This window comes from Grampus griseus (genome assembly GCF_964374135.1).
Source record: "Grampus griseus genome assembly, chromosome: 5".
Lineage (NCBI taxonomy): Eukaryota > Metazoa > Chordata > Mammalia > Artiodactyla > Delphinidae > Grampus > Grampus griseus.
In genome coordinates, this window is record NC_138998.1 from 129370364 (window position 1) to 129442452 (window position 72089).

Sequence of the window (72089 nt, forward strand, 5' to 3'; positions counted from 1 at the left end):
GGATTCCAAATAATGTATGTAAATGTTTCTCCCTTGAAGAAGTGGAGCATCACGTCCACTTAAGTAAGAACTACACACAGTGTCTTCCTTTCAAAGAGCACAGTTATGGACAAAGAGGGAAAACAAATACTTTACAGCAGAGCATCCTGACAAACACTCCCTCTGCCAAGCAATCAAGGTTGATATCAATAATGATGTCATGTTGATTGTATGTACTCTCAATACGGAACTTCTGTGGTGTTTCTCCTTAAAACCCGTAAACCCAGTCTAATCCTGAGAAAACTATCAGGCAAATTCAAATTGAGGACATTCTACAACGTTCTGAGCAGTCCTCCTCAGAATTCCCAAAGGAATCAAAAACAAGAAAAATTTGAGAAACCGTCACAGCCAAGAGTAGCCTAAGGAGACATGATGACTAAATATAATGTGATATCCTGAATGGGAACCAGGAACATGAAAAGGATTTTAGGTAAAACTAAGGAAGTTTGAACAGAGTATGGATTTTAGATCATAATGATAACTTCATTAATTGTGACAAATGCAAATACCATTGCAAGTTATTATTAAATTTGGTGTGGGAAACTAGGTGTGGAGTATATAGAACTCTCTGTATCACCTTTATAAGTTTTCTGTAAATCTAAAACAATTCTAAAATAAAATATCTATTTAAAATGCAAACTACAAGCTAAATTATTTACTACTCAAAAATTAAAGAGATTTGTTTATTTCATATTTTCATCAGTTTATACCACAGGCTATTGGGATTTAACTTCTTCTGTCAAATAAGCTACTATTTAATAACTTACATTTTGGTACCATTCAGGTATCATTCTAAAACACTTTATCCTATTTATCTCTTTTAATTTTTGTAGCAGCTTTCTAAGGCAGGAAGATTTGATTTCCTCATAAAAAGATAAATTTAAAAATCTACTCAAGGGACTTCCTGGTGGTCCAGTGGTTAAGAATACACCTTTCAATGCAGGGAACGTGGGTTTGAGCCCTGGCTGGGGAATTAAGATCCTGTATGCCATGGGACAACTAACGCCATGCACTCTAGAGCCCGCGTGACACAACTAGAGAGGCTGTGTGCCACATTGAAGATCTCACGTGCCAAAACTAAAGACCTGACACAGCCAGATAAATAAATCAATAAATAAAATATTTTAAAAAATCTACACAATGTATCCATGTCACAGAATTATTAAGAAATGGAGCTGAGTCTATAAGCCGGCTCTTGTGACATCTCCCCCATCATGAAAATGTTTGTTTTGGTTTCTTTTTCGTTTGATTATGGTCAAAGACAAAAAAAAAATATGTTACTATACCATTTTTGGATGCTAAATAGCACTATTGTAGCCTGAAAAATCAATAATTATAATATACTTTCCTAAGTGAATCCCCCATATATAATCTACTGACCCTCTACTAATAAGAACAGGACAATTGATTATAGCTTTTCTTATAGTTTATTTCTCAGGAAATGAAGAAAATCCAGTGGTCTCCATGGTGAAAATCCTTTTTATTAAGTTTCCAACATACCACCAGACAGTATCCAAGCAAAGAAGAATTTAACACTTGTGACAATTTAGTGGCTCTATTTGTGATGAATAGACAGTAGATGTAAATGCACCATTGGTAGATATATCTCAATGTCTTCATGAGTTCTGGGAGCTATTACTTCAAAAAAACACATGCTTTTCTGCTTTTTAGTTGATTATAGAAAACCAATACATTACTGGAAAGCCTAAGTGAGACTCTTGTGACATTATACTGTACCAACTCATGTGACTAATTTACCAGTGCTACTGAAAAAACACTGAGAACAATTGAACCATTTATACACAATATGTTTACTCCTCTGTCAAATTGTATTTCTGTGTAAACTCTCAGAGTGCACACTTTTCAGTAATTGGTACAGTTAATATTTTTAAAATATTATTTTGAAAATAACTTTAGCATATTTTTCTCAGTTGCAGAAAAGTTGATGGAATTCCAACACACACTGATTCACTATGAGGGACTTACCCATGCATTTTACGCAACGATCACTGACTGCTCTTCCACACTTACACCGCTCCCACCATGTGTACTTAGCAGGTTTTATGTTTTTAATTATAGTGGCTACTTGAAGACTCAACAAAAAGACTGCACGAGTTTAATTACCTGACATCCTTGAGAGCCATGACAAGGCAGAATAAACTCCAAGTACTGTCCTCCTCACTGGTAGCCTGAGAGTCACCACTGGATGAGGTTTACTCCCTTCTAGTCATATGCCCATGAGAGCCTCAGAATCAGGGCCTGAGAGTGGCTTTAATCAGAGTAGTTTATAAATGATAAAATTAAAAAAAAACCAAAACCGTAGGGTACCAACATCCAGAAGGATCCAAAGAAAATATTACAACATGGTGCTTGGCACAATTTTGAAATTTAATAAATACTTGCTTAACGAATCAATGAAGAAGTCAAAAATCACTCAGGTTACATTTGCCATTCTTTATCAAGTGGACAGAGCCGTCTCATTAATTAAAAATACCATAAATTCACTATAATAAACTAATGAATGTTAACAAAAGCCTTATTTATAGCACCTGAAAAAACATATTTACTAGGAGTTAAAGCAACTCTTTTCTCACATGCTGGAAGACATGTGAACAAAAACCAAGTTAAAGACTGTGCTGTCCAGGAGCATCTTGAAACAACTAGTATAAAAAAGTCTATCTAACTAACTAACTATATCTATCTATTCTACCTACCTATCTATCTATCTATCTATCTATCTATCTATCTATCTATCTATCATCTATCTCTACCTATTTTCCTATCTATCTGTCTTTGGAACATTTCTGTAAGAAGTGATAGATGGAGAGACATTTTTAGCAAGAAATCCCAATCCTAATATTGATTGTCCTTAACCAAACTTACTGGAAGATAAATAATACCAGGTGCTCCAGACTGGACACAAGCATCAAAAATTACCAGATTCATAAATCAGAGGTCTAAAGTGACTGGACAATAAGCCTAGTGGTTGAACGCTGCTATGTACCTAGTCAATGACTGCAACAACAGGAGTCATAGACCAAAGGAAAGCCACAACCAGACATACAGTTGAAGGGCTAGAAGACAAAGAAGAGATAGGTGAAGCAGTGGCAGCTGTTAACCTTGGGCAATTTGGGCATCGGGTGTAGGTTGGTGGGTGGCCTGTACTGGACACACAGGAAGCAGCAGGAGCAAAGTCAGTTTCTGCAGGTCTAGAAACATGGCAGTCAGCGGAAAGGTACCAAGAGATTTCACAGGTGCTGGGCCCTCGTTTGGCTGGTTGGCAGCTGGTTGGCTCACCACAGGGCTCTGGGCAGTAGTCCAGGAGCCAGATTGACAGCTACTGATTAAGCAGAGGGCACCTCCACAGATCACTCTTCCAGAGCAGAGAACAACAGATAAGAAAAAAGGAGTATAGCAATGACTCCCAAAAGAGCAGGGTTATCATTTCTAGAGCAGCAGTTATTGAAAGACATGAAGTTAACAGACTTAGTTTCAGAAGAGTTATAGAAATTTTCTCAGATGTGATTGTCTCCTTCTAAGTAAATTTTCTATATACCCTTACTGCTTTCCAGCAGTTCCATACACATACTCATTTCTTGTCTTGCTCAGATTTTTTACTTGATAGCATCTTATTAGTAGTTGTTCAGATGCCAGTGAAAATACCCTCTAAACGTCTCATAAAGTTTTACTTGTATTTTCAAACACTCCTGTCCCAGATACCCTCATTCTGATTACTTCCAGCAAAGTGTGAGGGTTATAAATAGCTGACATGGAATTCCTTCTCCAGGATATGGTGCGAGAAGGGAGGGAGAACATAGTAAGTGTTCTTATCCATAAACTGTGGGTACAAACAACAAAGAATAAGCTAGTGTCTCCCAAAGCAAGAATGACTTCTCATCCTTGAAGTTTTCACAATTCTGGTTGTCAGCAAAATGAGAAAAATATACACCATGTGATGGGATTTTGTAAATTAAACTCTCTAAAATAAACTGTTGCACTTATTCTAAAATTATATCCAGATTATATCCACATGTAAATCCCCCCATTTAAAAAATTCTGGCATGTAAAATTCAAATTAATCGGAATACTCACTGCCTGAGGTAAAGATTTTTCCAAAAACCTGAACAATTTTGCAAATATTTTCATATATCCCCATGACAACTGGTAAATTCACAAAGATTTGTCTGGAGCCTGCTCATCTTTCTGCTTTACTCCTGCACGGGCTCAGTAGTTGTGTCTCGCAGGCTCTAGAGAGCAGGTTCAGTAGTTTGGGTGCACGGGGCTTAATTGCTCTGCGGCATGTGGGATCTTCCCGGACCAGGGCTTGAATCCGTGTCCCCTGCATTGGCAGGCGGATTCCTAACCACTGTGCCACCAGGGAAGTCCCCACACTATGTTTTAAAGGCTTTTGATACATGTTTCCAAATTCACACTTCTAATACAATGAATACCTGATTCACCAAAACCTCAGTACCATTGGAATTGCTATCATTATTTTTGCCAATTTGATATGGAAAATAACATTTTGTTATTAATCTAATATGCATTTTTTAGATGACTGGTGAGATTTCCTATTTTTGTATATTTAATTATTTGTTCACCTTCCTGGTTTTTCAATCTTGATTTTTAATTTTACTATCATTTGTTAAGCATATTTCATAACATGAGATCTTATTCTAAGAACCCAGAAAAAAATAAGCATCTAGAAAGGATAGTTCAGATTATTTATTGCCAAACAAAACTTTGCTTTGAAAATATGGTGAGTTTTTAGGGAAAAAAATAAAGCAGATTCTTGGACTTATCAGTTAGAGGCTTATATTCAGAGAGTTGTAATTGGACCCAAGAACTTTATTTACCTTCCAGATGTCTCTACAAAGCCTGGTCATGGATCCACTAGACAAGAAAATCCCCTAGGCATCCACCAATTCTCAAAGTCGCTGATTAGCTGTGCTTACATAAAATAAAAACAACCTCATTGCATTCCAGAGGTTCTTAAGACAGATACTCTTTTCCATTAAAGAGTCCATTTCCAGTGAAAGCTTTCATGCAACTTTCTGTAAATTTTATCTTTTTCAGAAAACACTCCCCAACACCAAATGCATATCAAATTTCTTTGACATTTGGTGGATAGTTTGCAGAGTAACACACCAGATTTAAGCTTTATTTGAGTTTTGCTTTCAGATGCCAAAGCATTCACGTGATAACTAAACTTCCTGTTTAGACAGAGAAGATTCAGTAGTAAAGGCATCCAAGAAAATAAATTGTGGTCAGCACCTAGAATAGTGCCCTTCATATAATAACTATTCAAAGATATTTATTGAATACATGATGTTGAATGAATGCTTTTGGAGATACAATTTGAAGCAAAGATATGAAGTTGTATTTAATCAACATAGTTTCAGATTCTATCCCTGGGCAACCTTTTTTTTCCCTTTCAAGCCCTCCCTATCTTTTTCTTCTTTTCCACCCTCTCCCCACACCACTAGAAAGAAAACAGAAACACTGTGTGTACTGCACTGCTTCAACCTAATAATAAATAAAGTAATAGAGAATAGGGTTTTCTACAAGAAACAAGACGTCAAATATGTTTTAAAATATAGCAGTCTTTTCATCCTGCAATCGAGAATGTTCTGTAATCAATTCATAAATTTGTATTATAGATATATCTTACAGTCCATCATCACCTCCAAAGATGCAGCTCGTGCTGACTTGACGATACCAGATATTTATCAACCAATAAGAATTCCATAAAGAAAATGGAAAGTATGCTTCTGTTTTAATGAAGAATGAGGGCTCATCAATGCAACTGCTGTTAACACAAACAGGAACAGGAAATGTGTTATGTGTGAGCCACATAATATTTCTTTGTGTAGACTTTCTTTTCTACTGTGTAGTTAGATCTGACAATGGTTTGTTTATATTCGGAAACAAAGGTGGTTTGTACTCACATATGGAATTAAAAAAAAATAGAAAGGTAGAGAAGCAGCAAAATATGTTTTTGTGTCCTGTCAATTTGCCTCTGAAACCATTGACCTTAAGTGCCTAGATAAAGCTAAATTGTTCCTCTGAAGGTTCAATGCAAGATGCCTTATTAAGTAAACTCAATTTCTTTGTCATAGAAATAAAAGAATTTTAACAGTTTTCAATAAAGCTCTGGTTTGAATTCAGAGGAAATCCTAGTCTATGGTCGATTCTGCTCACTAAATATATCCTATAGTGCAATCCTTATAACCCTTCCTTTAATTTCTAAATAATTGCCAAAAGATGCAAATATTCAAAGAATAAAATATATTATTTTGAGATTTTTTTTCCAGAGAATAGTTAAGTGTCTGGATTTTAGATGAGAATATAAGACAATTGTAGAGGAAATACAAAGCTAAGACACTTGTGATCCAGTACTCACTGTGAGTTAAGAAACTTTATAGGTTCATGTCTAAAATGAGCTGATTAAAGTTGAAAAAATGATAACTGAGATGTGTGCATATGGAAGTATGAGCTCCTATAATTTAATTTTCTATTGCTTTAAATTTTCATGTGGGCCTATTTCATAGGATCATTTGAATGTAACAGTTTCTGTTCAAAAAATATGTTACGTTTTGCTAAGTAATTTGACATACACATTGTGATAGAACTGGTCAGCATGGCTGTAATTAAGAAAGCAAAACATCATGTGTTCAATATTGCATTCGTTCACAGGTAAATTTTTAAATGCTTGGCGCTATCGTATATCCTGCAATAAGGCATTAAATAATGATATGGTGTTTATTATTAAATTCACATTTAGATGAATTTACATAGGACTTTAAGAAATTTTCTGAGTTAAGATTAAATTTTTTGAGGGACCACAGAGTTTAATGATCCTAAGATTAGCTTAAATTACTATATAAAATTTGTTTGGATTACTTTTCTAATACTGAAAAATTCTAGCATCTGATTGACAGATCTATATACCGAATGTCCAATTTGCAGCATTGCTTCTCTGGAGTCAAGTGAGGGACCTTTATCAAAGTGACATGTTTGACACTCTGCTGTCTATACAGAAGTGCTGTTCTTCATCCACCCTTGCCGGAATATGAACTTGAAAGATTTTATGTAAGTTCATCCTACAGCTCTCACTAGCAGCATGTTTTACATGTGACACATTATGTAGGCTCCTTGTGGGCAGTAAACTGTCTTCTCATGATATCCTGGAGGCCCAGATGTCACGCAAAGGGCACTCACCCTCTTGGAAAATGTCACTATTTTCCACAATATGAAAATGTTAGAGTATGCATAGGACATGGATGCTTTCACCATCCACAGGATTTTTCTTAATTAATCTTATTTTAAAAGGCCATTGCTAGATACTTCAGAGTACCAATAACCTCATGTATTTTGTAAGTAGATCTTTAGTTTTCATTTTTAGATATTTCCCAGCACAAGCTAGATAAGTAGGAGGTAGAATAACCTGCTTTCCTCTCAATGTACAACCCAAAATTTGAGAATCTATATACACATCCAAAAGTAGAAAAATGATCATGGTGAACGTATTAGCAATAATGACATAAGAAATGACAAAAGAGTGCATTAAAATATGCTGAGCAATTTTCTATACAAAAAAGTAATGCACACAGTAAAAAGGAGCAGAAATATCCAAATAATTTGAGAGAAGAAAAGTCCTTAGACCTTGAAAAATGTCAAGCAAATATTTCAGCGTCATCAGAAAAGTTACAGAATTAAGAATGTTTTCTTTTAAATATTTGTTTTGAAGCTTATAATTACGGTTACTTTCACATCTCAGTATATACTTTTTGTGATTCGTTAACCTTCAAAAGATGAGCAAGGGCTTTGTTAAGATATTGGTTAAGTAGCTTTCTACGGAAGGTCAATAACCACCATAGCCAAATTTGGAAGATATTGGACATTGCAAGGGAAAAATAACTACATTTCCTTACTTGACTAGGAAGGGCACTTCCATATCTTGTACTATAATCTCAAATTTGCTATGCTTCTTGTTTCTATTGGTTCGAGAGTTACACACGTTATATATTCTCTGTCACATAATAGCTACAAAGGAGCTATCTGAAAGTTCAAATTCTGCTGTTCTATTTTTATTCATCTGGTGAAACACATGCATGAATAGAAGTAATAGATGATGTTAAAACATCTAGAGGACAGTACTGTTGCTTATCCCTGCATGGCTGCTGACATTTCACAAAGCAAAATTTCTTACTGGACTTCCTGCTTCTCCTCCTCAGTGGTGTGTACCCTACAAAATCTTAGGTCAAAGCTAGAGTTACTCCAATGAAACATTAGATTAATGACTGATTAACAAATACTAATATTTATGGTTGCAAATTATTTTTAAAGATTGTCTTCCTGGACATGGAAGCAACCTAAATGTCCATTGAGAGATGAATGGATAAAGAAGATGTGGTACATATATACAATGGAATATTACTTAGTCATAAAAAAGAACGAAATAATGCCATTTGCAGCAACATGGATGGACCTTGAGATTGTCATACTGAGTGAAGTAAGTCAGACAGAGAAAGACAAATATATGTTACTTATATGTGGAATCTAAAAAAAATGGTACAAACAAACTTATTTACAAAATGGAAATAGAGTCACAGATGTAGAAAACAAACTTATGGCTACCAAGGGGGAAAAGGGGAGGGATAAACTGGGAGATTGGGATTGACATATACACACTACTATATATAAAATAGATAACTAATAAGGACCTACTATATAGCACAGGGAACTCTACTCAATACTCTGTAATGACCTGTATGGGAAAATAATCTAAAAAAAGAGGATATATGTACATGTATAACTGATGCACTTTGCTGTACAGCAGAAACTAATACAACATGGTAAATCAACTATACTCCAATAAAAATTAACTTTAAAAAAAGATCGTCTTGTGAGAGAATCAGTCTTTCTTATGTAATATGAAGAACTTTGAGTCTTACTGTCTCAGCAAGATGCTATGATTCATGATAAGTATAGATGAAATATTCATCTCTAATTAGATGCCCATCTGCCTGTGTTTACTCTGTTTTTGGAAAACAACAAAAGCTTGTTAAATACATTTTAAACATACTTGAGAGATTTGATGGCCCTGTTGTTGGCATAAGTGTCTAATACATTGAATATATTGGTCAATTCTGGTACTACTCTCAAATCACTCACTACCCTCCATTCACACCAGCCTCCTGTTCTGAATACTCTCCAAGTTTGTGCTTTTGATCTTGTTCTCCTTGCCTAGAACGCACCTGCTTCAGTTTATCATGGGATGCTCTCTTAAGCCTTCTAGTTACAATGCATGTGTCATTCTTTACAAGACAAAATGCTTCTGACCTTGCTGAAAGTAGCTGACCCCCCCATTTATAATACCATTTCACTCCCTTTATCCTACCTTATACACTCTAATAGTATCATATCTTTATCAGTGTTTACTCTTATTTTCTGTTACTCCCCCAGATAATGTGTAACCTCCATAAAGGAAGGGGTAGTATCTGTCTTGTTGTTTATCACTGCATCTCCATCACCCTTTACAGAAGTTGGCATGTAATAGAAATTCCTTATTACTTACTGAACGATTATGCACACTGAAATAACTTCAAATGATGCAAATTTATTAATCAAAATGATACACTGAAATACTGAGTTGTAAATCTGAAACAGTTATTTTATTTAAATAGATTTTTTTCAATCATTTCAGGGACTATATATTAAAAAAAAAGCAAGAGACTGGTTTAATAATTTAAATGATGGAGGGAACAATGATTAAGTAGTCATGCTACTGTGTACATTTCTTTTGGATCAATTAAGAATAAGGAAAATTAAAGAGATTATTTCTCCACTGTTCATCCTTTCTTTATGAGGAGCTGAGCTTCTGACGTATACAACTTCTTTCAGCTCTCTGATGGTTTCAGGAAAACTCACTGATTTTCAAGTTTTTCAACTTTTTCTTGTTTTAGACAGAAGTGATGACTTCTAAGCTCTTTACATGTTGGAGCTGAATCTGGAAGTCCATACATTCCTTAAGAGTCACCCCCATACAGCTCAATAACAAAAAAACAAACAACCCAATCCAAAAATGGGCAGAAGACTTAAATAGACATTTATCCAAAGAAGATATACAGACTGCCAACAAACACATGAAAGAATGCTCAACATCATTAATCATTAGAGAAATGCAAATCAAAACTACAATGAGATATCATCTCACACCAATCAGAATGGTCATCATCAAAAAATCTAGAAACAATAAATGCTGGAGAGGGTGTGGAGAAAAGGGAACACTCTTGCACTGCTGGTGGGAATGTGAATTGGTACAGCCACTATGGAGAACAGTATGGAGGTTCCTTAAAAAACTACAAATAGAACTACCATATGACCCAGCAATCCCACTCCTGGGCATATACCCTGAGAAAACCATAATTCAAAAAGAGTCATGTACGAAAATGCTCATTGCAGCTCTATTTACAGTAGCCAGGAGATGGAAGAAGCCTAAGTGTCCATCATTGGATGAATGGATAAAGAAGATGTGGCACATATATACAATGGAATATTACTCAGCCATAAAAATAAACAAAATTGAGCTATTTGTAATGAGGTGGATGGAAATAGAGTCTGTCATACAGAGTGAAGTAAGTCAGAAAGAGAAAGACAAATACCATATGCTAACACATATATATGGAATTTAAGAAAAAAATATGTCATGAAGAACCTTGGGATAAGACAGGAATAAAGACACAGACCCAGTAGAGAATGGACTTGAGGATATGGGGGGGGAAGGGTAAGCTGTGACAAAGCGAGAGAGAGGCATGGACATATATACACTACCAAACGTAAGGTAGATAGTGGGAAGCAGCCGCATAGCAGAGGGAGATCAGCTCGGTACTTTGTGACCACCTGGAGGGGTGGGATAGGGAGGGTGGCAGGGAGGGAGACACAAGAGGGAAGAGATATGGGAATATATGTATATGTATAACTGAGTCACTTTGTTATAAAGCAGAAACCAACACATCATTGTAAAGCAATTATACTCCGATAAAGATGTAAAAAAAAAAACAAAGTCACCCCCAATGGCTTCACCTTCTCTAATTTTTAGAAAATGTTCCAGTGGAGAAGAAAGAAACTACTCTATATATTGAGAAGTGATTATTCAGAATTAAGCTTTGAGTAAAAACTCAGATTCCAAAATCTCAGCTCAAAATATCTGAACAATCTGCTAGACTAACCCTACATTTTTTTCCTTATGTGTGCTCCTTTAAAGCCTAACCTAATTATCATTCAAGTGTAAATATTTAATTTTCTTCAGTCTATCTTAGGCAAGATAAGGAAAAGATGATTCTGTCTGATTTTGAACTCCAGGGACAATGCTTCATGATTGGTTATGATGGAGACCTAAAGTGCTCTCTTGATTGGAGTTCATTAAAGAAGGACAATATATTACTTGAGTTCATGGCCTGACAGAAGGAAGGCAGTCCTCTGATATCCAGTTTAAAGACAATTATACCCAGAGGGTTAATCACAATCAACACATTGGTGCTTAAATATTAATAAAGGATTTTTAATTTTTTGAGGAAAACAGAGCTTAAATACCTATCCTCCACTTATTTTAGCCAGAGGAAATATATCTATGAAGCTATAAGTCAATAAATATCAGTTAATATCAATATATTGATCTGGAATTAGTTGGCTAAGGTAAACAAAATTTTGTTCTGTAATCACAATGTAGTTTACTAGAGAAACATATGCTTTAAGAAAACTTGGAAATAAATCTCAGATCAGTAATTTACAATCTGTATGATCTTGGCTAAATTAGGAACAATTATCACTACCTTGCCAGATATTAAAGTAATTAAATTAATTAAATAAGAAACATGACCCACAGCTGGCAACACAAAATTATCACATGTGGGCTAATGTATAACTATCAGCAAGTCCTATCTAGTCATGGAATATTGGATGTAAAATTTCCCTTAATTATCCAGCTCTTAGAATTTTGAACTATGGGGAGATGAGAAGTGAATATTTGTCTCCACCCACACAGAATAAACCTCCAAATGGAAAAAAAAATACAACATGTAGAATTTCTCATCAGTACTATCCTAAATCTAAATACCACTTTCCCTAGATTTCACTACCATCTGACCCAAAATATAATTTATTTAAACTCAGATCCACAAACCTTTACAGAAAGTCTAGTCATATATTGACCAAAAGGAACCTTCAAGGAGCTCAAATTCTGGAGAAGAGTTCAGAAATACAAATGAAATGAAAAATTAAGCATGACATTGATGTAAGAATAGACAAATAGTGAATAGAACAGAATGAAGAGTCTAGATATTGACACATCCATATATAGATACTTGATTTATGTACCAAGGGCATTGAACTGCAGTAGAAAATAGAGCACATTTTTAGGAGATGGTGCTGGATCAACTGCAATTTTGGCCCCTAGGACACACACACACACACACACACACACACACACACACACACAAACACACACACACAAACACACATGAATTTCACATTGATGGTATATTTAAATGTTGAAAGGAAAACAAAAAACATTTTCTAAAGTTATCATGTAGTATCTTCATTAATTTTCTTAATGAGGACAAAAAAGTACTAACCATAAATAAAAGATTGATAAATTGGATTAACTTAAAGTAAGGAATTTGTACCAGTCTAAAGGCATGATTAAGTGAAAAGGCAGGCAGTGATATGGGAGAAGATATTAAATATATATATCTGCAACAAAGACCTAATATATGGACTACATAAAAGACTCTTAGCATCCTAAAAACAGACAACCAACTAAAACCATGAGCTAAGGACCTGAATATCTACTACACACACACACACATACACACACATACACACAAATAATATTCAAATGGCCAGATGCATTTTAAAAATGTTCTCAACCTGATGAATCAACAGAGAAATTCAAAATAAAACCAATATTGGTTATAACTACATACTCACTAGAATGGCTAAGCTTAAAAGAACTAACAATTATAAATATGGATGAGGATGTAAAGCAACTGGAATTCTTATGCTTTTGAGAGTAGAAATCAATATTGGTATAGCTACAAGGCATAACTTTGTCATGGGATAAAATAAAGCTGAGCAGGCACGTTTCATACAATTTGTCAACTTTACTCCTAAATATATTACCCAATAGAAATATCTCCATTTGTATATCAAAAGATATGTACAAGAATAAAAGAGTATTTTATACATTATTTCTAACAGATCCAAGCTTGAAACAGCCTTTCTGACCAGCAACGGCAGAATGAATAAATACCTTTTGGTGTTTTGGTACCTTGAATATTATACATAAAGGAAAATAAACAGACTACTGGTATGTTTAATAGCGTGCAAGAATCACACAAACACAATATTTAATAAAGAATCCCAAGACAAATTGGTAGATACTATATAATTTCATTTTAAAGTTCAAAAACAGGCAAAACTAATATATGGGTTAGAGGTCAGAATAAAGGCTACATCTGTGAAGTAACGATTTGTGTACAAATTCATATGTATATCACATTTCAACTAAAATCTCATTTAAAATTATTTTAAAAAATAATCAGTCCAACAAGATCAGCAATAGAAATATGTCTGAGATAAAAGGAAAGCTAAGTCAAGGTGTGATTTACTCATTAGCGTAAGGGGCAAGGAGAGGGTCTGGGAAAAGCTTCGAAAAATAAAGGGTACAGATGTCACAAACTCAAAATATCTAGGAGAGCCAGGCAAGTAAGGCAAAATAATGAACTAAATTGGGTTTTGAAACAGTAGCATGAACATAGTGATAAGAGAAACCAACATTTAGCTTCCATGTCAGAAGATCCATAAGGAGAGATGGGTTCTGAAAACCAGAGGTACATGCCTTCTCTAAAGGGAACAACCACTAGTTAACATCTAGAGAACATTGTCTTTCTTGCACACTGACAAAGTTTCTAAACATTACAGTTCCTCAAAAAGGTGAACATTCATGCCTTTACACTTTAGTTTTATTTTATTTATTAAAATTCTGTTTGCTGATAAAGCAGCACTTTTTTTGGTTTTGTTTGTTTATTTATTTATTTTTGGCTATGCCCCACGGCATGCAGGATCTTAGTTCCCTGACCAGGGATTGAACCTGCACCCCCTGCATTGGAAGCACGAAGTCTTAACCACTCGACCACAAGGGAAGTTCCTTACTTTATTTTTTGAAATACATACCCCTACACATTTTATGTTGAATGAGGAAAAAATTGTACCTTTAATACAGATATGTCCCATAGTATGTGACTTCTGGTAAATACTGAGAGAGTTCAAGTTTGTCTTATGCACCTGTGTATCTCTTGTGCCTGGCACAGGATGGCTTGGGATGTAGTAAGTAAGTAATAAAACTTTTACTGAGTAAATTAACTGTTTCATAAAGTTGGGCTGTGTTTTTAAAAGTGACTAGGAGTCTTCAGGGTAGATAGATCAGAAGTTCATCCTGGTCTTGATGATGACATGCAAAAGTGTGGATGCTTATAAGAAGCAGCATGTTTAGGGAACTACACGTAAGTAGAATCATAGGAGCTTAGAATTTGCAATACTGAGAAGATGAAGCCAAAGAAGTGGGAGGGAGAAAGACAATGAAGAAAAAAAAAACCAGATGTCATGATAAGGGGTCTGTATTTTCATTTTATAGGAATAGATCATAAGAAGCCATCAAAGACAAGCAAGAGTGAAATATGATTCAGAAAGGACATTCTGGTCAAAGTATGTTCACTGGAAGAGAAAGATAAGGAAATCATTCCTAATCTTACCTTTTCAATATAACTTCCACCAAGGACTTTTTGGGTCTCTTAAGTATGTAGGATCAGAGATATCAGAGATCTATAAATCAGCTTGAGGAATAAACCATCAAGCTATTCCCCTACTGTGAGATAAAAACATATGGTTGAGTGTACCATGTCCTAGTTACTTCTGCAGGGAGTTGAGGTTGCCATGTGTGTGTTAAAATAAAATAATGAAAGACAAACTGAAGAACCAGATTCTTAGTTCTGACTTAAACTCTTATTACAACCCAAACCAAATAAATTCTTCCCACACCTAAGCGACATTGAATAGCATTCTAAACCAAATAATTTTATGGCAAGGAGAGATGAAAAAAAAGATAAAAATGTGAAAGGAACAGCTTTCATTAGATCAGGCACAGGAAAATCAAGAAAAAGCAGTCACTACGTACTAGGAAAGAAGAAGCAAAAGTCCATGGAGTTTAAATTTTTGTCTTGGATCTTCAGCGTTATTATTAGCTGGAATAAGGAAGTTACAGGCCTCCCCAGACAGAGCAAGATGGATGGCAAGTACTAAACACATGTGTCAGAGGCTGGCATCCACTGAAGAGAGGATGCAGAGGTCTGAGACTGTTGGACACAATGCCAAAATAATTATCCCAAAGGAGAGGAAGGGTAGGGTGAACAAGAAGATGATATGAAATGAGGGCAAATGTGGAGTAATTGGAGACATGAAGCAAATATAGAGAGTTTCTATTGGGAAGTAGAGGAGGGAAAATCAAGTGTTTGGATAATTCTCTGTGGGCAAAAGAGTTATTGACATTTTTGAGTAAGAGTCATATGATGAAATTAATTTTAGGAGTATTAACTCTAAACACAGTATTCAAGCTAAAGAGAAGACACTAGAGATAAGAGTCAAGATGGCAGTAAGAAATGTATGTATTCACCAAAGGGGAACACGACCCAACTTGAGTGATGACGGCGATAATAGAAAGGGTAAATGTATGAAAAGACAATTTCAGTGGATCAAGGGAGAAAAGCATTACAGTGGGTAATGCTGTGGGTATGAGGACCACCAGGCAAATAACCCAAGGGGCGGCATCCATAAGTGAGGAGTCTCAGGGGTTGGCAGCTGCTAGACACATAGCTCAGAGGTCTATAGCATACTGGGAAGCAGGATCCAGAGATGCAAGAAGAAGCAGGAAGAAAACTGGTGCCTTGGCAGGGTCTGGGCACATAGCAACCAGAGGAAGGGCAGCTGGAAGTTTCACAGTTGCTGGTCTCACAGCTGGCCGGCTGGCAGCTGGTAGGTTCACTGCAGGTCTCTTGGCCGTTGTTCAGGAGCCAGGTATGGTCTTGACAGCTGCTGGGCAAGCAGAGAACATCCCCACCGCTCACATTCGTAGAGCAGAGGGCAATGGAGGAGGGAGGAGGAACATGACAGGCACTTCTAAGGAATCTCAAGCTGTAGTTTCCAGAGCAGTCGTTGTGCCCAGGCACAGTGAGATTTCAAGAGCAGGCAGCAGTTGATTTGAAAGAAGTGAGGTTTCAAGTTTCTCATTCGGCTTGCTCCCTGAAATACCCACAGAAGGTGGTGATTCTGTACAGACTGTCTTCCTCCTTGTTGCCTGAGATGGCATCAGAACTCTATTATAGCCCAAGAAGTGGTGTCACCACCACCCATAACACTGGGTGCTCCTTGCAATGCCTTCCATCGATTAAGTATATCTATAAAGCAGTGTGACGGAATTTTAATAGTACCTCTGCTTCTTAAATTATCCAACCTAAACAGGTATTTTAAAGGTCATTTACTTATTCTAACTATAACCGCCACTACATAAACATTCTTAGAATTCGTCTCTTGAAATTGACTTGAATAGTGGTAACGAACTTCTTTAAAACAATGGCAAATTATCTCTCTTTGAGGGGGAATTCTATGCTTTTTGGAAATTGCCAAAGGTAAAAAACTTGAAAGCAATTATGTCGTAAAAGAATGAAAAATCCTATAACCTGTACGACTTGGGGCAGAGAGAGTCTAAAAATAGTATACTATATTGGTCTTCCCTGGTGGCGCAGTGGTTGAGAGTCCGCCTGCCGATGCAGGGGACATGGGTTCGTGTCCCGGTCTGGGAAGATCCCACATGCCGCGGAGCGGCTGGGCCCGTGAGCCATGGCCGCTGAGCCTGCGCTCCGCAACGAGAGAGGCCACAGCAGTGAGAGGCCAGAGTACCGCAAAAAATAAATAAATAAATAAAAATAAAAATAGTATACTATAGAAAATTTCAATGTGCCGAAATTTTGCTTTGCTCTATTTTAGAATCCTGGTGGAAAGTGACTCCCCAATGAAATATCTTTTTTAAAAAGTCCTGCTCATTTTATTCATTTCAATAAATAAATTAAGTCAAGTTGAAAGTTTGATTTATGTGTATTCTTAATACAAATAAATAAATTGGGCTCAGTTTAAATTATGGCTCTTACTGCAAACAGAAGCAAATAAGTAAAACCCCTTTAAAAAAATGATACAACATGACATTTTTCATAGTTATTATAGGCTTATCATTTCATGGTTACTCATGTTCCAACTGAAAACTAATGTTCTTGGTTAAAAAAAAAAATTAGAACAATGATTAATGCATAGAAATGGATTTGGTTTTGCTTTTTACATTGATTCTGATGGCAGTTTCCAAAGAGGAACATTTAAACTGCTGTACATGGGCAATAGCATCAAAATAACTGTAGAGTTTTCCTAAGTATGAATACTTTGAAGGTTATTTGGGGATATATTTTCTGGTAAAACTTTGTTTGAACGATGCATGATTGTGTTTAGCCTCAACCATCCCACTGTATTTTTCATATACCAACATATCTAGTGGTTTCAAGGGCTATTTAAAAAAAAAAAATTATCTACTGGATCTAAGTTCCAATTCCCCTTAGCTAAAAATTCAACGTAAATCACAGCACTTTCTTTTATTTTTATGTTCAGTGGATATGCTTATTAATTCTCCCTCTGTCCTGGAGTAGAATCTGTGAAATAGATTGATTTCTCTGCGAGCCAATACAGGACTATTTTACTGCCAGGGAGAGAAATAGGAAAAGAAAATGATTTAGCCTCTGAGGTTCTGTGCCAACATGTTGAAATTATCTCAATATTTTAGGTCAGAGAACATTACCCTTTGACGATTTGTACCTGATGTGTTTAAGGAGTCCCCCCTCACTCCTCTCCCCACCCTGCCAGCTTTCATCACGTGATACTGTTTGTACACATTGCAAGAGTCCTGTTGTGAAATCCTGGATGCTTTAGCTGAATGGCGTTAGTAATAAGTATAGCCATATTTAATTGAAGGCTTATCAGTTTTATAGGTCAATGCTGTTTATGCCTGCTCTTCTCATTTATAAGCAAGAGTCTGACATCTGCATAAGTACATCAATATATTTGTGTGTATGTATGTATATGTATTAGTGTCTATTCTGGGCAACACCTTGCAATGTGCATACCCACATGTGTAATGTCAATTTATCCTCATAATTCTTTACAGTAAATTTTAAAATTTCAAGTATTCATATGAGAAACATTGAGATATGGAAAGTTTCGATATGAAAAGAAACATTTAAACAAAGGGGGTTCAAACATTTGTTTGTCCTTGACCCCTAAAATGTTTTATTTCCCATTATCCAATATGAGAGTATATAGATACATTGATACCATCATTTACTAACTGGGTGACCCTGGGCAATTTGCATAATCACTCTGATCCCCAGTCACTATCAGTATCCTTTCATGAAACAACAGAAATATTTATGTCTATTTTCAGTGTCATTTTAGGATATGTTGAGATGTAAGAAAAAGTAAGTGTAAACTGCAAAACACTATAGCAGAATAATTAATTTTCTTGCTTTGGAATTCTTAACCCATTCCAAAGAGTACCACCTTGGGTTTAATGCCTTTAGAGCACCTCCACAAGACTCTCATTTTTCTGTTGTGAGTAGGTAACACTGCAAAAATATTCATGGATTTCAAAAATTAGAAGTGCCTTGAATGTAGGTTGTCCCCTAATATAACAAATGTTGAACTGATGTTTTTTGATAATGACTCTCTCAGTATACAAGTAGAGCTCATGCAGACATAACAGCAGGTACCTCATTAGTAAGCTTTTATAAACTACATGTTTCAGGCTCTTCTTCTGATGCAAGAGCCCAAGAAGGGACTGAGGAACTGGGTATCCTGTGTGTTCCTCCAGATTTACCCACTTTGTTGCTTTTTCTTCAATGAACTAGGGGTCCTTACCTCTCCTGCTCTAGAGAAAACAACCCCGATTTTCCCTTTTTCTTGGACACAAAGAATCCTCAGAGCATTGCAACAATAAACTTACGCCAATAAATGACTCCCTTGCATTCACTCATTCATTCAACAAATATTTATTGAACATTTTGTATGTGCAAAACATGATAGACATTGACAATGATACAAAGATACTATTGATTTCTGCTTCCAGACACATCCAATCTTGTAGATGTGATAAGATGGATACACAATCCAAGTCACTGTTTAATAAGTTCTATAAATGGTATATGGAGAAGGGCAAACGTTGTTCATGGGCTTTACCTAAAGTTGGCTTTTGATATTAATTTTGAGGGATGGGAGGGAATGGCAGGTGTTTAGGAGAATATGAAGACAATTCACGCTGTGGCAAAAGGTATAAAGACAGAAAAAAAAATGTTGACCATGTTTTCAGTGGAGGGTTCTTACAGGCAAGCTGTAGTAAGTAACTTAGATTCACATGCTAAATCTAATTCAATCATCAAGGAAGTAGTTAAGATTTTGTCCTACAGGCACAGTGATCCAGTAACTGATTTCAAGAAGAGCGAGCTATGATTAAATTACAGCACAGATTGGAAAGAGGGAAAACCCACTGTTTCTTGCAATGCAAAGAAAGAAATGTGTGTGTGTATGTGTGAAAACACACACACACATACACACACTCCTTTCTTTGCATTGCAAGAAAAACATTCTTTTTACATGACTTATTTTCTGAATATATTACGGAACACTTATTAGCTATTATTTACTGAGTCCTTATTATACACCAGGCATTGTTCTAAGTGCTTCATATGTATTAACTGATTTAATCCTCACTACATCCCGTTCAAGTAGGTGTGATCATTATTCTCAATGCATGTGGAGAAACTTAGTTGATCCTTAATAAATATAACATTCACAAATTATAACTTAGATTTTCTTTATCAAATAAAGATTGACCATTACTTAGTCAAGAATCTCTTTTACATACTTTTATCACCATCTATCCATTTTCACCAGGGAAAGTCAACTTTCAAGGAATATAAAAGAACACGAAGACAGAAAGAGATTCAGGTGGACTGAACACCCTTCTGTCAAGCTTTTTTTTCTCCTGCCCATCCTAATATTCTGATTAGTATTCATCTTAGCTTGGCTTAGAGAAGACAACCAGTTAATTATCTGAAGTCAGTACATTGCAATCTGCAACATAATGAAGCGTTCTAATTTTAGCACCCCCTGTTGGATGCCATGTGTAAAATCATGAAATTATAATCAATTGAAAGAATTAAGTAATGTAGAGTTTGCGGTAACTGATAAAGTTGTCAGGCTGTAATCTACTTTCAATTGAATTTTTACTATAATATTCTTGAGTATGGAAACTATGGCTTATGTGTGATTTCAACAAAATTTGCTACACTCATTCCTACTTTATTCTTACACAAGAACTTTCCCTCCATGATGTTAGAAAATCATTTGAATCCTTTCATTCCTGTATTAAAGACAGTGTAGGTGGAGGTACCCCTTCCACAATTTATATTTAATCCTTGAATTGTGTCCCTTTCACATTATTAGTTACTATTTACTGAGTCCTTATTACATACCAGACATGGTTTTACATGTTTTACATGTATTAACTGATTTAATCCTCACAGCATCCCTATTCAAATGTTTTGAATTTCTCTGTGCCAATATGTTTTATCAGCTTTATTGAGGTATAATTGACGTACAATAAGCTGAGCATATTTAAAGAGTACAGTTTGATAAGTTTTCACATTTGTTTAAACCCAAATCAAGATAATAATCATATTCATCACTCCCCAAAAATCTCCTTATGCCCCATGTAGTCCTTTCCCTCCAGCTTTCTCCGCCTCACTCCACCCCTACCCCATCCCCAGGCAACCATTAATCTTCCTTCTGCCACTTTGTGTTAGTTTCTATTTTCTAACATTTCATTAAATGAAATGAAATTGTAGAACCTATATTCTTTTTTTCTTTCTTTCACTAAGTATACTTATTTTGAGATTCATCCATGGTATAGTTGTTCCTTGAATTGCTGTTCAGTGTTCCATGATGTGGATATAATATAATATGTTTATCTACTCATAAGTTGATGGACAATTGGGTTGTGTGCAGTTTTTGGAAACTACAAACACAAATATGCTATGAACATTTGTATACAAGTTTTTGAATGGACACATGCATTCAATTCTCTTGGGCAGACACTTTGAGTGGAATGATGTGATCATATGATACGTCAATGTTTAACTTTTAAGGAACAGAATGCTTTCCAAAGTGACTGCATCATTTTATATTCCCACCAGCAGTGTATAAGAGCTCAAGTTGTTTCAGGTTTTTTTCCAACATTTGGTATAGTTACAGTTTTAAAAATTTTAGTCATTCTATTAACTGTATATAGTAGTATTTCATTGTGGTTTTAGATTGCTTGTGACTGATGATTCTGAGCATAGACATTGCTTATTTTCCATTTTCCATCATTGCTTATTTTATATCTTCTTTAATAAAGAAACTGCTCTATGTTTTGTACATTTTTCTATTGGGTTGTTTGCTTTCTTATTGTTGAGTTTGGAGTGTTCTTTAAATATTTTAAATACAACTCCTTTATTAGATATATGATTTAAAAATATTCCCTAACAGTCTGTGGCTTGTCTTTTTATTCCTGTAATAATGACTTTTTGAAGAGCAGATATTTTTAATTTTGATGAAGTTCAATTTATTAATTTTTAATTTATAGATTGTGTTTTTGATGTTGTATTTAAGAAATACAACCTCGTGTCTTAAAGACTTCTTTGCCTATGTTTCTCCACTCATTCTTTTTTTTTTTTTGAAATCTAATTTCTATCCTCACCAACATTTCAAGCTGTTATCTTAAAGATCACCAATGATTAATTCCCTACCCAACAGCTATCTTGGCCCTCGTTCTGAACTCCATGGCACATTTGACACTGCTCTCCATACTTTCTAGTTTGAAACATTGTTCTCCTTCTATTTCAGCAATGCTTTAATCTCAAGGTTCTATTTCTGTTCCATGGAATACCTGTTTCGTCTTTATCTACTTCCCTTCTCTCCTTCTATTCCCCAGAATATGATCCTTCTTAAGCCTCTTCTTCTTCTGCATTCTTATCAATCTGCATTCATTAATGTTAAGCATACAATTAATAGCTCTACATGAATTCCTCTGAATTAATAATTATAGGCTTGCTCTCTTTCCCGATATCTGTACTTGCATTTGCAATTGTCTTCTAGATCATTTCACTGGGGCACCTTATACTTCAAATTAAATATTTATATGTACACAATGTACATAGTGCTTTCCCCCAAGTTGATTCCTCCTCCCATGAACTTTATATCTGCTTATGGTACCATATTCTCTTAGTCACACTGGCTTAAACTTATAAAACTATCCTCATTAATACTTCTATCTCTATCATATTCCCGAAGATGAGATTAATAGTGAAATTTAGCTCAGGTAATGTCTCTTCCTTGGTTGCACTTACCTTGAACACTTCTCTATTGCCCACAAAAAAGAAAAAAAAAAAAGAAAGAAAGAAATCAAAGATCCCTAAATTGTCATTCAAAGCTATTCATAATATGGGTCCAAAAAACATACATTGCTAATCATAAGTCCTTCAGGTTTTTTTTTTTTTTTTTGGATGACCCTATTTGCCATTCTCAGTATTTACTGAAAATGAATGACTCACTAACATTGCTGGTTTCCTCTTTGCTCCTTAGATGCTTTTCTACCCTGTCTCTCCTTACCCATATCTTACTTATTCTTTACAGTTCAAGTCAAACATAACAACTAGCAGGACACCTTCACTTCTGCCCAAGCAGAAGTAATTTCTTTTCCCTTTGAACTTATTTCTACATTACCTATCTCCTATTATACTAATCATTTTGTACCTTATATTTTATTCAGTATACGTCTTATTTTTGCTTCTCAGTAATAATTATATTAAAGACATTATAGCCTTATTTATGTTTGTATTGCTGAAAATGCTCAACATGCTCACTGCTTTTTGTAAACATTTATTTTAGAAATTAATGAAAAGAGTCTGTCTTAAGTCATACTTTCCAATGTTTCCTAATCTGTTCATTGGATGTTGATGTATATCTTCGACCTTTTGGCCATTAATTTTATAAATTAGAGCTAATCGTTGTTTTTGGTTCTTTGAGAGCTTTTCACAGTGAAAGCAAAGATTTACTCTAAACCTAAACCTCCTAGAAAGAAAGAGGCATAGGTCTTTTATAGTGCTTGTTTTGGATTTTTCCCATATAATGCACTTTATAGCCAGGGGTATTCAGTTCACCTCCTGGTCACAGAAGACCCTTGTTCAGCTATTTCCTTTCATAGCATAAGCACTTCTCCTGGCTACTTTTTACCCCAGACTCTCTAGGCACATAGGAACTCCAGAAAAAGATTTTATAAGAAAAAATTATCATTTTAGAGTGTAAAGGTTTTCTAGTTGTTTCTTGTTTGTTTGTTTTTAATAGAACATGAGATCAAAATAGCAATGCTATGACTTGTCAGCAGCTCAGCAGTCCCACTAAAATCAATAGCTGGTTTCTGGGAGTTTGGCTCTAGCAAACCTTTATCCTGCCAGAGAGAACAGCAGGGACAAATGAAGACTTTGAGCTCCCTAAAACCTTTTTTTCCTCTGAAGCATTATTTTATAACGCTTCATAAAATATAGAGAATCACTCTTCTTCAATTAAAAGACTGACATTTAATTGATTCAGGTCTTTATCCTGGTCTTTATAACAGGCTATTCCCCAGTTCTGATAGAATAGTTTCTTGCTTTCTTTTTCCCCAAGATGAAGAGGTTTTTTATTTTTCTAGAAGTTTTCTCATAATATTTGAAAACCTCTCATCTCTTTCCTTGACTAATACCTCTAGAGATGGTCTTATTTTATATTCAGGTAAGTTAATCTGTGATGAAATACTCTGAAAACCTGAGAATTGGTTACCATAAATAGTAACCATATTTTCTTTTTTTTTTTCATGTTGGAAGTAGGAAAAGGAGATATGTTCCATTCTCATCTACCTTATATCACCAGGAGTTCTTCTCCAGAGAAATTCAGGTCTATTCTGGGGAAAAAATACTCCTATCTAAAATACTAAAAATATTCCTATCTAAAATATTTGTGGATTGGATTATGTAGCAAATGGTCCTTTACCTTAAAAAAAGTCCTAAATCAGTAAGTTCCTTGATAATGATATGAAACATCACTAAGACTATGGAAGACCTAATTTTATGATAAATAAAACAGTACCTTTCATAATAATCATCCAATACCTAACATTTCAACATTAGACTTGGGCATGAATGATCTGACTTAAGGTTTTAATCTTCATGCAAAAAATTAAAGAATGAAGAAATTGAAAGAAAGGGAAGATAATGTGACCTCGTAGGTGGGGCCTTTTGGGTCCATTCAATGTACTTTTGTTGTTTCAAGTGTTATAGGCCTATACTTCCCCATTCTGTCAATTCCAAAGGAGATTCCCCTTGATTGTGAAGAACTGTTTGTATAGAAGTGCTAGTAGGTTTGGGACCCCTTTCAACTACAAGATCCCGTGACTGATGATTATGCTAATTGGAATCTTTGTGAAAGGGAGTCTCTACCCATTTAATGCTGCTTGGGGACCTATTAATAGTAACTTCACTGAAATACAGAGGAAGACATATTGAATAGATTTGCTTGTAGACTCTGTTGGTCAGGTTAATCACAGTAGCCAGTGGAATGACAAACTCACAGGAAAATTCATGAGAAGTGTTGCAGCAAAAATAGAACTGAAGTTTTCCCTTCCCTGAGAACAAGGAAAATAAAGGGAAGAGTGAACAGGCTAGAGAAGAAACATAATCTGGCCTGAAAGTGTTAATCACTCCTTGTTTTACTTTAACTGTCACTAATTTGTAGTAACTAGATTTGTACTTACAAAGCTAACCTCACTCCCTGACACTATGTAATTTACATTTGGCACCTATCACCCCTAACCCTGTGTGACTTACATCCTGTGCCTCTCACTCCCTAACATTATTATGTCCCGGCACTTACATTCTATATGTCCCTCATAACAAATCACCCCTTATAGTTTTTGCATTTCAGAAACAAGCTCACTGGCCGATAAACCAGAGGCAAACAGATGCAATTATCAGACTGCCAGACACCAATTTCCAGGCCCCCTGATGCTAGCTATGACTGTTTTGAAATAATGCAAAGGAAAGGAAGAATGCAAGACGTTCACTACTTTGATCCTTATCATATATCCCAGACAGCGAGCCCCACATATAAAATCTTCCCTGATTCCTAAGGAGGGGGAGACACAGTTCTTGTGGCGCTAGCCTTCTGTGTCTTCCCTTCTGCCTGGCAGAAAAAATGAAGCCATCTCTCTCTTCCTCTAAAATCCCTGTCTCCGTATTTCTGTTCGGCCTCAGTGCACAGGGAAGCTAATATTTCAGCAACAGAAGCAGTGCAGTGTAGAGACGTGTTGGATATTGGGGGGGAAAAAGTCCCCATAGGTCTCTTGCATTTCTGCCTGTCTTTAGAACAGTCACTGGTTCCCTCTGTTCTGAATTATCTTTGCAAGAACATTTGTATAGCAAACAGCCTTGGAAAATAGATGTAGTATTTCTCTCTGGGGCAAGTGACAGGCATGCTTATTGTCCATTCTCATGTCCATGATTCAGGCTTCCTGAGCTCAAGATTCCTCTCCTATAAAACAACTCACTACGTATATAGATATCATCTGGCCGTCTTACTACTGGCCTTTGTGAATTGAGGCTCAGGAAATTGCTGCAAAGGCTATCACTCTGGCTCTGCTATTGCCACGAATAATAAAGTCTTTTTCTCTGATCCAGGTGTTGCATGTCTTCTGCCAGCATCCATGAAGCTGTGACAGGCTATCTTGTTAGCTTGCAAATAGGGTAAAATCTTGGACATTTTATGGTTCTTATTGCCCTTTCTGACCAGTTTCTCCTTTCTAGCTGAAACTGTGGCACTGCAATGTCCTAACTAACTCTGTTTTAGCAATCATTTATTAAGACAGAAATTTTTAATAGAAATACAATCATCATAATAATATGGAAATAATGATGACAAATTTATACAGCAGTAACTAGTGGAAATCAATCAAAGTTATCAGAAGATAAAGTAAGCAGCTTGATGCCATATTGAAAACATATCTTAAAAACTTAAAGGACATTAAAAAAACTGACAAATTGGGCTTCCCTGGTAGCACAGTGGTTGAGAGTCCGCCTGCTGATGCAGGGGACGCGGGTTTGTGCCCTGGTCTGGGAGGATCCCACATGCAATGGAGCGGCTGGGCCCATGAGCCATGGCCACTGGGCCTGCGCGTCCGGAGCCTCCCATCTGCAACAGGAGAGGCCACAGCAGTGAGGGGTCTGCGTACTGCAAAAAAAAAAAAAAAAAAATTGACAAATTAAAGGAAAAATGGTAAATCATGGTTTAGTTAATAAACAGTCAATAGTGAAACAATAGTTGGGTATAGCAAATTTTTCTTTAGAACAATCTAGCCATATAACATGTCTTTTAAAAGAGAGCCCACCTCTCTCAACCAGGCTAAGTAGTACAGTTTAGGTACTTTATTTAGGAATTGGCAACTATGAGGGATTACTCAAAACACCTCCAAGTGTAAGATATGGAACTCAGGGGCAAAAGTTGTTGAATAAGGTAGCTCATTTGTTAACAAGCAAAAGCACTGCACTAGGGGTCAGCACTGCTGAACCTCAGTCATGGATGAGCCATAAGTAACAGCCCAGGGATGAATAGCCACGAGACCTTGTATGTAGCCTTGTACTGTCCATGTAGCCCAACGTTTTGAGTGCAGGTTGCTGGATAGTAGGGACTAAAGACCTCAGAAGATAAAGGCAGGTAATGATTGTATGACAGGCTCTGGACATACCATCAGCAGAAACGTGTAGGACGTGGTTTCACAGGAGCTGTGTGCAGGCATGCTGGTTGGCAGTAGGTGGATCCCTTCCAGTTTCTTGGCAGTCCTTCAAGAGCTGGGTTCTGCCATGACTGCCACTTGCTAAGCAGAGGACACTGATACAGAGCAGGGCCCTGTGGGGTTCCTGGGCACAAAAGCCTTTCTGTGTCCCTCGTTTCTTGATTACAGGAAATAGGCTTTATTCAGCCTCCATGACCTTCCCTGAGTTCCAACCAGCAGATTCAAAGTGTTGCTAATTAGGGAAGGGAAGGGATGTGGAGACAAGGGACGGGCAGTCAAAAGAAACAGTAGTGCAGCCTTGGGGCAGGGTCCTGGTGCACCATCAAGGGATATGCATCACAATATCTTTGAGCTGTCCTGTGGATACTGAAACCACCACCAGGGGGAGAAAATAACAGTAAAGGATAGTATGCTGCCCACAAGCACGTCGACCCCAGACCAGTTGGAACAAGACGGTTGATGATGCTGACCCCCACTTACCTCACCACCAACCAGTCAGAAGCTTGTCCATGAGCTGATCACACCCTCTTTGAACTATTACTATAAAACTTCTCACTACCCCTCCCCCCAGGTCAGGACACACAGTTTTGAGGGCATTAGCCCACTGTAGCCCCCTTTGCCTGGCAAAGCAATAAAGTTATTCTTTTCTACTTCACCCAAAACTCTGTCTCTGAGATTTAATTCCATGTCAGGGTACAGAGGCCGGATTCAGCTTCAACACCTCTGAGGATCACATGGAGGAAGTGTTACTAGAGGGGACAAGGAAACGCGGCGATGACCTCCAGGGAAATCACAGCTGTAGTTTTTAGCTGAGCAATTATTGAAAGGCAAGATGACCTCAGTGTGGATTCTAAGCAAATTACCTACACTTAGTGCTATTTCCTTCTTGTGCTGTGACTTCTAGAAGGTTTTAAGTGATGAGCATTGGCATCCAGTGCAGGCTTTATTCTGACTCCCAGTTTCAAAAATGTTGATAAACATAACTCAGTTATTTAGAAGTCAGGAAATATGACTAATTAAAACCATAGAAGAGTACCCACTGAATCTCAAAAATAAAGAAATTATGGTCTTATTTACCATTCAGCAAACCATGCATTTGGAAAAACAATATTCCAACCTTCATTAAAAGATACTTGAAAATCTGAGGATAGATTAATGTTTATTACATCTGCATAATTAATTTAATATAGGCCACATTTATGATCCAGTAAAGGTTTTTTATGTGTTATGTGCGGCCTTTAATGTACATATAAGATAAGTGTCATTAAAATTATTGTGCTTAGTACATTTAAATATTTTTAATAAATTTCTCACGAGGGATACTCTGGATTATGGCCAGTGGGGCGCCAGAATGAGAGGCACTAGGCCTGAGTTCTAGCCGGGACGCTGCTTAAGTAAATCACATAACCTCGGCAAGAATATTTACTAACTGTATGATAAGTCAAGCTCATTAAACATCTCTTAAACGTTTAGAAATAATTGTGATTCTATGAAAATGTAACTGTGAGAGCAATGAGGGACCATAAGAAGAATTCATGTACAAATGGGCAATTGGCCTTTACAACAAATACTTAGGGACTTCAGCATTTCGCTCAGCTACCTGATGGATGTATGGGAGACACAACCCTGATTGGACATGTTTCAGAACCGAACACAGCTTCAGATGGTATTTGTCCTCCAGACTGGCTCGGGGGTCAGAGTGTAGCCTATATTTTTTGGATTGCTTAGCATTCTGTTCGTAGCCTGAGGGCGTCAGAGAGCTAGCCTTACATTAGAAGACCCTCCAGTACCATCTCAAGATCAATGCTTTGATCACCATAGTCATTTACTGCAGGAAATTAAACCAGACTCCCAGGGACCAAGCCACCATCAGCTGCAGCATCTGGGAGACAGGAAATGGGAGCAGGCCCACTTTAAACAATCTGCTGAACAAATATAGACTTGAAAAATGAAAGAACTACACTGACGTCTGTTTCTGTTTCCTGAGAAAGATTTCTGAAAAATATTTCACTCAGTAGTAATGGATATTCTAATTTTAATATGTTAAGTACACCTGTGATCACTACAAAGCTTTACTATGATTTACTGTAAATCCAATCATTAAATAAATACAGTAGAGCACTTGTGAGTATCAATATAGCTAAAATTTTAAATTATTTCTTTCTCCTGCAGCTTCATTTAATAAAATATGAAGTCTAGAGGATGATATTTTGTTCTTGAGAATCTCAACATGCATTGTTACATCGGTTTCCTAACATAGAGAGTGTCAGAGTGAATGTAGCTCATTCCAAGGGGAAACAATAACAGTTAATAGCCCTACTGTAAAGGTTGACAGGATTTATGGTGGAAGAGAGCTTTTAAATCCAAGTGTTACAATCTGCACATTCAATTTAAATAAACAGCATGCTACAGACCATGAAGCAATAGTGACAAGGCAGTGAACTGCTACGGGAGGTGTTATTCTTAGTCTTTTATTGAATTTTCAGTCTTCTTTTCTCATTATCTTTGACAATTAGTAGTTACTGAACTCCTGCCGGGGCATTGGCCCTGGACTTGAAGCAGTACCATATAGAGAGATGGAAGAATAGTAATGGACCATTTTCAGTATTTACCTTTGAGATTTCTTTGTTCTTGTGTCTGGATGCAACCACATTGGTTTTGCCTCTTGCCACCAAGGAATAACTCTCTTTGAATGTCATTAATGAATTTGTTTTCATAAAGCCAGAGAAAGTTATGTAAAAGTCAGGCAAATGACTTAGTACTAGACAACCACAAAAAGGTATTTTTTAATTCAAAATTTAATTTTTAAGTGTTTAGTCTATTTGTACCTATCTGCCTATGGCATATTTTATTGCTTATCAAAGCCATCGCTCAATATAACTAGTAGTGATGAGTTATCAATTGTCCAAAGAAGTATAGTGCTTTTGCTTTGTGTTGGTTTGTTGTTCTTTTCTTGGCTTTTTTTTTTCCAACCAATTATCATTCTTTCTGTTTGGGTTCTAGGGCAAGAATATGGAACAGTTCTGACATGAAAGAATTTCTAACTGAGGGCATAATAGGCATTCTCTGAAGGTAGAAATGGGAAACAGAACTAGAGAAGACTATTTTGGCTTCAGGAAAGGTGTCAGTGACTCTGATGCAACAGGGAACAAAATAATCTCTCTTATCCCATTAGTGTCTACGACAAGCTCAACATTTTCAAAAGGATAATTATTTAACTAAAAGCAGGTAAGGGGGCTTCCCTGGTGTGCAGTGGTTGAGAATCTGCCTGCCAATGCAGGGGACACGGGTTCAAGCCCTGGTCTGGGAAGATCCCACATGCCGCGGAGCAACTAGGCTCGTGAGCCACAGCTACTGAGCCTGTGCGTCTGGAGCCTGTGCTCCGCAAGAAGAGACGCCGAGATAGTGAGAGGCCGCGCACCACGATGAAGAGTGGCCCCCGCTTGCCGCAACTAGAGAAAGCCCTCGCACAGAAATGAAGACTCAACACAGCCAAAAATAAATAAATAAATTCAAACAAACAAAGAAACAAAACAGGTAAGGACTAATGGGTATGAAAAACAGAATTGCTAACAACATTCAGACCATCGATCTCATGTTTTAGAAAAATCTTACTCCATACCATCCAAACACCTTCCTTGACGCCTAGGTTATGTCAGTTTCATATGATTTGAAGTTCATGCTCTTTTCTAAGATGTTGAAAATCTATAACATTTTACAGACTCCAATGAAATATGCATAATTCCTTTCTTGCTTTTATTCCTGAGTTACAAATGAACCGTCTGATCAACTATACTTAGTTCTCTGACTGTAGCCTCTATAGATTCACAACAATATAATATACCAGACCAAAAATTTTCAATCAAATTCTGTATGCAGACCTTCCATATGACACAGAGACGTTTACCCATGTTTCAGCTAGTCTGGTGACAAAAAAAAAAAAAAAATCTAATATAATCAGGTAGTCAAAATTTATAGCTCAAACTCTGAAGTCCAACTCACAGGATCAAAATCCTGGCTACACGTTTACTATCTGTATTATCTTGGACAACCTATTTAATTTATCTGTGTCTTCATCTTCACTGAAAAACAAATGGAAATTATAAAATAGTATTTATCTAACTGGGTGGTTTGAGTTTAAAATGATGAAGTATATGTACACAGTGACTGGTAAATAATTAGAATCAAATTAATAAGAGGTATATTATGGTTCTTGGCACAGTACTGAATAGACAAGGAAATGTTCTTTAAATTCACTATACTTGGCTTCTAGGAAAAAAGCATGTTGTTAAGCTATCTACGTTTTGAAGAACCTAGGGTAAGCAATGTCAATACACAAATCTTATGAAAGCCTTTCTGTTCAGGCAAGAAGAAATTCCTTGATCTATGAAGAATATTCTGTAGCATGTACCCAGTGAATCATTTCTACATTTTTTGAGAATGCTACACAGATTATCTGGGTCATGTTCCATACTACTTATGTCCTTTGCACCTATAATGAATAGCTTTTCTTGGTCTCTGTCCTAAAATTTAAATTCAGTATAGAGAAATCATGAGAATGAGGCTTAAGTCCAAGAAACAAATATCATATAAAGTACCAAATGATATATTGCATTTTTTTTTTTTTCGGTATGCGGGCCTTTCAGTGTTGTGGCCTCTCCCATTGCGGAGCACAGGCTCTGCACATGCAGACAGCAGCCATGGCTCACGGGCCCAGCCGCTCTGCGACATGTGGGATCTTCCCGGACCGGGGCACGAACCCGTGTTCCCTGTATCAGCAGGCGGACTCTCTACCACTGTGCCACCAGGGAAGCCCAAGAGGCTGATTTGATTAAGCCCACCCACCCTCATTATCCTTCTTACTCTTCACCTAAAGTACTGAATGGGGCCATTGCCCTGTAAACATCTTTCCCTTTGTCTGACATTTTGTTCCTCTCATCTTATTGAAAGCAAAATTTAAACGTTGTCTTTTTATAAAGCTTTTCCCTGATTTTTCTGGTTAGATGTTATTACTTATTCCTCTGAATTACCAATGGATTCTGACACGTTCTTTATTATGATTGTATTTTACACCAAGTAACGTGTTTACTTATAGTTGTGCCTGATAATTTGCTTTCTAACAAACCTGTTTCAGGTATGCTTTTCATTTTTGTTTACTCAGTGTTTTGTTTCTGACGGCAGAATGATGAACTCCTACATTTTCACATTATCATGCTGCATTTAGCATAGTTTCAAACTCATAGCACAGAACCTACCAGGCACAATTTCTGTAACACATTCTATGATTTATTTAGCTCAGCTTCTGACAGTGAAACAACAGAAGTATATTTTTAGCACAGCACTCTGGTCTGCTTTTCTTGGGTCTGAAGCAAACCAAGAACATTGAGAAACTTTGAACGACACTTATACAAGCTCCTCATTGATGTATAATGGTCTGGGGATATTATATATTTAAAAGGACACTTCTGAGTGTCCACATTCAGCTTGACAGGCTGTACACTCAACTTGTTCGTAATGTCTTTGTAATAGATGCAAATTGTTTATAATTTTGAATGACCACTCTTGTGTGATGAAAGATCCCAGTATGTCCTCCACATGAACCCTACAACAACTAATTTAATTCTTTGCACATTTATATTTATCATTACACAGAGGCTTCTATTGCAGCTATGACTTGCCTGCTTAAATGTATTAATTGGATTCTCATTGCTCTTAAAAATAAGATCCATTCCCCTTAGCCTGGCCTACAGCTCCTTTTAAGATCCAGCTGCTGCCTATTTTTCTAACTCTAAATCTTATCACTTCTCTTCTGCCCAATACACTTTATTCTCCCAGATCTCTACTCAGCTCCTTGACCATGTCAAGCCTTTCCTTTCCTCAGTATTTTGCACGTGCAGCTGCTTGTTTCAGTCCTTCACTGCCCTCTCCCCCCTTTATACAGCTCCCTTCCTCATTTGTTGCATCTCAGCTGAAGTGATTTCCCTCATCATCCCACTTAAAAAAGATACCATTCTCAGAGAATCATTTTTTTTCTTCACAAAACTTATCTCAGTTTATAACCATTTTACTTGTTTCTTCGTTATGTCTTTGCCACTACACTGTGAGTTCCATAAAGTCAAGAAGTATGTATATCTTTCTCACTATCATATCCCCAACCCTGAACACCATTTCTGGCTGTTACATAATAAGAACTCCATAAACATATTTTGAAAAATTAATGAATAGAAGGTGCTAAATGAAAATTCATTCAGATAATAATTTAATGTCTGAAGGAATGCAGTTCTGAAACCTGAACATACCCAAGAACTGGCAAGGGTACAGAGCTTAAAGAAAAAGAAATAATGATAACCATGCCTACATTTCAACTACCCCTTTGTGAAATAAGAACAAAATCATTAAGGAAGCCTCTTATTAACATGGCACAAACTGAGTCAATTCTTTTAAAATAACATCTGATTGCACATAGGAATGTTTTTGAAAGCTTTCACCAAGAAAAAGGGCACCACTTTTCACTGTCAGCACAGAATCCTGTTGCTAAATTCTGAGGGGAAAAGACAGGACATCCTCTAGGCCAACATTCACACAATTTTCTCCAGCAGTCAGCCTTCTTATTAACCTCACAATGTGTAGTAAATTAGTAAATGTCTGTGCAGTTCCAAATCTCCACATGTAAGATAGTGTCATTTGTGAGTAGGTCTGTCATTTGTGAATAAAGCCACTCCGTGAGTTCTTTTCTCTTTGGGATGAGGCACTAACTTGCACATTCTATTTAACTGAGTGTTGAATTAGTAGGTATTTCAGCATACAATTTTGATTTTGATTGGTGCTGAATTTTTAGAGGGAGTTACCTGGCTTCTTACAATCGAATGACGTAAGTGAGGACAGCTGGTCACCTTGCAATTATTTTCATTCAACCTACCAAAAACTAAGTATTAATTTTGTAGACACTTGAATAATGATAATTATGTAGTCTATTTCGTAGAATTCTTGAGAAATAGGTAGAAATAATTTCCTGATTTCTTGTGGTGACTGGACACTTTGCTACTAAATGGTTGAACAACAATTTCCTGGTCTTGAAGTATACACGATTGCAGCTGCAGTGGTACCTCCTAGCCACCAGAGGGTGGAATATTAACATTTGCTTTGGAGAAGTGATTAAATATAAGGGTTTTACAGTCAGACTGCCAGCATTCTAAGCCGAGATCTACAATCATAAACTATAACCTTCAATTTCTGAGTTGGTTTCTTCACTTTTAAAATTAAATTTATGAGTATCAACCCCATAAGTGTGTTTTAATGATTAAATGAGGTGATATATTATATGATATACTAGATTGCCTGCCACATATTGAGGGATAAATGAGTAGCAATTCTTTCTGATCAGGTTAAGGATCATCATGCTGACCAAGGTGTTGTTCTTATGGCAGCATCAATCTGGGATTGATATCATACTATAAAGTAAAATTAAAAAGTCTCTTTTTTGTGTTTGAGATTATGTTGTTTGTGTCTGTAAATGTTGCACATTCCACCCTTTTAATGGTTGGATTGTGTTTAATGTTACCATTAAAGGCCTAGGCAACCTGTCTCCATCTCTCAAGAGCTTGGCCCTCGGTAGCTATCAGGTTGAATAGTTTATATTGCTTTTATATTTGATTATGTGACTATGTTGGACTTTAATCAGTTGTTCAGCTGTATCAAAGTAAACAAAAATTCAAAAATTGGAGTTACCCTTCAGTAATATGATTCACTTAAGTTCTTCCACAATTTATTTCCTCTCTCCTTGCCTTAGTTTTATGGTACCAAACAAACATGCCAAAGCACCTAAAGTTAATTTAAATCCATTCCTCTTTTCCAACCCTAGATACAGTCTGCAGCAATGGAATACTAGAAAAAGAGTGAAAAAACCTGGCTTCTAGCCCTGTTGGTTCTGTTAATTCACTGCATGAATTTGAACATCACTCTGCCTCTCTGGATATCCTACAACATAATGAGTTTGATGAGAAGATCTCCAAAGTAATTTCCAGTTACCACATTCTATGATTTTCTAGCAGAATCTCAATATCTTAGAGTTGAAAAGGACATTAAATGGCATCGTGTCAAACCTACCTACTGAATGAAAACCACACTTTCATTTAAGCCGTATAATCTTTATTAAGAATATTTATGAAAAATTTTAAAGGACAGACAGAAGATGGATGTTTGTAGACAATTAAATGCCATGCATGCTGGTAGAAATCCACAACTATAAATTAATAGTTCTATTGTATTTGAGAATAACTCCGAGAATAAATAAAAAGTATGTTTCTCTGGCCAAGAACATATTGGTCTGCCTCAGAAGAGTGTGCTGAGGGGAATGTCCAACTTCCATTAGATATAACATTCTGTAAAATAAGTCAAGTACCATGTAACACTTCTCAGACACTGTAATGCACATGTGTTGGGTCTTCATTGCTGTGCACGGGCTTTCTCTAGTTGCAGCAAGCGGAGGCTACTCTTCGTTGCAGTGCATGGGCTTCTCATTGCAGTGGCTTCTCTTGTTGTGGCTTCTCTTCTCTTCTCTTGTTGTGAGAGCATGGGCTCTAGGCACAGGCAGGTGAGAGCATGGGCTCTAGGCACACGGGCTTCAGTAGTTGTGGCATGCAGGCTCAGCAGTTGCGGCACACGGGCTTAGTTGCCCCGCAGCATGTAGGACCTTCCCAGACCAGGAATTGAATACATGTCCCCTTTCTCTTGGTTTTACCTTCTTCCATGTGATGGTTTAATATTCAGGCCACATGCAAAATGGATGCAGCATTCCACATATGGTATGACAAAATCCAGAGGAAGACATGGTTGCTTCAGAAAACTTCACAAGGCACTTCCCTGGTGGTTCAGTGGTTAAGAAACTGCCTGCCAATGCAGGGGACATGGATTCAATTCCTGGTCTGGGAAGATCCTACATGCTGCAGAGCAACTAAGCCCATGTGCCGCAACTGCTGAGCCTGCATGCCACAACTACTGAAGCCCGTGTGCCTAGAGCCCATGCTCTCACAACAAGAGAAGAGAAGAGAAGCCACAACAAGAGAAGCCACTGCAATGAGAAGCCCATGCACTGCAACGAAGAGTAGCCTCCGCTTGCTGCAACTAGAGAAAACCCGTGCACAGCAATGAAGACCCAACACAGTGAAAAAAATAAAAAAAATTTTAAAAAACCAAACTTATATATACTACCAAATGTAAAATAGATAGCTAGTGGGAAGCAGCTGCATAGCACAGGGAGATCAGTTTGGTGCTTTGTGACCACCTAGAGGGGTGGGTTAGGGAGGGTGGGAGGGAGATGCAAGAGGGAAGAGATATGGGGATATATGTATATGTATAGCTGATTCACTTTGTTATAAAGCAGAAACTAAGACACCATTGTAAAGCAGTTATACTCCAATAAAGATGTTAAAAAATAAAAAAAAAAAGAAAAAGAAAAACTCCACAAGAAGAACTTTACCATAAGCACTTCTCCAGATCACTCCTTTTTTCTCATTGGTTTAAGTCAGATCACATGCTCCATTCTGAACAATTCACTTTCAGTAGGGATTGGGGTGCCAGATTCAATCCTGAAACCTGGGACATAACCATGCTGATATAAAGAAATGATTGTGGGTAGTTAAGAAGAGATAAACAAGCAAAATTCAGTTCTTGTGAGAAGAGGAGAGAGGAGAAAAACAACTATGAGGGCAATGAACAATAGGCTACCCACATGCACTTACATATTTTCTTTCCACTTACATATTTTCAAATGTAGATATATGCATTCCCCCAAGCAAGAAAACTGAGCAAGCTATCTAGTTATCATATCCAAATATAAGCCTATGATATCAAGGAGTCCTCCCTCTCAGGTATTTCCTACTCATGATACTGCCATGTTTCCAGAAGTTCTCAGGACACTTCTATGAAAACAGCTGGCCTCATACTGATCAAATAGAAGAAAGAGAATGACACCTCAACATTATAAAATGACTCAAAAATTGTATTCCTTTTATTATAATAAAATGCATATGTGGTTAATTTCATCCATACGTAACATGTTTGTTTCATTACACAGGTTACTGCAGTCAGTTAATATTGTAACCTCAGAATTCCATTAGAGCTTGCATAAGTCTGTAAAAGGGTCTTCTAAAAAGTATTTTGACAGTTCCTTCATGTAAAACAGCCAAGCTAGTACTTGCTGAAGCATCACTGCTGTCTCTGGAACTTTTGTTCTTGGATCTGACCCATGATTAGTTTAACCAAAGTAAGATATCCTGATAAGGCTGAAATGACCACTCATAGAAGAGTTTAGGATAATCTCCTGCCCAAACTCTGATTCCACTTGCCAAAAATTCCAGGGAACTAACTCTGTATTGGCAGATAATTCTTCCAATCAGGGAATCTGCTCCATAAATTAAATATTTCTTTTTAGACAAATAACAGTAGATTTGGAATTCCCAACAGACATCTTTTAAAAAAATTAGTAGTAAGATTTATGAACTGATATCAGATTAAATGAGTTTATTTGAAAGGAAAAGAGATCTCTTGTACTATTTTTAACTAGAGAATTAAGGGGGAAAATAGAAGAAAACAGAATGGATACTCTCTGAGATAAATTATTTTAATATTAATAGGATTTTAAAAAATTATCATTTGTCTAGGTAGTAGAAAATAGACTCCAGTCAGATAACAGCTGAGATTAACTTTGAGGGATATAACTGTGAAGTCACAGTCTAGAACCCTTAAGCTGATTGATCAGCAGTAGAAGCCAGATATACAAGTTGGTTGGTAACAAGAAATTTGGCAGATCCTAGAAGCCATGTATGCTGGACGGCAAAATCTGGATCCATGGCTCAGGGAAGGGAAGCCACAGATTCCAGAACCCAGGGGTCTGAAGCCACGGGATCCACAGCCTAGTGAGTAGCAACTTCTAGATCCATAGCCCAGGCAGTAGCCTCTGCTGGACCCACAGCTCAGAGATCCAGTGTGAGTTGACCAGCAAGGAGTGCAGGGAGTGGAGGTCCTTGGATAGTAGCAGAATATCTGGCAGGGACTGGACACCACACGGTACACCTGGCACCTGGTGGGCTCATCACAGGCCTCCTGACACCCACTGTAGAGAGAGGAGCCCAGCAGGCAGGTGCTAGGAGAGCAGAGGTCAGTGTTGTAGACCAGGTCGCTGGGCTGGAAGGAGCCTGGGTAGCGCAGATAGCCTCCAGGGGAGCGGGACGAGAAGTTTCCTAGGCAGCAGTTGTAGTACATGTTGACAGGAGATGTGAGTTCAGCTGAGTTACTGTGAGATGTTCTGATATCCTTGGCTTCTCCCAGCCGTGTTTATATATATATATATATATATATATATATATATATATATATATATCCTCAGTACACTGGATGTGATGCAGACCCTCCCTGTTCTTGTGCATGTCTTGTCATGAAAACAGTCAATTAACCTAGGCTATAATTATCACTGAACACATTCCTGTGTTTTCTTAACTGCTGTTCAATTATTCTGCTTTATAGAAGCCACTCTGCTTCTTTCTCTCTTTTTTCTCTCTTTTTTTTTTTTCAGAAATTAGGTGTGGTTTGCCTTCAAAGACGTTGGTCCTGATGCATAAAGATGGTGCCCTTGCTTCCTCACTGAGATTGACTGACTTTGTGCCTGAGTGTGTAAATTGTGACTCCTAACAGTCATAAGTACCTCCCTCTCAGATATTTATATATGTTTTATGTAGCCTTTACTATGTGTAAAACATTGCAGATTGTGGGATCATTTAATCCTTGTAACCACCTTATGAGATAGGAATTATCACCCATTTAACAGCCCAGGTGTGACTACCTCCAAAGCCAGCAGGAAGAGCAATGCTGTGCTGAAGCTTAACCTTTCAGCTCCCAGACTCACGTGCACAATGAATACCGAGGTGAGAAAAATATTTCAATGTGATAACATTTGCATTCTGTCAGATGTGCCTACCTATACATTCTTACCTCTTTTATGGAAAACCAAACACAGCCACCAGATTCCTAATGCTTTCGGTTATTTTTTTTAGCATTCAAAGTTACCATGGAGATGGTTATTTCAAGCTCTTCTTCTATTTGTCCTCTCATTTAGCTTATCATTAAGCAACTCATGTTTGATCCTGCATGGAGTTATTGAATTCCTTTTCCACATGACACAGAGATTCTTTGGCAAACACGTAGACTATCACTGAGAATAATTGCTGAAAACTAGTATACCTTGAGTGAGTTGACTACCAATGAAATAGATTTGCAACAACTTGAATTTTAATAGTGTGCTAACCTTTGCCAACTCAGCTGGGAGTGAGAAATGAGACACCTTAGAGAGTGATTCATTTCACTCCTTACTGAGCTTCTCTTTTGTTCATCGTTCTTGAAAGACAAAGCAGCAAAAAACGTACTTTCATATTAAGTAGTTAAAATTAACCTTATCACTATAAAAAAATCAATGATAGAAAAGTCTTAGAATTAGAAATGTCTTTTTTCTCACTTATTGTAATATTCAACTCCTGCCTTAAAGCATCTTTTAGAAATTGGAAAGCAAAAACCTATTTATGTAATTTGATGTTTTCTATTTGCTTCCTGGTGATTCTTTTCTCTAATCTTCTACAGCATTTGCTTATCTGGCACAATGGAATAGTCTGCCCATTGTCTTGCTTGCAAATTTCTACCAGATGTCTTGCTCGCTTCCCCAAATCCTTCTCATCCCTCAAAGCCAAAATCAAATTCCTCATGTCTGACAGGTGTTCATCTCAACTGTTTAAACTCTTCTGCAATAAGTGTCTTAGTATCATATTAGCTATCCATTTGGGTGAACAAACATACACACACACACACACACACACACACACACACGGAGGAATTGGAAGAGATGTCTTTTGAAATGGATTGTGCAGACTGAGTAACATTTCAGTCGTTTGAACTTGCAGGACAGTCACATACATTGTAAGAGTGGAGTACGCAGAAGTTCCTCAGGATCAACAACAGGGTTTAATTTTCTTTGATCAAGCATCTGGCACACAGTGAGTGCTCCAAATTATTTATGAAATGAAGGAATATATCAAATCATTAACTTTTTATTTTTACAAATAAGTGCATGCACACTAATTGTCTTTTAAAACTTACTTTTAATACAACATTGAGTATAAATATCTCTTTCATAATTAAATATAATCCCCAAATTAATCATAACCAGTTTAGTGCTTAAGGTTACCCTAGATCTCTGCCCCTCACCTCCAGGCCAAGCAAAGTTACCTTTGTGGCCTTGATCAATCATTCCTTTCTCTGTCCAACAGCTTCATCCCCATCCATTCTAATGGCTCTGTTTTCTCAGACTTACAGACATAGCTAACCATCTTCAACCCAAAAATCTTAGTGTCATTTCCTCCGTGATTATATAGCTCTTCTTGTTTTTAAAGACAAAATTCTCTAAAGATTTGTGTGATCAGTTTGTCAACTATCTAAATTCTTATTGTCTTTTCAATAACCATGTTGTTTTTCTCTGATTTAACACTCTTCTGAAATTTCACTGGTATGGTCAGCAGTGACCTTTATGCTGCTAAATGTGGACATTTGGGGGATGATCCTATGCAAATGTTTAACCACATTTATCACAGTTAACTGTGTCCCTGATCTTGAAATATGTTCATCTATGAACTTCTGTGACATCACACTCCCGATTTTCTATCTAACTTCCACCAAATTCAATTTACCATTAGTTGGATTCCTGTTTTTTGAGGCTTACTGCTGATCTCACCACTTATTTTCTCTGTAGGGGAGGTAGCTCCCATTCATGACTTGAAATACTGTCCATATTGTGTCATTCAAATGTATATTTCCAGTACACACCTCCTTTTATTAAAATTCTAGACCCAGATATCCAATTACTAGCCATTTCCATTTAGAGATTTTATAAGGCTGTCAAAATTGTATGTGTATAAAATTGAACTTTTATTCTTCCCTAGGGAGAAAAAAAATATTTTTTTCTCATCTGAGTAAGCAGTATTTTGAAAGACATAGTAGTTTAACTCAGAAACTTTGGAATCCTCTTAATATATGCAATCCACTCTAAATATGTCCCATTCTATTTTCTAAACTTATCATAAATCTCCCCAGTCCTCTTACTGCCTTCCTTCCAGTCTAGGGTTTCTCAACTTTGTCATCATTGACATTTTGAACTGGGTATTACTTTGTTGTGGAGAGTATCCTGTTCATTGTAAGATATTTGGCAGTGTCCCTGGCTCTATCCACTAAACGCCAGTAGCACATCACACACAAACACACACACACACACACACACACACACACACACAAACACACCCACACACAAATTATGCCAATTAACAATGTCTTCAAAAATTGCTTGAGGGCTAAAGCAGTTCTGGTGAAGAACCACTGTTCTAGTTCAAGGTAGTCTCCTTTCTTGGTGGAACTACTGAAAATGTTCAACATTGCCTATTTCATTTTCAAAAAAATGTCTTCTCCAATCTTTTCTCTCTATCTCTGCCTGATCAATCTTCTTAAAACAAAAATCAGGTCCTGTCACTGTCCTGATTAAAACTTCTCCATTGTTTTCTAATACACGTATGATAAACACAAATACTCTACATGGTTTGTAAGGTTGCATGATCATGCCTCTAACCTCATCTTCACACCATACCCTTTCCCTCTCTCCCAAACACACTGCCTCTGTTCCATAATTAACATAGCTTAAGCTTTTTCCTACCACAAGGACATGCTCTTTCTTGTGCCCTGAATGTTCTTTCTTCATCTGGATAATTAAGATAATTAAGCCTTTCCTTACTTCTTAACCACCATATCCTAGAATAAATTAGGTTCTCCTGTTATGATAGCTATCATCCCTGTAATTAATTTCATTATTTTTATAACATATTTATTTTTTAGACTGTCTTCTAGGCTAGAGCAGAGCAACCAAAACAAACCAGTCCATGGGAGTCAGTTACCATCTGCTGTGAGACAAATAATGTATGTCAAGTAAATGAGTGTATTGCTTCCTTCATTAAGAACTCCTGCATGATTAAAAGATGTTAGCTTAACTAAATCATAGGTTTGATAACACCATTGATTCACCTAGTCTATGACCCTTCTTAAGTGGCTCATCTCTGACTGTAATCTCTTGGGAGAGACAAAAAATATACTCTTTGTTGTTCAACAGTGAATCCTCAGCTCAAGAATAATCAAAGTTACATAGTTGTTTCTCAACAAATACTTAATGGATAAATTAGGGAATTGATGGGATTATCATCACCTATCTTCTATCTTATCCTGTCTCTCTCCCTCCAAACTTTTGCTTGATCCACATATACCTTTGGATGTTTCACAAAAACATTAAACCCCGCAGAGGCTCAACTGCTCTCCTAAGCCATCTCCTGAATTAGAACAACTTCTAATTATTTTGCACACTATTATAGTTACATTAACCCATCTATGCAGTTCTTGGGATATATCCATGACTTCCCTTTTCCTCACTTCCCATATCTGATCTTGGATAAGCATACCTTGCTATTTTTTTAATCTCCAAAAATGGTAAAATCCTTTGTTTTTCTATCTGGCCATAACTCAACTATTTGTCTGTTATTATAGGTGGTCTCCAGAGCCCCTGGTCTTGCCTATCTCAACTCTATTTCCTATGCATTTCTCACAATGTTGTTTTTTTTTTCCTAAAGTCTATGTTGGTCTTTTCAAACTCGAATTCAATTTCCTAAGTCTTTAATACAAATCATCTTATGATCTGACCCCCAATTAGTTCATACCTAGTGTCTCTATGCCCTAATTTTATCTTCAAAGGATACTAGATTGCTTCCACTTAGCTTAAGACTGAAGGCAAAGAAGTCAGTCAGGTAAGAGGATCTTTTTTCAAGAAGCTCAGAATCAGTGATGAGTCTTGGAAGAGAGAAGATAACAGGCGGGACCAGAGACAGACAGGAGCCAGATGACAAGGGGCTCTGGACATTCTTCAGAAGTCCAAAACACTTTGAAAATCAAAAACATCCTTTAGAACTAATTTGGTGGTGAAAGAAGGCATTCTCTGTTCTCTGGATAGAATGACATGATCAAACTAATAGAAACTGTGCATATACTTTTTTCTTCCTCTTCTTAGTGTGGATATATTGTGCCTCAGAAATAAACAAATATGTTTGATTATAGGGTTTTTTTCTCCCAGATACTACCTGGGTTATTATATTACATACAGTTTACGCATTCTATTATCATTCTAAAGTCTGAAAAAACTGGATTCCAAAACTCAGCTGTCCGCATTGGCTTGGACAAGGGAATGGGGATCTGTAACAATGAGAAGCCACTGATAGGTTATAAATATGGACATAATTAGATCAAATTTGCCTCCTACAGAGATGACTCTGTCTGCAGTGAGAAGACTGGATTGGAGGGTCACATAAGAGTACGAGTGGGCCCCGGTTGGGTTCAGACCTGGCAATGTGATTTAATAGCCTATATTCTTAACTACAGTGTTTGACTGCCTCCCATAAAGATGGTTATTAAAGCTCTACAACATGTGTTAAATGAGATGAGAAGGGGGCCTCAGATGGCACCCTGAGAAAACCTTACATTTAAGGAATTGGCAAAGTAAGAGGAGCCTACAAAAGACTGAGAAAGAATATCCAGTAAAATTTAAAGAAAATTGGGAGTGTAACAAAATCAAGGTGAAAATGCGTTATAAATAAACCAAAGAAGTCAAAAGTATTCAATGTTGGAGGGAGGTCAAGTTAGATGGTCCTCCTAGATTTTAAGCATGTCACTATCAAATATTATATATCTATATGTGTATCTATATCTATCATTTTGTTTTGCTTTGTTTTGTAATTTAATATGGAAATGACCACAGTTTCAATAGTGCTCAGTACATTGTAGAAGCTAAAAAATAAACCCTTGTTAAACTAAACCATCTTTTCCAACTTTCTCAATATACTAACATGGAATTTGAAAGCTATAGAGAGTCATTTCAAGTGAATTCAGCAAGCACACATTAGAGCACAAAACACTGTTGTGGGTGGTGAGGATGAGCAGGGGACCAAGAAAGGGCCCTATCCAAAAGAGATATGCCTTCATCTGATTCTGGAAAATGAGAAGTATGTTAAGAGAAGATAGGTGACTTTAAAATGTGTTACATGCATGTAAACCTAATCACTTTTGTTCTTCTTAAAGATCCCTCAGCTACTATATAAAGCCAAATAGAATCTTATGCCCTTTGCATTTCACATGTTGTGAATTATTTTGAATCTTATGTTTTACATAGGAAATAATAATTCTCTAATTAGAAGTCATTTTAGACTATAATATTTTCCTACTTATACAAATGGATTGTCTTAGCTCTGGTTTTACAGATTGCTTTTTATAAAATCAATGACCAAAGTTATCCAAGTAGTAATTTTTCCAAGTAGTTAAAAAAATGCAACCCCAGTCAGCCAAAAACTCTTTAAAAAATTCAAGGAAAGATGAATGTGTTTGAATTCCATGAAAATTTATTCAATAACAACATTTCTGTCACATTGTAGGAGAACAAGAACATATGAAATAACCTCATGATTTCTTTTATGTGTAACTTCTTTTAATATCTAACATATAAAACTCTAAGGTGGTTTCCCAAGTTTGACTATTCTGATTGTGTAATGATGACAGAAGTAGTAGGTAGTTGGTGGTCAGTCCATCCTGAAGTGGGGATTGTGGTAAATGAATAAAATAGAAAACAGAATTTCATGTAGAAGCGTGAAGAGGCATTAAGCTGCTTTACAGAAGCCAGGCTTCTAGGCTGGTCTGTAGTAAGTTGACAGGACATCGCTAGTAAGAAAGTAGTTTGCATGGCAGAACCTGGGAAGATAATTCAGGTTTTGGGAATCAGAGGATTGACAATTTAAAGACTGGGAGCCATTGAATTCATAGTGTCTGGAAAAACAGATCATTTATGGCTGCTGATGGGCTTTTAGCAGCTCTCTTGAGAGTCATTAGAGAGAAACTTTTCTTGGAGGAGACTGGGAGAACAGAGGTCAGTGAGTAGACAAAGTGGCTGAGGTAAGACGGGCCACAGGAAAAGACTGGCTAGACCAGGAATTCTCTAAGAGAAAAGGAAGAGAAGTTTCCAACCTAGCAGCTGTGACATGTTATCACTACATCTACTTCATTTGTTAACAGTGTCAGAGAAGGTCTGAGTGTTCCCTGCTGGCCTAGAGGGCTTATGTGCTCTCAACCTGTGAGTGAGATGTTTTTGACAGCCAACCTCAGTATCTTTCTATACTACAATTTGCATAAGAACATCTCCTTAGTGTGTTGTCTAATTACAATCAAATAGATTAACACCATGATAAATATGCTTACTTGTATTTTATAGCCAAAAGACAGTTTACAGTATTGCCTTGGACTTGAGATGATTGTTGCATGCTCAGAATAATTGGTCATCATTGCTGGTTTAACTTGTGACTCAAAGGGTCATTTACAGGATGCTGAGTTACAGGTCTTTTCTTTCCTCCCTGCTTTTCAGCATTATATTTTATTGCAATTCTTTGCTCAATCATTCCCAATATGGTGTCCCATATTATAAAGCATGTACTTATGCTCAGTAACAACTGATACGTGTGATATAAATGGTGCATAAAAGACAATGATATCATTGCCTGATCATGATACTCTGTAAGAATCAAATGTTTTATGGAAAAATAATTCTGCTTAGCTCTCTTTACCAGCTGGATGAATATGGAATGCCTCATATAAGTGGACTTAAATTATATTAGAAAAGAAGATGGAAATTTTAGCCCAAATACTTTTAAAAAGTAATCTACTATCAAATGTATAGCATGTAAATTTTGAATGGCCCCTTAGGGGCTATGTTTATAAGCAGTAAAGCAAATACCAAATTATTTTCTTCAAGCCCATTGACAATTGCTGAAAAAATAAAAAAATTTCAAAGCAATGTTTCAGATAGTCGCATTTCTGTATTATATGAGGGTGGGCATTACACCTAAAGATCCTTGATTAACCTAACTATAGGAATTTGGTGGCTTGAGGGTAGACAGACATTAGTGAAGACCAAGAGTTAAAGGCACAGAGATAAGATTGCCCAGGAAAATCACAGTATAAAAGAAACATTAAATAAATAAATAAATAAATAAATAAAGGATTAAGAAAATGCTAAATTAGTTTACACCCAAGGTAAAAACTTTATATAAAACTTATATAAAGAAAATGGATTAAAACATATTTATTTGCATGTTTATGAGTTTTGGGAGGGAATGGAGTATTCTATTGTATACTTTATTGTGTATTTAAAATGTTTAGGAATTGAGAGCATAAATAGTTGGTTTTGGGCCAAATGAAAGATATGATGTTTATGGCTCATCAGAGAGTTAGGTCAATGGAGCCATACACATTTATTTTTTTGGACATAAGTTACATACATTTATAGTCTAATAATAGGTAACATTTATAGAGTGGTTTCTGTATTCAAGGAACTCTTCTAGTTGCTTCACATATCTTATCATTTGCTCCTCATTGTAATCTTGTGATATAAATACTATCATCATCTCTATTTTACATTTAAGGAAATTGAATATGTACAAGACAAATATCCAATAACTGTTAGAATCAAGGGATTCAAATATACATAGTGTTTCTTCTTAAACCCAGTTTAAATGAGTTCACTCTCAAAGCAGACAAACTGATGTCCAAGTAAAAAAAAAATTATTATCGAAATGCTTACATATTCTAAGGACTCACTCTGAAGCATGAAAACTCGGAAATTTTCTAGGTGGGGAAACCAAAGTGGGGACCCAGACTGAGGCATTCTGAGGATCAAGTGATCTCGTTATCTGGAGGGTGGCAAGGGAGCCCAGGCCCAGGTTGGGATGTCAGTTGGTTAATAGACAGGACAGCACTGATTCCTTTGTCTTATTAATGGGCTTGATCCCTAGCAACTCTGTACCTAATATCAGATGAGCTATCCTAGTTGCAGTTGCATTTTGGGAAGAAGGAGTCACTGCTAATAAACATGTTATGACTTACCAAAGAGACTTGCTATTCAGGAACCGTGTGCATAACAACAGGCAAGAATTCTTTGGACAGTATCAATTCTACATTGTTTCAGCAGGTTGAAGGCAATGGGCCTTTATTCTCTACTCATATTGGAAAGACTTCAAAGTTCAAGAAGCAATGATAATAACTTATGGTATTCATTTGTTTTGAATTTCAAGAGCATTAGTAAGCAATTTTCTGTTTGGCATTCCCAAGAGAATCATGATAGAGACATGACTGGTACTATTACCCCCAAAAATAGAATCTGGTGGGCTAATGTGTGGAACTTTGTTTCCGTAGTCATGTTTTTCTGACTTCAGTGTCTCTCATCATATGCTACAGTGATTTATAGAGATTTATCCAAAGTAGTGTCTCAACTGGTAAGGACCCTTTGAAGGAAGGTTTGAATATTTTTTGCCTGTTTTGCTCTCACCCAACATAGCAATCAGTGAAGATTTAGGCAAGAAAATATATTAAACTAGTTACAAGTAAACTTTGGAACACACATTTATTTTTCTCCATGTTTGAAAAAGCAGTAGTTGTTTTGCTCATGCTTGAAATAGAGACGCCCTTTGCATACATTTTGAAATCTCAGTAATGCAGACCAAAGCCTATTGTATGCTCTTCCTACTTGCTAAAAGGAGATTAATATGTTAACACTAATTGCCAAATATATGATAATCACATCATATATCAAGGGAAATGGGCTCATATGAACAAAGACATCTGAGGCACAATACCTTCCATAAATTCAAAATCTAAACACTCCTACTCTTCATTACATAATTCTCACATATATTCCTCATAACAGCTCTATGAATTAAGTAGTATTATTTTCACTTTTCAGGAAAAAAAGCATATTGATATGTTAAGTAATGTGTAAGAAATTATTTTAGTAAAAACTTTATAGAGCCAGAAAATGAGACCAAATCTCTGTCTTCAGATATTTCATTACCCAAGCATACCTTCTGTTTGTTAAGCCACAATATAAAGCTAACAAATGCTGAGGACCAAATGCATGACACAGATGAGTCGAAGTTTTATTACTAAGCTCTTGAACACTTAAAAATAGGATTAAAACGGAGAAAAAGAGGATAATACCCTAGGCAAAGTGTTAAACCACATGACAAAAGGTGTTGGGTAGGAAAGTAAAGGCAAGCCATTTTAGAATTCGCACCACATTCTTGTCTAGAATTTGAAAATGAAAAACTTGCTGGGTAGAATTCCATCTTATGACTTCAATAAAGACAGACTTGCTGCACAAAGCATTCTTCCCCACATGTCGACAATCGATTAAGAGAACATTTCCACATCACTATCCCAGAATGAAGTTTGTAGCTCCAGAGGATGTGCTAAATGTGGTTTGACTGTTTGTTTTTCTTGCTTTACCTCGTGCAATAATAGACCGTGAAAAATCACCCTAAAATTGTTGAAGCGAAAGCATTTTTCAAATTTGGTTTATAAGCTGGAGAAGATGAACAATCAATGACACCATTTCACCTTGCAATATCCAATATTCATCCACAGAAAGTGTAGCCCCCTGGAATCAATTTTATGGTCAAGACATTAACCTCTGTGGTCATTTGCCCAGCAGGAAGAGTAAGCTGTTAAAAACACAGAATCAGCCACTATTCACTTCTTTTTATGATTATGAGTGTGATAACAGCTTCCTCTTCAATTACGCGACTGGGATTATTTTTCTGGTAAAGTACCAAAAGGAGTGTGTATTTCAAAAACAAATTTAGTTATTGTCTCTTTTCAGAAATTCCCTGAAATAAGAGAAATAACTCATTACCTGGAGTTTGGATTTTGATTAAAATTAATTTTTACTAAAAATTACAATATTATCTGGACCAAAAAACTTAGGAAAACTCATGCTGTGTCTCTGCCAATTTCACCATGGAGAAGTGAGGGAAGGAAACACTAATTCTCCCTTCTTCATTTGGAAATTCACAATATGCTTAAGCATAATTAAAAACTCTGAAAGGGGAAGAAAGCAAACCTGATTAACTTGGTTAGTCCAATATTCATTGTGTAAATGCAAACACTGTATCTCATCTACTAATATCCCTTAAGAACAGTGTTCCAAGAAATAAACATTGGCAAGTGGGACTTCAGTCATTTGGGATTGATGGGAGTGGAAAGATTTGACTGATTCCATTAGGAAACAAAATAGAGATTCATGGGGAAATCTTACAAATTCTGAAATAGACACGAATGGAACATGGAAGAAAAGAAAAACTCTGGGCAATGTCTAATCCTTTCACTTTATTCCCAAGGCCCACATTCACCCTTAGCAGATTAAGAGCTCTCATACATCAGCGATAACTGCATCCTGTCACTTTAACTGACAGACTTTAGTATGCCTATATGAATCTTCCAGAAACATCCATCATACAACTTATAACACATTTTGCCAATCAATAGCCTACTTATGTTCTCAACATACAGTTAACTTTCATTAAACTTTTTTTTAATAATTAGGTTTTTATTAAAATAAATAGGCTTGCAGAAATTTGCAAAAATAGTTCATAGAATCCCTTTAAACTTCACTCTGCTTCCCCCAAAAGTGACATCTTATCCAACTGTACTACAGTACCAAAACCAGGAAATTGACATCACTGAGATACTGTTAGCTAGATTACAGATCTCATTCAGTTTTACCAGTTTAAACACGCACTCATTTGTGTATGTGTATAGTTCTATACAATTATATTTCATGTCTAGATTTCCCGTAACCATGACCACAATCCAGACGAAGAACTGCTTCTTTAATGGTTAACTTTTTAATGTTAGGAAAATTAAAAAGTGTAATGAATCAGAAATATGGACCTCCATTTTGCTCTTCCATATTTAAGTATGTTATTTAAGTTAATTAAATCTGAGGTTTTTAAAGATGAGTAAAGCTGACAGTAGTAGTGTAGGGATTGAGGTGACGTGAGGGATGGAATAGGGCAAGAAGTCAAAATATTGCACCCCTATGTAATCATCTTTTCCTCCAAATTACAAGCAGATGCAGTACCACTAGAAAAGAGTACACTAATAAAATAGACTAGATCCTTCTATGATATCATGTAATTTCTTTTTTCTCCTTAGTTTCTATAATGAAGAAAAAAATGATGTTTACACTGTTGCAATACATCTATTACTATGTTTTACAGTGAGCATTACTGATTTCACATTCTGTTGTCAGACAAAAAAAAAAAAAAAACTCTGAGACTTTGAAATAAGAGACATTGGAATGAATTACCCTGTGGTCGATCTAGTTCATGTTTTAGGGTATTGCCCCTTTTCATTGTTTTTCATCTCTTGTATAATTCTATACACTGTAGAAAATTGATAATAATGCAAATGATTCTTGTCTGTTAAAATAAAAATGGTTTCTGTCTAGTGGAGTTTTATTGATTTTTTCCTCTGTGTACAGTAACCACTTTGTATCTGCCTTTGTAAATTTATTTCAGCATCTCTGACAGCCTATATAAGTGTGTTCTGTGAGTTCTCTTTGAACCAGTTGTGGCTTCTTAATGGTGACCCCCTCATTCATTAATGAGTTAAATAAAATATTTAATATGTGTGTTTTTCATTTGCATGAGGATCTTGATTTTACTTTTTTGAAATGTTCTGTCTTAACACTATTATGTTTTACATTGCATCACATTTTAAACATTTTCCTTCTGTTTTTCCCTCCCTGGACGACACAGAAGAATTTAAACTATTACGGGGGACATTAACAGCTCACCTCTCACATGCCACTATTAACCTACTATTATCATATAAAATATGGATATGTCAGTAATGTTGGACTATTAGGAATCACAGATCATCAAGGACCATCTCATTTTACATATAAGGAAGATGATACCCAAAGAAGTTAAGTGATGTGTGTATGATCAAAATCTTTTTTTTAAATATAATGTCTCCATTTCTTTTATTTATTTATTTATTTATGGCTGCACTGGGTCTTCGTTGCTGTGTGCAGGCTTTCTCTAGCTGCAGAGATCCGAGGCTACTCTTCAAGTGGGGTCTACTTTTCATTGCGGTGTGCAGGCTTCTCATTGTGGTGGCTTCTCTCATTGCAGAGCACAGGCTCTAGGCACATGTGCTTCAGTAGTTATGACACACAGGCTCAGTAGTTGTGGCTCATGGGCTTAGTTGCTCCACAGCATGTGGGATATTCCCAGACCAGGGCTCGAACCCGTGTACCAGCATTGGCAAGCAGATTCTTAACCACTGGGCCACCAGGGATATCCCTAAGATCAAAATCTTGTTAGCAGAAGAATCAGAAATAGAGCCTAACTCCAAACATATTTTTTACTTTATTTTCCTTTATATGGCATCATAAAAAAGATAGCAAATTAAGAGATTTCAGAACTCTAATCTACCTATAGAAATCCTATATATAACCACATTCTTATAAGTTGAAAATTTAGCATATATTTCACAGGAAAAGAAATATTTATTTAAAACCCAGAGTATTCAAAGAATACACCAGAATACACACACTAATGACAGTTTTGGTGCCAATGAGATAAATCTCCACAATCTCATTTTTCTCTGTCATTTTCTACTTGCTTGTAAGGATCTAATTCATTGCAAAAATAAGCCTTGATATAAAACATTCTAAGATTTAATAATTTTAGTGGATTAATCAAATGGAAGTGTTAAAGGACAAAGGCTACTTTTCTCTAAGTACATGGCTACTTGTCCTATTATAAGGGGGGCTCTTAGAACAAGTACAGTTGATCCAGGAGAAAGACCACAGCCCAGTAAGAGAATGTTCATATTTGACAACAGTTGATTGTGTAGGAAAGGTTTAACATCATTAGAATCTTGTGTAGCCTTTGCATGAAAAATTTGTTGATGGATATATGTATATGTATAACTGATTCACTTTGATGTATAGCAGAAACTAACACAACATTGTAAATCAACTATACTCCAATAAAAATTAATTTTAAAAAATAAATAAATAAAGGGAAAGTAGGTCGGGCAGCAGAAACAGAGTCCACAACCCCCAGTTGGCAACCGTTGTGTCCTTAGACCAAAGACTCCATGTCAGGAGTTTGGTAGGGACTGTAAAATGCAGCAGTTCTCAAGTGGCATGCATGTGACAGCCAACACAGGGCATGATTAGAGAGCAGAGGTATATGCAGACAAGGACCAGGGCTAGGATGAGGACAGTGGAGAGACTGAGGTGCAACACTGAAGGATGCCATCACTTGCACAACCCTGAAGTGAGTGTCCCCATAAGAATGAGATGCTCCTGGAAACCAAATTGATAGGATGAGAACAAACATAGCAGGACACTAGGATATCAGAAGATCTCTATGGGCACAGTTAGGGGAATTCCCAGAGCAGCACTACGTAAGACATGGTGAGAGGTATAATTTCCTGTTGAGTAGCTGGGTAAAGTATTTTAAACTTGAACTGTAACTCACATTCTCTTGGAGTGCACTGTCTCTCAAGTTATAGACTGCATCCCTAAACTCTTCCCTGTGTGTGTTAGCATTTTATTAGACTGCTATTTGCAACTGAATGAGTCCCCACTCACATAAATAATCACATTGATTTTGCAACCTGAGAAAAACATGAGCCCCCAAATCATTCCTGCATATTAAATCTGAAGGTTGATCATCGACTTCTTGTCACCCCAGACACAAAGCTCAGGTTTTTTCAGTCATAAGTGTTGCTTCTGTCTCTTTTCCTGGACATGTAGGGTTAGGCAATTGCACTTTTAATGATTATGTAATTTCTTACCTCTCATTGTCCACATCTCACAGTTTAATGAGAAAAAGATCTTGCAGTTTTCCTCCCTAAACCCCACATCATATTCTTTCAAGCAACTGTGCCATAGCTTATGTAGTTGGCTCTTCTTAAAGGTCTCTTCACACTCACCCTTCACACACACCCTTCCCACCAAGATAATGGGAGTAAATTTGTCTCTCTCACTAGATGTGAACTAACTCTTGGAAGACAAAGGTCTTGGTTTTTTCTAAGTTCCCTTGTGCATTTTTCAGAGAAGAACTCTAGGTAAGGTTAAAGTTCAAAACATATCTAGTGAGCTGAGTTCAGAACAAAGAGCTGATGTTAAAGGGCATTAGACTTGGGGTAGTTGTGAACGACCAGAGTGAGCTGGAGAGTCAAGTGCCCTATGTCACTCTGAGCATTTTTGTAACGTCTGATAGATCCCAGTCTTCCCTTACACTCTCTGTCACCATCATCCAAGTCAGTCACCCACCTAATGTTAGCTGGTACCTAGAGGGGGAATGTGGAGAAAAACAGAGTATACATAGGTGATGGAAAATCACTGGGAGAGAGAGAGAGAGATGGGAATGGGGAGGGTGGGAGGGATAGATAAGACAAGAAAAATGGGAAATATAGAGAGATATTAGCAGTGATGTGATACTAAGAAGATATTGCAATGCAGAAAATGAAGGATGCAAAGAGTATTCATCTTGTCTGATCCCTGCAATCTTCACACTATACTTTGAAAAGTTTAAATATTGAGACATTCTAATGTATGTATTTCCTCTCCTACACTTTGGCTCCTTGTTTCTATTTTTGACCTCTCACCTCAAAGATTCCTTTAGAATGGGAAATTCTCCAAGTCATTCCAGAACTAGATCCTCTATGTCACTGGGTATCCCTTCCTTCCATCTTGGGTTGTTCTCAGTTTTAAACTTTCCTCTCTACTCATCACTCCTTGGTGGGCCTGGGGCCTTACTTTACTTGAAGTTAGAAGCTTCTAGTTCCATTAGGTTTGCTGAATGTGTTCCCAGGACTTTCTCATGGGCCATGCTAGTATGACCCCTTTGAATTCATTTTCCCAGTGGTTTCTTTAGTCCACATGTTACTCATTCCACATTACTTCGAGAAGAATTCTTGCTCAATGCTAATGGCAATAATGCAGACACACAGGATCTTTTCATCTTACTAATAAAAAATTTAACTGCTTATTTATACAAAAGTCAATGAGTAACTCTGCACCTAGATGACACGTTACTATTAATTATAATAATAATTATGTAATTATAATTATTACATTAAATGTATGTAACAGAAATCTTATTTTATTTTAATTAGTTTAAACCAAAAGAAGACTTTATTGGTCCATATAATCAAAGTGCATGAAGGACTAGTAAAACTGGCTTAAAGGATGCTGGGAACCAGAGACTCCTGGATCAGCAGGAACCTTTGTGTCCCTCTTCTCTATTTCTTTATTTTCTGTCTCTTGAGCAGATTTCTGTACACAGGGGACCTGGTTCCCACACCCCTATGCTGAGCCATGATTGTCTTTGAGTATAAGTGAAAAGAGGCCCTCTTTTCTCAAAGTCACTTAGAAAAAGCTTGAGGACGAAGGAAGGCAAATTAATAAACATTCATAGCACATGATTGGAGCAAATGGTAATCTTTTTTGTTTGTGTGTTTTTGTTTTTGTTTTGCAGTACGCGGGCCTCTCACTGTTGTGGTCTCTCCCATTGTGGAGCACAGGCTCCGGACGCGCAGGCTCAGTGGCCATGGCTTACGGGCCCAGCCGCCCACCCGCGGCATGTGGGATCCTCCTGGACCGGGGCACGAACCTGTGTCCTCTGCATCGGCAGGCGGACTCTCAACCACTGCGCCACCAGGGAAGCCCGCAAATGGTAATCTTTGATATTTATTTTCCCACTCATGAAGAGTTATTACTAAGTATGCTATGAAAAAGTTTTAATTGAATTCTGGCCACACATTTAGCTGCTGAGACAAATAACTTGTTCAAATGAAAAGAAACCCAAAGTTTATCCTGTCTCAGATCTGAATAGATCTCTCTCTCTCTCACAGGCACACACACACACTTAATAATCCATTTCCTGTATATTTAAAGACAACCATAATGCCCTTCAACCCATGGTACTTCATATTTTGTCTTTTTCATACCAATATATACAATTTACACAAATATTTGTTATACTATAACTATTTCATCACCAGAAGTGACATCTTCTGCACAAACTCTAACTCAATACTGTTTTGAAAATGTAAAATCAAAATAATATATGGTTGTCGGCACAAGGTGTCCTTCTTGAAAACATAATGAGAATATTGACTTAATTATGGGCATACTCAATAATAAAAATCCTACCAGTTTTGTTGGTGGAAGACACACACACTTGTTAGCCCTTAGGCAATGGAGTGCCCAGAAAATTTCCTATGCACCAGACTTGACACCATTTCCTGAAGAAATCCAAACTCATTCCTAGAAAGAAGTACTCTGAAGGCCTGTAGACTCAGAGATAGATTATAAATCAAACTTAAAACCAATAAAGAACAATGAGAACATATCAGTTGCAAGAGTGAATGAGTTTATTAGGTCAAACAAAACTGAATTTCCATGTATCTTGTAAGAAAATATTTATGTAATTCTGAACCAATTGTTTCAATAAAATTACAGACATGGACTCAATATTTTGGTCATTCATTAATCTCACTGAAAGAACTAGTCTGTCAGCCAGTGCTTGATGCTAGAGAAGGGATGAAGGCCTGATGGAGAGAGGAGTTAGCTAACATTTCTGAAAAAGGCTACGATAACAGTTTTAAATAGAGACAAACATGTTGCTCACAGGGTCTGGAAACTCAGAAAGTTGACCTACAGAAGGCTGATCTATAGGTTGCCCTATAACCAGAAGATTGAAAGCTCCTAGAAGCCAAGTATGTTGGGTAGTAAAATCTGGATCCATAGATCAGGGAAGGGAAACCATGAACTCCATAACACAGGGGTCTGAATACACTGGATCCACAGCCCAGTGAGGAGGAACTTCTGGATCCATAATCCAGGGAGTAGGAGCTTCTAGATCCATAACCCAGGGAACAGCCTCTGATGGACCCACAGTCCAGAGACCCATAATAAGTTATCTGGAAGTGTCTGCAGAGCATGGAGGTCCTCAGGCTGTAGCAGGACATCAGGCGGGGACTGAACACCACACAGGAGGGCTGGCAGGTGCTGGGGGAGCAGCAGTCAGTGCTGTACACAAGGTTGCTGGGGTAGGAAGAGCCACAGGAGGAGCCTGGGTAGCTCAGGTGGTCCCCAAGGGAGTGGGAGAAGTTTCCAGAGCAGCAGTTGTAGGACATGGTGACAAGAAATTTGAGTTCAGCTGAGTTACTCTGAGGAGACTCTCTGAGTTTTAACGTCATGATCTGGACTTCAAGTATATATTACTCTTAGACCTGGATGCATCACTGTCCAGACAGATGTTCCCTCCTCCTTGCTCACCGTTTTAGACGAGCATACCTCTCTAGGTTATTGCTTCAATTTAATTTATCACATCATCACATACTTAATTATGCTTTAAGCACTCAGATAAACTAAGAAAGAAACTACTCAGTTTCTTTTCCTTGGAATTTGCTGTGATTTGATCTTCAGAGTTATAGGTGATAACATTTTCAGATATCCTCCCCTTCTTATCCATGTGTGCAGTGTGTTCTGGTATTACCAGGTAGAGTTACATAAATTTTCCTTCACTTCCATTAGGTATTAAGAGCATCAGTAGTTATTATTCAAAATAGTTTAGTGTTTCTTCAAAAGGGTATGATAATGGATTTCTCCAAATACTAACTATATTCAGTAGTCTCAACAATCTATCAATTGAATATTTTACTCTTTTACTATTTGGATAAATTCATACAATTCCTGAGGAATCTGAAAAATAATATACATTTGTATATATATATACATATACGTACAACTGAATCACTTTTCTGTACACTTAAAATTAACAGAACATTCTGAATTAACTATGCTTCAATAAAATATCCATATAATTTTTTAACATCTTTATTGGAGTATAATTGCTTTACAATGGTGTGTTAGTTTCTGCTGTATAACAAAGAGAATCAGCTATATGTATACATATATGCCCATATCTCCTTCCTCTTGCGTCTCCCTCCCATCTTCCTTATCCCACCTCTCTAGGTGGTCACAAACCACCAAGCTGATCTCCCTGTGCTATGTGGCTGCTTCCCAGTAGCTACCAATTTTACATTTGGTAGTGTATATACGTCCATGCCACTCTTTCACTTCATCCCAGCTTACCCTTCCCTCTCCCCATGTGCTCTAGTCCATTCTCTACGTCTCTGTCTTTATTCCTGTCCTGCCCCAGCTTCTTCAGAACATTTTGGGGTGTTGTTTTTTGTTGTTGTTGTTGTTGTTGTTTTAGATTCCATATATATGTGTTAGCATACAATATTTGTTTTTCTCTTTCTGACTTACTTCATTATGTATGACAGACTCTAGGTCCATCCACCTCACTATAAATAACTCAATTTCATTTCTTTCTATGTCTGAGTAATCTTCCATTGTATATATGTGCCACATCTTCTTTATTCATTCATCTGTCAATGGATACTTAGGTAGCTTCCATGTCCTGGCTATTGTAAATAGAGCTGCAAAAACATTCTGGTACATGACTCTTTTTGAATTATGGTTTTCTCAGGGTATATGCCCAGTAATGGGATTGCTGGGTCATATGGTAGTTCTATTTTTAATTTCTTAAGGAACCTCCATACTGTTTTCCATAGTGACTGTATCAATTTACATCCCCACCAACAGTGCAAGAGGGTTCCCTTTGCACCACACACTCTCCAGCATTTATTGTTTGTAGATTTTTTGATGATGGCCATTCTGACTGGTGTGAGATGATATCTCATTGTAGTTTTGGGGGGTTTGTTTTGTTTGTTTGTTTGTTTGTTTTGTGGTACACGGACCTCTCACTGTTGTGGCCTCTCCCGTTGAGGAGCACAGGCTCTGGATGCACAGGCTCAGCGGCCATGGCTCACTGGCCCAGCCACTCTGCGACATGTGGGGTATTCCCGGACCGGGGCACAAACCCGTGTCCCCTGCATCGGCAGGTGGACTCTCAACCACTGTGCCACCAGGGAAACCCTCATTGTAGTTTTGATTTGCATTTCTCTAATGATTAATGATGTTGAGCATTCTTTCATGTGTTTATTGGCAATCTATGTATATTCTTGGAGAAATGTCTATTTAGGTCTTCTGCCATTTTTTTGATTGGGTTATTTATTTCTTTGATATTGATTTGCATGAGCTGCTTGTAAATTTTGGAGATTAATCCTTTGTCAGTTGTTTCATATGCAAATATTTCCTCCCATTCTGACGGTCGGCTGTTCATCTTGTTTATGTTTTCCTTTTCTGTGCAAAAGCTTTTAAGTTTCATTAGGTTCCATTTGTTTATTTTTGCTTTTCTTTCTCTAGGAGGTGAGTCAAAAACGATCTTGTTGTGATTTATGTCATACAGTGTTCTGCCTATGTTTTCCTCTAAGTGGTTTATAGTGTCTGCCCTTACATTACAGTCTTTAATCCATTTTGAGTTTATTTTTGTGTATAGTGTTAGAGTGTTCTAATTTCATTCTTTTACATATAGCTGTCCAGTTTTCCCAGCACCACTTACTAAAGAGGCTGTCTTTTCTCCATTGCATATTCTTGCCTCCTTTATCAATGATAAGATGACCATATGTGCGTGGGTTTATCTCGGGGCTTTCTATCCTGTTCCATTGATCTATATTTCTGTTTCTGTGCCAGTACCATATTGTCTTGATTACCGTAGCTTTGTAGTATAGTCTGAAATCAGGGAGGCTGTTCCCTCCAACTCCGTTTCTCTTTCTCAAGATTGCTTTGGCTATTTGGGATCTTTTGTGTTTCCATACAAATTGTGATTTTTTTTGTTCTAGTTCTGTGATAAATGCCAGTGGTAGTTTGATAGAGATTGCCTTGAATCTGTAGATTGCTTTGGGTAGTAGAGTCATTTTCACAATGTTGATTCTTCCAATCCAAGGACATGGTATATCTCTCCATCTGTTTGTATCGTCTTTAATCTCTTTCATCAGTGTCTTAGTTTTTTGCATACAGGTCTTTTGTCTCCTTCGGTAGGTTTATTCCTAGGTATATTCTTTTTGTTGTAATGGTAAATGGGAGTGTTTCCTTAATTTCTGTTTCAGATTGTTCATCATTAGTGTGTAGGAATGCAAGAGATTTCTGTGCATTAATTTTGTATCCTGCTACTTTACCAAATTCATTGATTAGCTCTAGTAGTTTTCTGGTAGCATCTTTAGGATTCTCTATGTATAGTATTGTGTCAGCTGCATACAGTGACAGTTTTACTTCTTCTTCTCTGATTTGGATTCCTTTTATTTCTTTTTCTTATCTGATTGCTGTGGCTAGAACTTCCAAAGCTATGTTGAGTAATAGTGGTGAGAGTGGGCAACCTTGTCTTCTTCCTAACCTTAGTGAAAATTGTTTCAGTTTTTCACCATTGAGAATGATGTTGGCTGTGGGTTTGTCATATATGGCCTTTATTCTGTTGAAGTATGTTCCCTCTATGCCTACTTTCTGGAGGGTTTTTTTGTTTTGTTTTGTTTTGTTTTATAAATGGGTGTTGTATTTTGTCAAAAGCTTTTTCTGCATCTGTTGAGATTTTCATATGATTTTTCTCCTTCAATTTGTTAATATGGTTTATCACATAGATTAATTTGTGTATATTGAAGAATCCTTGCATTCCTGGGATAAACCCCACTTGATCATGGTGTATGATCCTTTTAATGTGCTGTTGGATTCTGTTTGCTAGTATTTTGTTGAGGACTTTTGCATCTATGTTCATCGTGATATTGGTCTGTAGTTTTCTTCCTTGTGATATCTTTGTTTGGTTTTGGTATCGGGGTGATGGTGGCCTCATACAATGAGTTTGGGAGTGCTCCTCTGTCTGCTATACTTTGGAAGAGTTTGAGAAGGATAGGTGTTAGCTCTTCTCTAAATGTTTGGTAGAACTCTACTGTGAAGCCATCTGGTCTTGGGCTTTTGTTTTTTGGAAGATTATTAATCACAGTCTCAATTTCAGTGCTTGTGATTTGTCTGTTTTTATTTTCTATTTCTTCCTGGGTCAGTCTTGGAAGGTTGTGCCATTCTAAGAATTTGTCCATTTCTTCCAGGTTGTCCATTTTATTGACATATAGTTGCTTGTAGTAATCTCTGATGATCCTTTGTATTTCTGCAGTGTCAGTTGTTACTTCTTCTTTTTCATATCTAATTCTGTTGATTTAATTCTTCTTTTTTTCTTGATGAGTCTGGCTGTTTATCAATTTTGTTTACTTCTCAAAAAAAACCAGCTTTTTGTTTTATTGATCTTTGCTATTATTTCCTTCATTTCTTTTTCATTTATTTCTGATCTGATCTTTATGATCTCTTTCCTCTGCTAACTTTCAGGGGTTTTTTTTGTTTGTTTTTCTTTCTCTAATTGCTTTAGGTATAAGGTTAGGTTGTTTATTTGAGACGTTTCTTGTTCCTTGAGGTAGGATTGTATTGCTGTAAACTTCCCTCTTAGAACTGCTTTTGCTGCATCCCACAGGTTTTGGGTCATATTTTTTTCATTGTCATTTGTTTCTAGGTATATTTTGATTCTGTCTTTGATTCCTTCAGTGATCTCCTGGTTATAAAATCCATATAATTATTGATAACCATTAATTTAGCTTAATTAAATTGTGGATTCATTGGCAGAGCACTCATCCTGCTTCTTCTATGATACACTTGGCTTTCTCATGTCTGAGCTCATGATCAGAATTAAGGGGTGCAGATAGCATACTGGAGTTCAGGTCAATGGATTGCCTTAAAAAGAATGGAAGCCTAATATGTTTCCTTGGAGGATGTTCTTTTAAGAAACAATAAATATAACTCTTTGAGAGAGATTTTGAATAGAAGTGTTTGCTAGACTTGAATATCTTCATGTATTTTCTGATACATCTGTCTTGTAGTAGGGATTATTCTCTGCTTATGCCCTAAATCAACTCATAGGTTTGTTTTGTTTTGTTTTTTGATGGAAAGACAGATTCGTAGCAGCAATTATTAATTTTTACCTTAAGAAAATTTTCAGGAATGGTTAACAGTTTCTGAAACAACTAACTTGAAATATTAGATCTACATGGGTCTTTACCATCCTCTGACGAACTTACACATAAAAAAAAATGTCCCAGAAAATTTTAATAAATTTCCTTTAATTGTTCAGCAAGATTGAAACAAAATTGAAGCTTGAACTATGATTTCCTTATGCAGTCAAGATTCAAATACTCTGCAAAGAAAAAAGCAAATGTAACTTGTCTCAGAAATGAATCTTAAGCTTACTTATACTAAGATACAAATGCCTAATAAAGCTTTATTTACATCTCAGAATATTTGCATTGGATAGTGTTCCAGAGTAGAATTCCATGATTCCATGCATCACTGGTCTTTATACATTTAAAGTATATTTTACTTTATAACCCAAGAAAGAGAAAAAATCCTGTATAATCCATACTTAGATTAATGGGGAAAAAAAGAAGAAGAAAAAGGGCTTTCGAAATCTGGTTTTGTGGCCATCTGTCTTCTTTTATCTTTATTTTTAGTTTTTTTTTGCTGTACACGGGCCTCTCACTGTTGTGGCCTCTCCCATTGTGGAGCACAGGCTCCGGACACGCAGGCTCAGCAGCCATGGCTCATGGGCCTAGCCGCTCCGCGGCATGTGGGATCTTCCCGGACCAGGGCACGAAACCGTGTCCCCTGCATCGACAGGCGGACTCTCAACTACGGCGCCACCAGGGAAGCCCTGTCTTCTTTGAAATCTAACATTTTATTTGGTTTAAGTGAAATGGCATTCACAATTGTTATTGGAAAGAGAGCTCCTTAACTACCTGAAAATTAAGTTGCTTTATTCCAAAGCACGCTGCTTCAGAGCACTTAGTGACTTTGTTTTATGATTATCTCTCCCATGCAGAATCCAAAGTGTGGCATGCATCACATGAAGTTCCCTTGTGCAATACTTAAACCATCATTCTGATTCACTGAAGTAAAATAAGCTATGCTTTATGAATGGATACCTATTAAATTTACTAAAGATGTATGTGTCACCCCCAGCACAGGGGATTCCTTATAGTGCCAGCTTTTAACTCCTTTAGAATGGATAATATTTATCTCTTCCTATTAATAATTGGCTTCTGCTTAAAAAAAGAAAGATGTTCTAAAATGAAGAAGTCCTTGCTTTTCCAGACCAGCACTCTGTGTCTGGGAATTAATATTAAAATAATTCAGGAATAAGTCAATTCCAATTGACATTCCCCCCAGCCTATTCCTAATAGGTGAACACTTTTCATTAGTCTTTTGTGCACTTTGTACAAATGCTAATTAATAACTTATGAATGCTAATAAATGTGTCCCTCTGAAAGGAAGAAAAAGCAAAACAAAACTAAAGTTGTTATAATAGTTCAGAAGTACATCCTGGAACTAATAAAATACTCTGTGTGCTCTGTACACACAGGCAAAGTGTTTAAGAGAAAAACATATTACTCTTTGGATAAGTCAGAGGAAAAATGCAATACTGGAAAACTTTTTCTTTGAGAAATAGAGGAATACCAACATTACGTAGGATAGAACAAATATTGGAGTACCCACTAGTCATAAGTAGCTTATGATCTGAATGACTTGAATAATGATGTTTTTTCCAGGTCACAATATTAATGTAGCTCAGTCTTAAAGATGACAATCCCCTTTGCAATGAGTTTTCAGAGATTTTTGAAACCTTTCTAATTAGGCAAATACTAGGCAGTAATAGAAAGAGTTGAAATCCATATGCTCCAACCTAGAACTTTTTCCCTTCCTGTTCACTTTTCTCCTGTGTCCTCAAAATTGCCTTGTTTAGACCTACAAAACCCTTGTATTGCCCCTTCCCCAAAGGCTCTTCATAACAACTATTCTTCAATTAGATTTTTTAAAAAAATTATAAATTTTATTTTTATTTCTTTGTTTCCAGTTTTTTACTCATTTTTTTATATTTTATTATTTTTGGGCCAGATCACACAGCATGTGGAATCTTAGTTCCCCAACCAGGGATCGAACCTGGGCCCCCTGCAGTGGAAGTGTGGAGTCTTAACCACTGGGCTGCTGGGGAAATCCGTTAATTAACATTTTACTTTCCAAATTTTCTTACTCAGTAGGAGATCCATCTGTTAAGCATTATTGCTAGGTATGGGTTGAAAGATCATTTCTCGGTAAAGGACTTGAGATAAACCACTTGACCTTTCTGCTCTGGCCTCTCTCGCAGGCACTCATGGAAGTCTGCCCTTGGCTGCTGCTTTTCCAGAGGTAATCCTGCTTCATTGTTAGAGATTCTTCTTGATACTGGTACTCCACTTGCATAACTGCAGCTTTTTCCTGCTTCAAATTGACCCATTTTACATCTGCAGAACTGCGTCATCCAAAACTTTTATTTGAAGTGAAAAGGCCAGGATAGCTGACTTCTAAAGGGTTCTTCTTACAGACCTCTCTGATCTTACACTTGCATTTACCCATCAAAAAATGGAAACCATCTTTAAAAAATAACATAATACTAATATACCTGCCCTCTTTCAGATGTTCATTCAAATCAAATTTTATTGCTTATCTTTATTAAAAGTTTTTTAAAGAAACCAAACATCTTTTAAATCCTATTAAATTTTATTGCTTCAAAATAGAATACACACTCCAGCTGAATAGATGCCCCAGTTGTCTTATTGCCATCATTTTTTATGGACATGCCTGGCCACTTTTCTACCTCACTTCCTCTTGCTGTCACATTTAGTGGTGTGTTACTAAGGGGCAGAAGGTGGTGATAGGTTTCACCTTGCGTTTGAAGTGAAGATCCTTTCCTGGGGGATGGATGGATCATTTAACTGGCAGAGGTTAGTGGAAGTCCTCAATCTCCAGTTTGCTTGTCAGTTAATAAACACTTCTGACTCTTCTGAGAGGATTGAAAAATATCTAACTCCTATTTCCAAAACTTAGTTTTCAAATCACCATCTTGAAAAATTTTAAAGATGTGCATAATCTGGAAAAAAATTGTTAAGGGACCAGAAAGGGAGTCCAGTATCATATTCAACTCTAAGTTTTTTTTTTTAATTTTATTTTGTTTGTTTGAATTCAGTGTCATGGACAAAACAGAAAAGTGCCTAACTAGGAATTGAGCAAAGCACAAACGTATTTCACAGAATTAGATATTACTGAACCTACCAAGGAAATGCTAGTGTATGAAACCATGGATTATAAAGTCTAATTTCTTACACTGACAAAGATAAGTTTTAGTGTATTGTGATGGGAACAACATTGAGTTACAGCACTGGCTATTACATACATTAGAGACAGGACTAAATGGCTGCTGAAGGTCTTGACAATGGCAAAATTCTATGACTCTAAGGTAAAATTCATGTTCTGATAATTCAATCTACACAAGTTTTTGTATGACTACATTTTGTTCTTTATTTTTTTTCCTTTTTTTTAAATTGAAGTATAGTTGATTTACAATGTTATATTTATTTTAGGTAAACACAATAAAGATTCAAAATTTTTATAAATTATACTGTATTAAAAGTTTTGAAATATTGGTTTTATTCCCTATTCTGACTGTGAAGAAAGGGTACATTCCCTCCCTAGTGAAGTTCAAGCAAGATTTGGGAAGCACATGGTCAATTTTATTAGAGAGGATAAGGATAACAAACATTAAGGAAATCATCTATTTCTTGAAGAGTATATTAGAGTTCTCCAGAGAAACAGAACCATGTGTATGATGTATGTATATAATATATTTATGAGTATATGTGTCTATATATATAATGTGTGTCTTTATACAAGATATGTATACAGTATACACACTTATCTGTAGTGTGTACATGTATGTGAGTGCATGTGGAGACAGAGGGAGGGATTTATTCTTAAAAATTGGCTCATGTGATTGAGTATGAAACCTACAAAACAGACCGAGTTAGAAATTCAGACTGATGAGGAAGTCAAGTCTGAATTCTATACAGCAGGCTGGAAGCTCAGGCAGGGTTTCAATGTTGCAACCTTGATAATTTCTTCTGAATGAAACCTCAGTGTTTGCCCTTAAGGCCTTCAATTCATTGGTCGAAGTTCATCCACATTACGAAAGGTAGTCTGCTTTACTCAGAACCTACTGATTTATATGTTAATCACAGCAATATCTAGATTGGTGTATGGCAAACAACTGGACACCATATACTAGGCAAGTGGAAACATTAAAGTTAACCACTAGAGATGGTTATTAAGGCTTTAAACAACACCTGCAAATCAAGTATTATCAGGAATTAAAGTGTTAGCAAACAATGCTTTCAACAGAAAAATGTAATTATTTGTTGCTGTACCATGTTCTCCTTTTGTTGATTTAGTATTTTTTGTTTGTTTGTTTTAATAATATTGATAATATAGAACTTGTGGAAATCTAAATATCTTTGAGTCAACAGGATGAAGTTATATTTCAAGTTGCAAGTTTTAAAACCTCAACAGCACTTAAAAAAAAATAAGAAGAAGCTCTTGATACAAGTGTTTTGTAAAACTAAAGCACCATCTGGGAAAGATGAATTCATCTTGCTTACATATATAAGAAAGAATGTTTCAGAATATTCATATACCAATGCTATTAAATGTAAACTAAATCTATATATACTCTAAACCTCATCATAAAGTTGATGCTTGTGTATTTATTTACCAAAAATTATAAATTAATTTCCCATAATATTGAAATGTTTATTATAATAGTTTTAAGAACTCTTGACTTTGAAACATGAGACTCTAAATCTTTGTTATATAGAAGACACATTTGTTAAGATATATTTATTCACTTAAAGTTGTAAACTATATTTGCCATTTGCTGTAGGATGTGAATTTTCCCTCACTATACTTGTGATTATTAACATTTTAACTATGACATTACTGAATTAATTATCATTAACTTGTGTAAGCAGTGGGAAAGCCCTGGAGAGATTTTTGAAACTAGAAACATACAGGAAAACATCCTTAGTTCTTAAAAACAGAAAAGCAGGTAAAATAGATTGGATGGTCTAATGACTAATTTTTTAACACAATGCCTAATCTCAATTTTCTCTCTTAATAAAATAACATTAGTGAATAATATTTAATAAGTGTTTTGTATGGGCCAGACATTGTGCTAAGCATTATACATGGTGAATAAGGAATCCTATTTTACTCACAGTTGTTCTATAATGATTTATATCTTCTCACAGATGAGCAGAGACTATATACCATTATAGATTTATCTGAGTCTACACTCTTAACTGCGTACTGTCTCAATAACAAGGAAGATGGATAAGGATGGTGGGGAGGATCAAGAGTAAAAGATTGGAGGAAGGCTAAAGAATGAGAAAATATTAGAAGAATAAAGTGAGAAATATTGGAATAATTAGGGTTGAGGAACGCTTAGGATCTATTTTGGTTGCAGTTAACCCAATTCTGTTGAAAATAAATTTTAATTAGACTGTAGTCTGTGTATGACTGAACCAAACCAGAAAAAAACAATACCTAAGATCTAAATACTACAACTTCATGCCACCCTAGGCTTCAATGACACCAAAAATGTTTTATATTCCTTAATAGAAAAAACAAAATCTTCCATCCTGATTCTCTACTTATTACAAATTCTTGAATCTTTCCTGAATATCTTCATCTTCTTTTGATTCAACTTTTGATTCAAAGAGTTGAACTTTAGATCCACTTCAAATAATGGTACTCATGAGGACTTTCTAGCTTTGCTCTGACAAGATCCCCTGGTTCAAATATATTCATCAGTGTTACCCTTTTTTGTCAACTCTGAAAACTTTAGTTTCTAATTTACATGCCATAGATTATAAGCATAGAAAAATCATAAAAAAGACAAGTTCAGGACAACTAATAATCAGAAGCAAGCTCATACAGGAGAAAGCAGAGACACAAATAATAAGAAGTCGAGAAAATTTAATGCAGAAAGTCTTTCTGGGTAGAGAGAGACTAAAAAAGGGGGATATGGAGTAGCATAGAGGTTAGATGGAAAGGAAAGAAAGTAGAAGATTCAATATGTATTAAACAAACAAATAAACAACAAAAAAAGCAACTACATACCAGGAATTTTACATATACAAACTAATTTAATTCTCTTAAGAAATACATACCATTATAACTCACATTTTCCAGATGTAGAAACAGAGACAAACAAAATTTAACAACTTATGTAAAGTCATTTCTTATAAGTGATAGAATTAAGATTCAAGTTCAGGTTTATTTTACTCCAAATTCCATTCTTTTCATTCATTCATTAATTTACTTTCTATTCATTTAGTTTGCTCTCATAAGTATGAGTTTCTTACACAGAATAAGTATTTTATTAATTTTGAACAGATGAGTTGATATATAGATACACAAACAATAAAGCAAATGAAGAAAGTCTGAATTATTAGTAGCAAATCCATTCCCACATTATCCCAAACTCTGACTTTGTTAGGAGCCTGCAATATATTTCTGGATGACAAGAACTGTATTCTGAACTTAGTCTGAATTTTGATTCTACTTCTTTGAGATAACACTTAGGTCTCAAATGGAACAGGTAACATGAAATAAAGATCTTTCCTCAGCACATTTCTTAAGTTGTACTCATTGCTTTACATCACAAGGGATGGGGAGAGGTTAATTATTGTTTGGACTTTTAAAAAAATATCTTGCTTGGGACTCCAAGTTTGGATAGATACCAAGAGAGGAAAATAGAGAAAAAGGAGAGATGATTAAGAATCTAACTATAACAATGACTTCAATATCTGGGGCACCTGGTTTGCATATTCTTCAGAAACTCTATACCTTGCAGTTACATGGTATTGCTTAGGGGAAGCAGTACCAATGTATGTTCATGCCAAAGAAAACTGACCAAAGGCACACAGAACACACTGAAATACATAAATAGAAACATAAACCTGACTTTTTATCCTAAGTTAAGCAAATTATTGTAAAATAAGCTGGAATCTTTCTATTCTTTTGTGACATCCTAGAAAGAGATGATCCAGAAAGTAGGGAAAATAAAATGTGTTCTGGAGGAGAGGACCTTCAAGAAGGCAGAAGAGTAAGACATGGAGATCACCTTCTGCCCCACAAATACATCAAAAATGGATCTACATGTGGAACAACTGCTACAGAACACCTACTGAACGCTGACAGAAGACCTCAGACTTCCCAAAAGGCAAGAAACTCCCCACGTACCGGGGTAGGGCAAAAGAAAAAAGAAAAAACAGAGACAAAAGAATAGGGATGGGACCTGCACCTCTGGGAGGGAACTGTGAAGGAGGAAAGGTTTCCACACACTAAGAAGTCCCTTCACTGGTGGAAACGGGGGGTGGGCAAGGGGGAAGCTTCGGAGCCACAGAGGAGAGCTCAGCAACAGGAGTGCAGAGGGAAAAGTACAGAGATTCTGACACAGGGGATTGGTGCCGACCAGCACTCAGCAGCCTGAGAAGCTTGGTGTGGGCTGGGAGCTGAGGCTTGGACTTTGGAGGTCAGATCCCAGGGAGAGGACTGAGATTGGCTGCATGAACACAGCCTGAAGGGGGCTAGTGCACCACAGCTAGCTGGGAGGGAGTCTGGGAAAAAGTCTGGAACTGCCTAAGAGACAAGAGACCATTGTTTCAGGATGTGCGAGGAGAAGAGATGCAGAGCACCACCTAAACAAGCTCCAGAGATGGGCACAAGATGCGGCTACCAGTGAGACACCAGAGATGGGCATGAGATGCTAAGGCTGCTACTAAAGCCACAAAGGATCCTGTGTACAAGCACAGGTCAATATCCACACCTTCCCGGGAGCCTGTGCAGCCCATTACTGCCAGGATCCCGTGATCCAGGGACAACTTCCCAGAGAGAACACATGGTGTGCCTCAGGCTGTTGCAACGTCACATAGGCCTCTGCCACCTCAGGCTCTCCCTGCATTCCATAGCCCTTCCTTCCACTGGCCTGAGTAAGCCAGAGCCCCTTAATCAGCCACTCCTTTAAAGCCCTACTATCTGGGTGAAGAACAGATGCCAGAGGACGACCTACATGCAGAGGCGAAGCCAAATCCAAAGCTGAACCTCAGGAGCTGTGCAAGCAAAGAAGAGAAAGGGAAATCTCTCCATGCAGCCTTAGGAGCAGTGGATCAAATGTCCACAATCAACTTGATATACCCTTTCTCTGTGAAATACCTGAATAGACAATGAATCATCCCAAAATTGAGGCAGTGGATTTTGGGAGCAACTGTAGACTTGGGGTTTGCTGTATGCAACTGAATAGTTTCTGATTTATATATTTTTCTTAGTTTAGTTTTTAGTGCTTGTTATCATTGGTGGATTTGGTTATCGGTTTTTTAGCTCTCTTCTTTTTTTAAAATTACTTTTAAATTTTAATAATATATTTTATTAATTTTTATTTTAATAACTAATTTTAATTTTGTTATTCCTTTCTATTTTTCTCCCCTTTCTTCTGAGACATGTGGCTGACAGGGTTTTTGTGCTCTGGCTGGGTGTCAGGCCTGATCCTCGGAGGTGGGAGAGCCAAGTTCTGAGTTCAGGACATTGGACCACCAGAGCCCTCCTGGCCCCATGTAATATCAGTCGGTGAGAGCTCTCACAGAGATCTCTGTCTCAACACTAAGACCCAGTTCCATTCAACGACCAGCAAGCTCCAGTGCTGGACACCTCATGCCAAACAACTAGCAAGATAGGAACACAAAACCACCCATTAGCAGAGAGGCTGACTAAAATCATAATAAGTTCACAGACACCCCAAAACACACCGCTGGGCTCAGTCCTGCCCACCAGAAAGACAAGATACAGCCTCATCCACCAAAACACAGGCATTAATCCCTCCACCAGGAAACCTACAAAGCCCACTAAATCAACCTTACCCACTGGGGGCAGAAAACAAAAACAACAGGAACTATGAACCTGCAGGCTGTGAAAAGAACACCTCAAACAGAGTAAGTTATGCAAAATGAGAAGAAGAGAAATGTGCAGCAGAAGAAGGAACAAAGTAAAAACCCACCAGACCAAGCAAATGAAGAGGAAATAGGCAGTCTACCTGAAAAAGAATTCAGAGTAATGATAGTAAAGATAACCCAAAATCTTGGAAATAGAATGGAGAAAATACAAGAAACATTTAACAAGGACCTAGAAGAACTATAGAGCAAACAAACAGTAATGAACAACACAATAAATGAAATTAAAAATTCTCTAGAAAGAATCAGTAGCAGAAAAACTGAGGCAGAAGAACAGATGAGTGAGCTGCAAGATAACATAATGGTAATAACTACCACAGAACAGAATAAAGAAGAAAGAATGAAAAGAATTGAGGACAGTCTCAGAGACGTCTGGGACAATGTTAAATGCACCAACATTTGAATTGTATGGGTCCCAGAAGAAGAAGAGAAAAGGAAAGGGACTGAGAAACTATTTGAAGAGATTATAGTTGAAACCTTCCCTAATATGGGAAAGGAAATAGTCAATCAAGTCCAGGAAGCAAAGAGAGTCCCATACAGGATAAATTTAAGGAGAAACATGCCAAGACACATATTAATCAAACTATCAAAAATTAAATACAAAGAAAATATATTAAAAGAAACATGGGGAAAACAAAAAATAGCATACAAAGGAATCCCTAAGGTTAACAGCTGATCTTTCAGCAGAAACTCTGAAAGCCAGAAGAGAGTGGTAGGAAATATTTAAAGTGATGAAAGTGAAAAAGCCTACAACCAAGATTACTCTACCCAGCAAGGATCTCATTCAGATTTGATGGAGAAATTAAAAACTTTACAGACAAGAAAAAGCTAAGAGAATTCAGCACCACCAAACCAGCTTTACAACAAATGCTACAGGAACTTCTCTAGGCAGGAAACACAAGAGAAGTAAAAGACTTACAATAACAAATCCAAAACAATTAATAAAATGGTAATGAGGACATACATACCGATAATTACCTTAAATGTAAATGGATTAAATGTTCCATCCAAAATACATAGACTAGCTGAATGGATAAAAAAAAATACCCATATATATGCTGTCTATAAGAGACCCACTTCAGTACATAGGGACACATACAGACTGAAAGTGAGGAGATGGAATGAGATATTCCATGAAAATGGAAATCAAAAGAAAGCTGGAGTAGCAAGTCTCATATCGGACAATATAGACTTTAAAATAAAGACTATTACAAGACAGAAAGAAGGACACTACATAATGATCAGGGGATCAACCTAAGAAGAAGATATAAAAATTGTAAAAATTTATGCAACCAACATAGGAGCACCTCAATACATAAGGCAAATGTTAACAGCCATAAAAGGGAAACACAATAATAGTAGGATACTTTAACACCCCACTTTCACCAATGGACAGATCAACCAAAATGAAAATGAATAAGGAAACACAAGTTTAAATGACACATTAAACATGATGGACTTAATTGATATTTATAGGAAATTCCATCCACAAACACCAGAATACAGTTTCTTCTCAAGGACTCATGGAACATTCTCCAGGATAGATGACATCTTGGGTCACAAATCAAGTCTTGGTAAATTTAAGAAATTGAAATAGTATCAAGTATCTTTTGAGACCACAGTGCTATGAGTCTAGATATCAGTTACAGGAAAAAAAACACTGTAAAATATAAAAACACATTGAGGCTAAACATTATGGTACTAAAAAACCAAGAGATCACTGAAAAAATCAAAGAGGCAATTAAAAAATACCTAGAAACAAATGACAATGAAAACATGACATGCAAAACCTATGGGATGCAGTGAAAGCAATTCTAAGAGGGAAGTTTATAACAATACAATCCTACTTCAAGAACTGAGACAAATCGCAAATAAACAACCTAACCTTATACCTAAAGTAATTAGAGAAAGAAGAACAAAAAACCTGCAAAGTTAGCAGAAGGAAAGTAATCATAAAGATCAGATCAGAAGTAAATGAAAAAGAAATGAAGGAAACGATAGTAAGGATCAATAAAACTAAAAGCTGGTTCTTTGAGAAGATAAACAAAATTGATAAAACATTAGCCAGACTCAT

At 36.6% G+C, this 72089-nt stretch overlaps 2 protein-coding genes across 2 annotated transcripts; both read right to left on the reverse strand.

Annotated features, from left to right (window-relative positions):
• Positions 1-15358: 15358 nt before the first annotated feature.
• Positions 15359-22096, reverse strand: LOC309823201 (keratin-associated protein 27-1-like; the record flags this gene model as incomplete). Its single annotated transcript, XM_082655343.1, has 3 exons — positions 15359-15621; positions 15884-16290; positions 22038-22096. The coding sequence occupies 3 exons, from the start codon at positions 22094-22096 to the stop codon at positions 15359-15361; spliced, it is 729 nt and encodes a 242-aa protein (XP_082511469.1).
• Positions 22097-37867: 15771 nt separating this feature from the next.
• On the reverse strand, positions 37868-56278 carry LOC309823202 (uncharacterized protein; the record flags this gene model as incomplete). The annotated part of the gene is made up of 3 exons (XM_082655344.1): positions 37868-38397; positions 53374-53425; positions 55796-56278. The coding sequence occupies 3 exons, from the start codon at positions 56276-56278 to the stop codon at positions 37868-37870; spliced, it is 1065 nt and encodes a 354-aa protein (XP_082511470.1).
• Between the last annotated feature and the right edge of the window lie 15811 nt (positions 56279-72089).